The following is a 69776-nucleotide window of genomic DNA, read 5'->3' as shown; positions in this document are numbered from 1 at the left end:
CTCCGGCGGAGCTCCGGAACAGGCCCCAAGATGGGATCTCGTGGATGCAGAAAGTTGCGGCGGTGGAATTAGGTTTTTGGCTCCTGTTCTGATCGTTTGGGGGTACGTATGTATATATAGGAGGAAGGAGTACATCAGTGGAGCACCGAGGGGCCCATGAGGCAGGGGGCGCGCCCTAGGGGGGGCGCCCCCCACCCTCGTGACCTCCTCCTTGACTCCTTGGAGTAGGGTCCAAGTCTCCTAGATCACGTTCGGTGAGAAAATCACGTTCCCGAAGGTTTTATTCCGTTTGGACTCCGTTTGATATTCTGTTTCTCCGAAACACTGAAATAGGCAAAAAACAGCAATTCTGGGCTGGGCCTCCGGTTAATAGGTGAGGGAGTCCTGGATTAGGGGGTGTCCGGATAGCCGGACTATACCTTCGGCCGGACTCCTAGACTATGAAGATACAAGATTGAAGACTTCGTCCCGTGTCCGGAAGGGACTTTCCTTGGCATGGAAGGCAAGCTTGGCGATACGGATATGTAGATTTCCTACCATTGTAACCGACTCTGTGTAACCCTAGCCCTCTCCTGTGTCTATATAAACCGGAGGGTTTTAGTCCGTAGGACGAACAACAATCATACCATAGGCTAGCTTCTAGGGTTTAGCCTCTCTGATCTCATCGTAGATCTACTCTTGTACTACCCATATCATCAATATTAATCAAGCAGGACGTAGGGTTTTACCTCCATCAAGAGGGCCCGAACCTGGTTAAAACATCGTGTCCCCTGCCTCCTGCTACCCTCCTCCTAGACGCACAGTTCAGGACCCCCTACCCGAGATCCGCCGGTTTTGACACCGACATTGGTGCTTTCATTGAGAGTTCCTCTGTGTTGTCGCCATCAGGAACGATGCCTCATCCCGTCTTTAAAGACGGCACCGTGTCTAAGGGAGCTTTGGTTGTCGGCCAGACTCTCAGGCTAGGTGGTTTCCTTATGACCGCCCGTTCGGCTGCTGCGCCGACGATGACCTCTCGGGTCATCGAAAGCAATCTTCACGTCAGCTCGGAATTCGCCGAGCAGCTAGATCCAATGGAGCTCTCTTCCCTAAACGAGCTCTTGGATCGCTTCGCCGCCCTAGGAGTCGCTACGGATCACAACCAGATTGGGCCTAAACCCGATCTGAGAGAGATTAACTCTCCCCAGGTCACCCATCACGTTGCCGTGGTAGAGGGACAGTGCGGCCACCCTTCATCTATCTTAAGAACTAGCTATGTCCGGATTCCCGATCCCTCCAAGCCAGATACCCGCGGAGGGGAGGACATCACTCAAGACCTGAACTTAAAGTCGGGCGACGGGCTAGATTCATTGGACAACATCCAAGAATCCAAACTTCCGAGTTCGTAAACTCCTTGGCCCCTGGGTCTCAGATTGGGTGAGGTTTCGGATTTGATTCCACCCACCCACCCATACATAAGCGATCTATCTCAAATTAGGCAAGAGCCCGAAGAAACAGTACATCATTACTGGGCCAGATTCCTCCTGATTATGAACAGGATAAAGGACTGCCGCGAGGAAGACGCAATTTCATTCTTCTATAATAATTGCACGGACAAGGGAATCCTCAACACCATAAGGCGCCGTGATATTACACGCTTCGCTGACTTGGCGTCCATTGTACGAAAGTACTATGCGATGGAAAGCGCCTGGAAAACCGAAATAAAATTTTGGGACAATCCGGCCTTGAATACAAACCCAGTCCGAAATAAAAGGGTGCATCATCGCCAAACACCCGGGTTCAATACCAAAAAGCAAAAGCCCTCTACAGGGCATGGAACCGTGCTGGAAGGATGGCTTAATGGACCCTGTAAAATTCACAGTGCAGAGGGCGCCACACCAACTCATAGCCTTAGAGCATGTTGGATACTCCGGCAGGTGGCAAAAATTGGCGAAGATCTTCTAATTCCAGAAGCCACAGAAAGCCACCCCAGAGACACCAGTACGGTATCAACAGTCTTCGAGACTTTCGCATCAAATAATATGCGAAAAAGAACACTCTGCAGCCTTGCTGAAGTCTACCAAGTAGCAACAATAAACCCATGGAGTGACACGGCTATTACTTTTAACGCCAGTGATGAACCTAAATTCCGAACAGCCCGAGCACCAGCCGCATTGGTCCTCAGTCCAATAGTGGACGGTTTTCGTCTTACCAAGGTACTCATGGATGGCGGCAGCGGACTGAACCTCATTTATGAGGAAACCCTTCAAAAAATGGAAATAGACTGGAACCGCGTTGAGCGAAGCAGCACAACCTTTAGAGGAATAATCCCCAGTCAGGAAGCGCGCTGTATAGGAAAAATCACACTAGATGTGGTGTTCGGCACACCGGATAATTACAGGTCCGAAGAGGTCACGTTCCAAGTGACCCCGTTCAGTAGCGGATATCACGCTCTGCTAGGGCGGGAAGCGTTTACAATCTTCCAAGCATACCCCATTACGGGTACATGAAGCTCAAGATGCCCGAGCCTAACGGAATCATCACTCTCGCTAGTGATCCGGACATAGCACTCCGCGCCGAAAACAAGACAGCCGCACTGGCCCTCGAGGCGCTATCCGAAGCCCTAGCGGCTGAGGAACTGACTGCGTTGCGCTCCACGGTGAATAGGGACGATGTGATACTCAACAAAAGATCCAAGTCCACCTCCTTTAAACCAGCAGACAAAATAGTCAAATTCCAGGTCCATCCAACGGACCCCGATAAAACAGCTTCCATCGGAGCGCAGTTAAACCCTGATGTAGACGCCGCACTGCGAGAGTTCCTACGAGAGAACTGGGACATTTTCGCCTGGCACCCTTCAGACATGCCAGGAATCCCACGCAGGCTGGCCGAACACAGCTTAAATATCCTAAAAGGATTCAAGCCAGTCAAGCAGGCTCTTCGGCGTTTTTTCGAACCCAAGAGACAGGCCATGGGAGAGGAACTAGCCAAGCTACTAGAGGCTGGATTCATCAAAGATATAAAACACCCGGACTGGCTAGCAAACCTGGTGATGGTACCAAGAAGGACAAATCCTGATCCCTTCCCTCTCCCCCGCATCGATCAAATTATCGACGCTACCGCAGGACACGATTCGCTGTGTTTCCTCGACGCATACTCCGGCTACCATCAAATAAAGATGGCAGAGTCAGACCAAGCCGCAACAGCATTCATCACACCATATGGCCCATTCTGCTTCAACACAATGCCCTTCGGGCTCAAAAACGCCGGCGCAACATATCAGCGCATGATTCAGACATGTCTGGCAAACCAGATTGGCAAAACAGTGGAGGCATACATAGATGACGTGGTCGTTAAAACAAGACATGTCGAATCTCTAGTAGACGACTTGAGGCTAAAATTCGGTAACCTCTGAACATACGACATCAAGCTCAACCCGGAAAAATGCGTTTTCGGCGTTCCAGCCGGAAAGCTCTTGGGCTTCATTGTATCCGGTAGAGGAATTGAAGCAAATCCAGCCAAGATCTGAGCTCTGTCACAATTGGATATCCCGAAGGACCTCAAACAAATACAAAAATTAACCGGATGCATGGCGGCTCTAAGCCGCTTTATCTCCCGCTTGGGAGAAAAGGCCCTACCCCTTTACCGCCTCCTTCGGTGCACCGAACACTTCGAGTGGACGGATGCAGCCACGGACGGACTCGACGAAATAAAAGCCATCTTGGCAACAAACCTAGTCCTGGCCGCCCCAAACATTGGCGAACCAATGCTATTATACATTGCAGCAACCCATCAGGTCGTAAGCGCAGTGCTCGTCATCGAACGAGAAATGGACGGACACAAATTCCCCCTTCAAAAGCCGGTCTACTATGTGTCCACTGTCCTAACTCCGTGCAAGTCACGGTACCCGCATTATCAAAAGATTGTGTACCCGGTATTTATGGCATCCCGAAAGCTGCGACACTACTTTCAAGAGTGTTCAATAACAGTAGCCCCGGAAGTGCCACTTAACGATATTATAAACAACCACGACGCGACGGGCCGGATTGAAAAATGGGCCATTGAGCTCCTCCCGTTCAACATAACTTACAAGCCACGACGAGCTATCAAGTCGCAAGTTTTGGCCGACTTCGTCGCAGAATGGACGGAGGCCGAACTCCCTAAAGAGTACGGCACATATTCAAACTGGGTCATGCACTTCGACGGCTCCAAAATGTTGGTCGGTCTAGGGGCTGGCGTCGTTTTGACGTCCCCCATAGGAGACACAGTTCAATACGTACTCCAGATAATGTACATAGACTCCAACAATGCCGCCGAATATGAGGCCCTTTTACATGGTCTACGGATGGCAGTATCCATGGGCATTCAACGCCTAGAGGTGCGCGGGGACTCGAACCTCGCAATATCCCAAATAAATGGAGACTTTGATGCCAAGGATCCAAAAATGGCAGCTTATCGCAACGCCGTCCTAAAAATGTCAGCTTGGTTCGAAGGGCTCGAATTTCACCATATAGCCCGGGAAAATAATCAGGCGGCAGATGTCCTGGCATGCATCGGCGCAAAACGCGATGTAGTCCCCCCAACATCTTCTTGGAAAGGCTATTCAAGCCATCCGTAGTATGGGAAGGGCAACCCGGCAATAACAGCCCGGACCCAACCGCACTGCCCGACACCGAACACACTGACATAATTGGAGGCTCTGCCAATGAAATAACACCTTCAGCCCACGTAATAATGGCCATTATCGCCCCGTGGACAGAACCATTCCTCGCCTACCTTACTAGGCAGGAACTCCCCGAGGACCAAAATGAGGCACGCTGCATAGTGCGGCGATCTAAAGCCTATAAAGTCCATGAGGGAGAGCTTTATAAGAAAAGCGCTACCGGAGTCCTTCAAAGGTGCATCTCCGAAGAGGAAGGGCGGAACCTCCTGGCTGAAATTCATGCCGGACTCGGTGGTCATCACGCTGCAGCTCGGTCCCTTGTAAGCAAGGCCTTCCGTACAGGCTTTTATTGGCCGACGGCCCGGGCAGACGCCCAAGACTTAGTCCAACGATGCGTCGGTTGCCAGCTTTTTGCAAACCAAAGCCATATGCCACCCACCGCCCTCCAAACTATCCCCATCACTTGGCCCTTCGCGGTCTGGGGGCTTGACATGGTTGGACCCCTTAAAGGCGGAACCCACAAGAAAAAAATACTTACTGGTCATGGTGGATAACTTCACCAAATGGATAGAAGCCAAGCCTGTTAAGACGGCCGAATCCGGACCGGTGATAGACTTTATATCCGGGGTTGTACACCGTTACGGCGTCCCCCACAGCATCATCACTGATAACGGCACGAACTTTACGGCCGATGAGGTAAAACTCTGCTGCAAAAACATGGGCATCAAGCTCGATTATGCTTCCGTCTATCACCCACAAACTAACGGTCAGGTCGAACATGCAAATGGTCTTATCATGAGCGGCATCAAACCCAGATTAGTGCAGTCCCTTAAGGAATCTAATACGCACTGGGTAGAGGAGCTCGACTCCGTACTCTGGGGGCTGCAGACCACGCCGAATCGCACCACCGGATACATACCATTCTTCATGGTGTAGGGCGCAGAGGTAGTTTTGCCCTGCAACATAATTCATGACTCACCTCGAGTGCGCATGTACGAAGAAAGAGAAGCCGAGCTTGATCGGCAGGACAGTTTGGACGCCTTGGAGGAAGAGCGTAATGTGGCAAAAGCCCGTTTCGCATTCTATCAACAGCAGGCTCGAAGATACCAAAGCAGAGAAGTACGGGCCAAAAATTACAATGTTGGCTAATTAGTTCTACGCCTGCCGGATAAGAAAAAGGACAAACTCAAGCCCAAGTGGGAAGGTCCCTTCATAATTGACCAAGTCCTGGCCGGTGGAGCGTACCGCCTGCGAGATGCATCAGATAACCGACTCGAGCCAAACCCATGGAACGCAACCCGTCTCCGAAGATTCTACGCCTAGCGCCGGACTCTATGTTCGTCTCCTTCCTCTGTCCATTTTTTATTTACTTTCTGTCTTACATTTCTCTCCTTCTCCTCTCTCTCTCTTATAGCCTTTAAAGGCTCATACAGTGATGCGCTATCCGCGCTCATTAAACCTGGGGGCTTCCTTAAACAGAAGCTTATTTATACGGGCTTCATGCCCAACACATGTGTCACACTTCCGCATGTACCTTTTATTCACATTATATGCATCGATATGACTTAAGTTTTGGCCAAGCTGGGTTGCCTGGCTCCTGTGCTTACCCCTACATTCCCGATTGTTTGGCTAGGTGGTAAAGGGAGCACCTCTGCGATTGTTACTGCCGGGTCAGCCGGATGTGTACCTCAGACTGGGTGAAGCCGAAAGCTAGCGTTCTTAAGGGATTGTTCGGTCGGTGAACTAAAGATGATCTTTTTTCACTTATTTATCTATACCCCCAGATGTTTTTCCTGCGTCTCTTTTCGCAGAATGGACATGCACTTTAGGGCATGCCTCCCAGGGAAAGGAACCCCTAACGGAACTATTCTCCCTGGAAGATGTTTCTTACTAACCATGTAATATAACATAACTAGTTGGGCACTTGTCTGTTCAAGCACAAATGACCCCTACACCTGGTCTCCATGCATACCCCGGTTCTTATATAACCGCGAGGGTATTCGGACACACTCCGGACCATCAGGTCCCGAGGTTGAAGCGAAAAGGTCGGCCATGACAAACGATCTACAATCTGGCTAGAAGGCATTACACATGTCAATTATAATTACATAGTCAATCTGACTGATTGTATTCCTCTTCAATACCATCTAATAGGCTATCTAGTTTACAGTCCTGTTGAGAATACTTTGTGGCCAATTATACTTGGCCGTATACTAAGCTCACAGGGATCTCCTTCCCATTGGGCCCCACGGGTCCGACCTCGGCCATGTGGTTTGGGTCAGCCTTCGTGTACCGTGTCTTCACCATGGCCCAGGCCTCCCTGGCGCCTTGACGGCAGGCAGACATCTTCCACAATCGGAAGCGCCGCCGCACTCCCTTCAGCTTCTCTACAAGCTCTCCAAGGCCTTCGGGCATGGAGACGGATGGCCACAAGGCCTGGGCGACGCTTTGCATCACCTGCTGAACTCGCTCGTGCAGTTGTGAGAGCTCGGGAAGAAGGTCACCCGTAGAACCGGGCATTTCCTCTGCAGGATGACCTGTTAGCATACCTACAGACATTACTCTGTTAGTCGACTTCCTCGCTGAACTCTTTTTTCAAAGTTCGTTTAAGCACTTACTATATATTCCGCGTCGAAGTCGCTGATTCTCCTTCACGGAGTCCAACAGCTGGGCACGAACATACTTCAGTTCAACACCCAGCTTGGTGTTGGCATCTTGGAGATCATTCTTCTCCCGCCTCACCTTTGTCAGCACGCTCTCACCAGCCTTCGGCTGGCGTCGGAGTTGTTGCTCTTCCGGATTTAATCCGGCACCATCTGCAATTTCATTTGTCAGATTTGCACCCATGCCGCACTTCGCAAAATACTTATCTTTCGAAGCATATATTACCAGAGGGGGTCTCCTTGGGCTCCCCTGCCGCGGCTAGTGCGGCCTCAAGTCGGGCTCTGCACTCTTCCAGCTCCTGGGACAGTAGGGTATTCTTTTTTGTAAGAACCTGCATAACAAATGATCCTTAAATCAGTTATTCTAACTGTTTCAAGTCTCGGGGGCTACTGGTATATATATAATTACCAAAATTTTCTTACCCGTATGTCTTTTACATATTGCTCCGTGGCTCTGGCTAGACCATTTTGAGCGGCACGGAGGTACGCATCTCCCGAATTGAAGGCATCCAATGCCTCTTGGGAGAAACAAGCGTCGCGAAGAACTGTCCGGCGACGCCTGTGGTTCATGGCACTCTTCACCTCGGAATTGGTGGCAGACAGCCTATCCGCATCCTCTGTCGGAGGAGCGTCCGGTGCCCGCCTCGTGTTCGCCTCCGCTTCCGGACCAGGCTTTGGAGCCTGGCTGGTGGAGGCGCGATGGGCAACTTCTCCGGATATAGTCCGGTGAGGTCTCTTCGTCCTGAAGAGAGCACGAGTGTTAGTATGCCTTGAAGGAATAACACCTGGGAATAAGATGGCGCGCTATACCTTAGCGCCGGCGTCTCAGTCCGGACCGCACTTCTTTTCAGCCCGCGGGGCCTTGCTGCCCCTTGTTGGCTAGTCGCCGCAGGCTCGGCCTCCCGTCTCAAGGACCTCCCCTGCAAAACACGATTGTCATACGGCAATCGAAAACACGCGAGGATAGATCTCTTTTCAAAGTGCTGGGACTTCGGTCTCAGTTACCTGTGAGGCTGGGAGTAGCCCTGGGTAATCGGCCGTAATGGCCACGAAGGCGTTGTCCTTGCTCAATTGATGAAACACCCCATCAATCAGCTCCACAGATAAGTCCGGATCCTCTTGAGAGGTCGGGTCGAGGAACCGTCCCGGATCCTCGGGTTGTGGATGAGGGTTGTTTATTTCTTTAACAGCCTGGCGCAGTTCCTGCGTCGAAGTCGTTAGACTGAATATTTAACAATGGGAATATAAAACGGGTGGGCAAGTAAAAGTGTCCACTTACCCAACTTGGGGCATTGTACATAGAAAATCCACCCTGAGGGTTGATGCGGAGAAATTCCTCCTCTTCTCCCTTGTACAAAGTGGACAAGATCTTTATTAGAGCGGCAGCCGAATCCGGCCCCTTACGGCCGTGGCGGGTGGCGTTGTCCTCCCCGTTGAAGTCCCACATGGGGCGGCCTCTATACTGAAGTGGCTGCACCCCTCGCATAATGCATGCGGCCATGACCCCGATCATGGTAAGTCCGGAATGAGCTAACAATCTTATCCGGCCCATCAGGTAAAGAACGTCCTTGTCGCTTTCCCTCTGAGGGCTCCGTGGACGCCAGCTGAGGCGCTTCTTTAGAGGAGCACTGTCGAACTCAGGGAGGCCGATCCGGACAGGATCCGGCAGCGGGATGTCCTCTATATAAAACCATTCCGAAGGCCAGTCTTCGGATGCCTTCTTTTGGATTCCGGATAGATACCCGATCCCGGCGATGCGCCACACTTCGGCTCCGCCCACTTGATATATTGACCCCTTCTTAGAACGGGGCACAAGGCAGAATAGCCTTTTCCACAGTGCGAAATGAGCCTCGCATCCCAAAAACAGCTCGCAAAGGGCTACGAAGCCCGCGACATGCAATATGGAGGCAGGCGTGAGGTTGTGCAGCTGGAGGCCATAGAACTCCAGTAGCCCCCGGAGAAACGGATGAATCGGAAATCCGAGCCCTCTTATTAAGTAAGGGACAAGGCATACCCGCTCTCCTTTGGAGGGATTGGGGGCGCTCTCCGCTTGCTCTCCGCCATTATAGGTGGCAAGTCCGGCTCGAACCGGGACCATATAGGCCGGGGGGAGAAATCCCTTGGTCTGGAGCGTCGCTAGCTCGCTGTGTGGGATGGCGCACCTCTTCCAATCTCCAGGCTGAGGGCTGGAAGGGCGAGAGGAGGAGCTGCGGCGGCCGGCCATGATAGAATGGACCTCTGTCGGGTACGCTCTGATGAACACTCGCGGAGGGGAGAAGGTGTGGTTTGGATCTAAATCCTCGTCCCCTTAAATAGGCGGCTCATTCACGCGACTAGGGGTGTAAATAAAAAAACACCCTGACTTTTCGTATTCGTTTGACACGTGGAAGACAGCCATTATTGAGCGTAGAAGCCAAGGAGCGCTACAAGAAGCCGGACATTATTCAACAGGTACACGGAATTTGGAGAACCCGCCTTGCAATGCCGAAGACAATCTGCGCGCCGGACTCGTCATCATTGAAGCCTGGTTCGGGGGCTACTAAGGGAGTCCTGGATTAGGGGGTGTCCGGATAGCCGGACTATACCTTCGGCCGGACTCCTGGACTATGAAGATACAAGATTGAAGACTTCGTCCCATGTCCGGAAGGGACTTTCCTTGGCGTGGAAGGCAAGCTTGGCGATACGGATATGTAGATTTCCTACCATTGTAACCGACTCTGTGTAACCCTAGCCCTCTCCGGTGTCTATATAAACTGGAGGGTTTTAGTCCGTAGGACGAACAACAATCATACCATAGGCTAGCTTCTAGGGTTTAGCCTCTCTGATCTCGTGGTAGATCTACTCTTGTACTACCCATATCATCAATATTAATCAAGCAGGACGTAGGGTTTTACCTCCATCAAAAGGGCCCGAACCTGGGTAAAACATCGTGTCCCCTGCCTCCTGTTACCATCCGCCTAGACACACAGTTCGGGACCCCCTACCCGAGATCCGCCGGTTTTGACACCGACAATAGGTTAGTCCCAAAAATAATATAAAAGTGGAAAATAAAGCCCAATATAGTCCAAAACAGTAGATAATATAGCATGGAGCAATCAAAAATTATAGATACGTTGGAGACGTATCACAACTCAGGAGCCCCAACTCAGCTGGGAGGGTCGCTGAATGGAACATTGAACTACAGGCATTTCAGCTAGAATTCAGTACGACCAGAGTCATCAAGGGAGCCGCACTTACGGATTTCGTGGCAGAATGGGCAGAAGCGCCGGGTCTCGAGGCAGGCGAAGACCGATCACTTTCCCCGGGAAGTGAAGCACCGGACGGCTAGGTCATGTACTTCGATGGGGCGTTCTCCCGACATGGTGCAGGAGCTGGCGCAGTGCTCGTATCCCCTACCCAAGACAAACTCTACTACGCCGTACAACTCTGCTTCCAGTACGGAGAAAAGGTCTCCAACAACATAGCGGAGTACGAAGGCCTAATAGTAGGCTTGAAGGCCGCAATTGCCTTAGGGGTAAAGCGCCTCATCATCAAGGGCGATTCACAGCTCCTCGTCAACTTCTCCAACAAGATATACGAGCCAAAGGACGAGCACATGGAAGCCTACCTCGCTGAGGTTCGCAAGATGGAGAAACAGTTCTGGGGGCTAGAGTTGCAACACGTGCCCCGGGGCACCAATCAGGAAGTTGATGACATTGCCAAGAGGGCATCTCGGCGGCTGCCTCAGGAGCCTGGCGTCTTCAAGGAGCGGCTCTTCAAACCCTCGGCGGTGCCGTCACTGTCGAGCACGTCGCAACCAAGGGAGGAGCTCCCTCAGCCGCCTGCCTCAGGAGCCCTGGTCTGCGGCCCGGCCTCAGGGGCACGCCTGCTCCTGGCGTTAGAGCCTCAGGAAGGGTCTTGGATCCCGGAGCTCAAGAACTACCTGATGCAAGGGACTCTGCCGGAGAACGAGGAGGAAGCGGAGCACGTGGTGCGGCAGGCCACAGCTTATTGCATCAAGGATGGAGAGCTCTACAGGAAGTGACCAAATGACGTGTCCCTGCGTTGCATCTCCCGAGAGCAAGGGAAGGAGCTACTGGCGGACATACACGGCGGAGACTGCGGGCACCACTCGTCGTCACGAACCCTCATCAGCAAGGCATTCCGTAGTGGATTCTACTGGCCCACGGCGCTCATCGACGCCGTTGAGCTAGTGAAGGCTTGCGAGGCCTGCCAGTTTCATGCTAAGCAGACCCATCAGCCTGCGGGGGGTCTACAGACTATACCCCTCTCATGGCCGTTCTTAGTTTGGGGGCTGGACATTCTGGGCTCGTTTCCTCTGGCGCCAGGGGGCTATCGCTACCTCTACGTCGCTGTGGACAAGTTCACCAAGTGGGCTGAGGTGGAAGCCGTCCGCACAATCCCGGCAGGCTCCGCGGTCAAGTTCATCAAGGGCCTTGTGAGCCGATTTGGGGTGCCCAACTGTCGTGGAATTGTCACGACAGATGTCCTTAATGTCAGGACTTAGTCGCGAGGCCAACGCATCTATGTGGTAGCTTGAAAGGGGTTGAGCGGGATGAGAGACGCGATGTTTTACCAAGGTTCGGCCCCTCACGGTGGAGGTAAAAGCCTACATCCTGCTTCATTGATATTGATGATGATGATCATGGTTACAAGAGTGCTCTATCTCGAGAGCTATTGTCTAAACCTAACTTGTCCAACTTGTGGAACTTGTGAATCTTCTCCCTTTTGGGGAGCCCTGCCCCTCCTTATATATGTTGGAGGGGCGGGTTACATGTAGAGTCCTATTAGGATTAGGACTAGTCTATCTCTAATACAAACCGGATACAAGTCCTGGTCGTAACTCCTTGTAAGGTAAATATTCCTCATGCCTTTCCTCTTAAACCGGCCCACCATAGTATGAACCGGCCTTCTGAGCCTTGGGCCTTGTCATCCGTCTGACCCGCCTGCCGGGTTACCAGTGAGTCATAATGACTAGGAGGGTTGCCTGTAAACCGCCAGGTCAGGGCGGGTCGCCGGTAACTCGCCAAGTGTCAGCGGGGTCTTCAGATAAACCGCCAAGTCCGGCCGGGTTAACTTCCGGCCAGTTTATGCCGCGGGGTATATCCCCGACATTAGCCCCCAGTTTAATTTGGATTTATCCATGTTAAACTGATCCTGTAAAACAAATACAAGAACAAATTTGACAAACTATGCTCCGGGTTAAGAATTCTTGTAAACCGAAATCTGATCATTCTAAAGTCCTTGTCATTTCCTTCTTCTAGAAAATCCGGGTCAATAAATCAGTTTCATACTCAAACTGCTGACGTTGGTTTCTCATAGGAAAATATTGTGAAGAATAATCTACTTGAGTCGGCTTCCAAAGCGCCGGTTTAAGAAATTTTGGTCTTGAAATACTCATCTGATATTCGGCCGGTTTGAAGATGTAGAACTTGCCGGTTTATCATTACCAAAATTGCCGAGTTATAAAAACTGATAATTCCAGGTCATGATTGTTGCTAACGCCGGTTCATGATTGTGGCCAACGCCGGTTCATGATTGTTGCCAACGCCGGTTCATGATTATTGATGATGCCGGGTTGTAGACACAGGGTCATAATAATTGGTGACGCCGGGTCAATCTGGTTTGCTCAAAACAGAGATTTTGAAAATATTTCTCTGATAATAATATAATACTTGTAGCCCCCAAGTATTGAGCAGAACAAAGTGATGGCTTAAGACTTGCTTCAATATAAATACTGCCACTTTCGAAGAAATCCATGTTGTTCATCCCAGTCACTAGTAAAAACTGAATACTCCATATTATGTAGCCCCCAAGTGCCGGGTTGTCATGCTTGCAGCAACCTGAGACTTGTAATTGACTGATGCCCATAAAACTTAAATTGTTTACAGGAGCAATTGGTAGCCCCTAAGGGCCGGCTCATTATGATATGATGAGTCGGGTCTTCAATAAGGCCAATAAAAATGACTTTGCATTAGCCCCCAAGGGCCGGGTCGTAAGCCTGCAGCGACTCGAGACTATTCCTTCCATTGCAAAATAAATCATATTCATCGACAAAATAATATCCATTGCGCTAAAGCGACTTTGAAAACCTCAATCATAATATTAATAACCATAATAAAAATCCAGCTATGTTGGCTATTCAAGATAATATAATCCGGTATGAAAATCTTATTCATCCAATATCATAATGAAAATTCAGCCAAGTTTGGCTATTTGAATAATATAACCCAATCATTTATAAGCGCATGATTCCAATGGCGCAATCCAAATATATACTGGCGACTTATAGTCCGAAGCCAGGCCGGTTTAATAAACACCGGATAATTTCTCATCATATACTGGCGACTTATCATCTTAAAGCCAGGCCGGTTTAATAAACACCGGATAATTTATCATCATACTGGCGATTTATAGTCGAAAGCCAGGTCGGGTTAGTAAACGTCGGTGATTTATAATCATGCTTTATTCAACCTGTTTCTACATACAACAAGTTTAAAGTGTCCTGGCGGTTTACCGCCGGACGGGTCATAATGCCCAACATATAACCCGGGTTTATAACCAAGGCTCCACTTAAGAATAATCAAATATGAAATATATCATACGTGTGACATTGAATCACATTGTTGGTTTTACCAACTTTTTGTAGTAAGGGTGATAACCCCAATCTTGAGTACTGATAACTCCTTCCATATTGTGCCGGTTTATGATAAAACCGTATCGGGTTGTGATAAACACCGGATTATCCATATTCGATGCTGGCGACTCGTAGTCAAACCAGACCGGGCTGATAGTCTCCGGATTATAACTTGATCGTGTACTGACAACTTGTAGTTGAAAGCCGAGCCGGGTTGATAAACACCGGTTTACTCCATAATAGGATGGTAACAGAAAATCAAACCGGGCAGATAGCCTCCGGATTAAGATTTAACCGTGTTCCGTCAATTTGTAATTTGACAGTCGAACCGGTTTAAGAATTGTCAGTTTAAAAACGCAACAAAAGAAATATTTATCAAAACAAAATTTCAACAAAGGTAATGATAAAACTATTTGCAAAAAAGAGGCGGTTTAAGCCGATCAAGTGGCATTACCATGGTCGGACACGACCAAGCCCCCAGTAGGCGTAGCTATGGTTCAAGTCAGCCAGGTCCCCACATGATGCATTGGCATTATGCCGATCAAGAGGGGTGACAATGGTTCGGGTTCGACCAAAGCCCCCAAGTGATTCTGTGGCCTTAGGCCAATCAAGAGGCATGACTGGTTCAGACGTGACCAAGTCCCCAAGTGATCTTGTGGCTTTCGCCTATCAAAAGGTGTTGCATTGGTTCGGATACGACCAAGCCCCCAAGTGATGTTGTGGCATTGAGCCGATCAAGAGGTGTAGCTATGGTTCGGATACGACCAAGCCCCCAAGTGATCAATAATATGATAAGCCAATAAGGCATGATACCTATGTTTGAACGGCGCATCATGGCAGCAGGTCCTCTTTGGCACCCTTTAACTTTTTGCAAGAGATAAATCCTTCTTGAACCGGATGTTAAACCGGATATTGAGAGCTTCAAAGCTTCGTGGGAGACATCTTTCCCTTGAACCAGATTTTAAACCGGAATCTTCATTTTCAGTCAGAAATTTTCTGACGGCCTTTAAACTCGAACTTGCGAGAAGTTAATTCCTTTTTTGAACCGAACATTATTAAACCGGATCTGAGCGCTTCAGAGCTTTGTGGGAGAATAAATTTCTCTTGAACCGGATTGTAAACCGGATATTTGAGAGCTTCAGTGAGACTGACTTCCCTTGAGCCGGATTTTAAACCGGAATCCTTTCTGATGACCCAGATCTTCTTCATTGAGCCGGGATTTTGTAACTGTCATATACTTTCTAAGCCGGAAATTTTCTGACGGCCTTTAAATTTTCATCAATATAACAGTAGCCTCCGGGACCGGGTTATCTTTTCCTCCATCGTCCTGGGTTTCTTAAACCGGCTGAAACTGGCAAGATTTGCTGAGTCATGTCATCGTAGCCCCCGAGTCTCAAAGGTGACTCGAGGAGTTGGCTTGAGACTCTCCATATTTGACCATGATATAAACCGGCCTAACTTGTATATCATTGGTGTTGATAGCACGATGTGAATTCACAGAAGGTTGAGGTGACTGCGGCGGGTTGTAAATGATCCCGTATGAGCCGTGTCAGCAACTCGGCCAATAGTTCCTTCCAACTAGCGATTTGAAGTTAACCAAAACTATAGTGGCGGCAACTTGTGCGCCTGCCCATTGAGCCATCCAGTGCAAACGGCGGTTGATAATAATTTGCCTCCAATTTGAAAGAAAACCGGGCTACCCAAGTTGTGACTTGCTCATACTCAATAAACAGCTCATGCAGACAGGTGCGGCCCGATATGTTGATGTAGACCAGGCCGCGAGAGACGGACAGCAAAGACGACCGCAACATCATAAGTAGCTCGGACAGTTGAGTCGGCCACATCTCATGGCATTGCAAGCTGGTGCGGACGGGGAAAATCGGCACCAGTGTTTTAAACCGGCACGGACGGACGAGTTAACGTAGACCGGGTCCGCAGAGGCGGCGGTTTTGTGCACGTCCATTGAACAACAATCAAACGCGGTCCCGGTAAGTCGATGTAGACCGGGCCGCAAGGGCGGCGACTTATGTGCGTCCATTCATCATGTAATATGTCTCAGACTATCGCCAGGCGGAATATTATCTACCCGTGGTATAAACCACATTTGTAATGAATAATGATCGAGTGAGTCAGCCGCGGGTCAGACGGATGAGTCGGTCCGGTGTTGTAAACCGGTGCGGACGAGCAAATTATCCTCCGCGTTGTAAGCCCGCGCGAACGCGTGAACCGGCCGCGAGGGCGGACGGGCGAGTCGTCCATGTGTGTTGATGTAGCGGGGGTGACGACCTGTGTATGTATTCGTCAAGCAGCACAGCACGGACAAGCGCTAGTGCAAAAATAATACTGGTGCGCGCCCCTTGTGCGACACCATTGTAATAAACAATAATCCTGCGAAAAAATATCACAGACCAGAGTGATTGTTTTTTGATAAAACAGTATGCACTAAAAATAGATAAGACAAGATAGCACCTGATATTTATTTGTCGAATGAACGTGGATATTAGGATCAAAACATATCAAATGTCTGATATCTGCACGTGAGTACGTGACCTTCTCCTCTTGTCTTAATCTCTCATGGAGGACCTGATTGAATAGCAGGAACGGCGGGTGCTAGCTCCTGAAGAAACTTGGACAGAAACCCTTGACCCATGAGGAACAGAGACCAGCGACGCATCCACGCGACAACCCGGCAGAAACGGGGCGGTTCCGAGGCGCAGCGGTTTAGCAGAGGCGGCGAGTCGACGAGGATGTTCCAGCAACTCGGCCATAGCAGAAAACTCGTGGCCGGCGAGCCAGCCGCCAGCGGATGCGGCGCGAGCTGGCAGGGGTGCAAACAGTAGCTGGGGCGGCTCAGAGCGGTTAAATAGCAGATACGAGCCGGACGGTTGTGCGCACACACGCGCGCGTGGAATAGTAGTGGCGGCTCAAAGATAAGGTGAACGGAAGCACGGCGATGTAGACCGATATCGGAGACAGCTTGAAACCACGCCGGCCGCAGTGGCGAGACGGAGTCAGAGAAGTGGTGACTCTGCAGAGATGGAGCGAAGCCGCAACAGCAACTCGGGGATGGAAACAGAGATCGAGTCCCTGGCTTGCCGGCGGTAAAACACTCCACAACTTTTGCCTTGTTAGTTTTTGGAAACTGGAGATTGATCCGATCTTGCATCAGCTAATCATTGGAGTTTGTTGCATTGAATAATCAGGCATTGGAGGCCGTATTTGTATCAGGCCTGACACGTGGTGTGACCAACATAGCAATTACCGAAGATGATTTTCTAGTGTTGACCTTCGCCGTACAGCGAGCTACACCGGTTTGACGTGATGGCTTGATGGATCAGTAGATGCCGCGCTCGATAACCATTAAAGGATTCAAAAATATGAACTGTAGGGGTTGTTTGGTTCTAGGCCTAGTCATGCCACATTTTGCCATACAATGTTGCCACACTTGCCTAAGGTTAGTTCTTTAAACTGAGAGCCACAAGTTGGCAAGCCTAAGGGAATCTTGCCACACTTTTTGAGAGTATGTGTTGTGGGACCATAGTGTGGCTTGCCTTAGGTGTGGCTTGAACCAAACACCCACCTAAGTTGGTCAAACTTGCCCAACTTTAGGTGTGGTAACCTTAGGCAAACTTAGTCTCAAACCAAACAACCCCGTAGTACTCCAGTAGCACTGCCTCTACGTAAGTAGTACTTCTGGTAGACGAACATGTCTTTGGTATTCACGCAAAGGGAATATCACAAGCAGCCACGAGTTGATGCCTTGGGACTTGTAGTATGTCCAATCCGCAAAATAGGCTATAGTGGAAACCGTCTCGGCGACTTGAAGATCCGACGACTCTGCAGCGGAATTTTAATCTGTTTCGATGGATCACCTGGTCACGCGTGGCAGCGTACACAGATACAACTCCAACTCTCCTCTTGATCCAATTTCATATACACTGTTCCAATAGTTCATCAACGATGCAGATCCTTCCATACCAGCGACCAAAAACTCTGTAATGAACATGTGGAATCTTTTATTGATATGAAGCTTTCAACGCCGGTTCTTAATCATCTGGATGATCGTGAGCCCCTCGAACCCTAGGAGAGCTCCTTCCAAGAACTTATCACCACCGTGCGCAGGCCCCACGGTGGGCGCCAACTGTCGTGGAATTTTCACGACAGATGTCCTTAATGTCAGGACTTAGTCGCGAGGCCAACGCATCTATGTGGTAGCTTGAAAGGGGTTGAGCGGGATGAGAGACGCGATGTTTTACCCAGGTTCGGCCCCTCACGGTGGAGGTAAAAGCCTACATCCTGCTTCATTGATATTGATGATGATGATCATGGTTACAAGAGTGCTCTATCTCGAGAGCTATTGTCTAAACCTAACTTGTCCAACTTGTGGAACTTGTGAATCTTCTCCCTTTTGGGGAGCCCTGCCCCTCCTTATATATGTTGGAGGGGCGGGTTACATGTAGAGTCCTATTAGGATTAGGACTAATCTATCTCTAATACAAACCGGATACAAGTCCTGGTCGTAACTCCTTGTAAGGTAAATATTCCTCATGCCTTTCCTCTTAAACCGGCCCACCATAGTATGAACCGGCCTTCTAAGCCTTGGGCCTTGTCATCCGTCTGACCCGCCCGCCGGGTTACCAGTGAGTCATAATGACTAGGAGGGTTGCTTGTAAACCGTCAGGTCAGGGCGGGTCGCCAGTAACTCGCCAAGTGTCAGCGGGGTTTTCAGATAAACCGCCAAGTCCGGCCGGGTTAACTTCCGGCCGGTTTATGCCGCGGGGTATATCCCCGACACCAACCGCATCATCACCGACAATGGTTCGCAATTCATCAGTAATCTCTTCAAAACGTACTGTGCTAACCTTGGAACGCAGATATGCTACGCTTCAGTAGCACACCCCCGGAGCAACGGCCAGGCCGAGCGAGCCAACGCGGAGGTCCTGAGGGGCCTCAAAGCCAAGACCTTTAAGAATAAGCTGGAGGCCTGTGGCAGGGGCTGGTACGACAAGCTCCAGTCCGTGCTGTGGTCAATCCGCACGACTACGACCAAGCCGACTGGCGAGACCCCGTTCTTCCTCGTCTACGGAGTAGAGGTTGTTCTCCCTCACGCAGTCAGGCGTCGCTCCGCACGGGTCCTGGCGTTCGACGAGACGCAGCAGGACGCCATGCGGGGGATGGATCTCGTGCTGGGGGAGGAACGCCACCGAGAAGCCGCGCTGCGAGCGACAAGGTATCAACAGGCGCTGCGACGATACCACTGCCGCAACATCTGCCCCAGAACTCTTGAGGTAGGGGATCTTGTACTGAGACGGGTTCTCTCCAGGGAGGGGCTGCACAAGCTCTCTCCCATGTGGGAGGGCCCATTCAAGGTTGTTCATGTCTCCAGGCCTGGCTCCGCGCGCTTGGAGACCTCGGAGGGGGTACCCATCCAGAACGCGTGGAACATTCAACATCTCCGGAGGTTCTATCCCTGAGCGAGGCCTAGCACCTAGGAAAGGCCCGGTGCCTGTGAAGAAGGCAAATGCCTGTGAAGCTGCCGTGTTTTGGGAAAGGCCCAATGCCTGTGAAGAAGGCAAATGCCTGTGAAGCTGCCGTGTTTTGGAAAAGGCCCGGTGCCTGTGAAGAAGGCCAATGCCTGTGAAGCTGCCGCATTTCGGTAAAGGCCCGATGCCTGTGAAGAAGGCCAATGCCTGTGAAGCTCGCCGCTCGTGACACTCTCACGTAATAATGAGTGGGGCTGTACACGCCCCGGAGTCTCCGGAGTGCCGTCCTCGGGTCTCGGGGGTTCCCGCCCACGCCAAGTGGCAGCACTTAGCTCCGCGCTGGTGAGAAGACGTCAAAGACTAGAATAGGTGCCGGACACGGATTTTCCATTTGCTTTCTGCAGTTGGCTTGTTTATTCCCATTTGAAGTTTTATTGAAGTTGTTGACATTCCTGGCTTGAGACTCTTTATCTTTTTCACTCGCTTGCCTCGTTTTCTCTCGCACAAGTCTCGCGAGGGAGGTTCGCGGGCGCCCTCGCGAGTGTTTTCTGCCCCGATCATTTGGAGCTTTCCTTTCCGAGTCCTCTGCGGGAGCACCCCTCCCAGTCCGTGCCCCACGGGCATCGCGACACGAGCGCAGGACCTGGGCCGATCGCCCCCACAACCGGGACCGAAAGTTACCCCTCCTACTAATCCTTGCAGGGCACGAAGCGCACGGCGGGGCCATGGCCTCGGGAGGCGAGGACCACGTCAAGCCTCACCGAGCTAAAATAATTCTCGCACACGGGTGCACGGCGCGGAAACACAGCGCAGAAACAGTGGAAGCAGCGCGATTGTTAATAGTAGCAGTTCTAACACGCCCCCGCGGGGCCCTATACTACCTTCTATTTTCTGCGCAGGAAAAGAAGAAAAACAAAATGGGCGCGATTTGTCCTGCACCAACCCACAGCGAGGGTTCGAGCTGCTCCCGGGGCTCAGGCGGATCCCTCCTCTCGCTTCACCGGGGCGCGACGGCGGACTGACCCGCTACCTTCACCCAGGCGGGCGCGACGGCGCGGGGGCTGGTCGCGGCCACCGCTGGAGGAGCTGCTGCCTGAGAGGGAGTCGCCGAAGCTCAGCGAACCCCGAGCACGGCTGCCTGTACGCCTGTTGCCGTCTTCATCCTGGTCAGTGCCAGGGCTGGGCAGGCGGCCGCGGTCGTCGTCTTCGGGGCATCACCCAGCACGGCGACCGTCTTCCCCGAACACCCTCACGTAGAGGGTGGCGTCGCCATCAAACTTGAAGTACAGGGTGCACCGCCAGCCCAGGCAGCGCGCGTGGGCAAACGTTTGCTAGCCGCGGGTCAGGGCCCCATTCCCAGAAACGGAGACCTCCAGCGAAGCCCAGGAGGCGTCTGCCTGGAGCCAGAGGCCGCACCGAGCGCTGGCCGGCAGTTCACCTACGAAGAAATGGGGGAGCTGGAGCCGGGTGCTGGTTGGGTCCGCCGACTACATGACGAACTCCGGTAGCACCTCCGCAGAGCGAAAGCATGGCCTAGGGGGGCGCATAGCCATGGCGTGCCCCCCATCGGCAACCGGGCACTCACCACCGTGCAGGGAACCGCCTCCATGGCCGCGGGAAGCCACTACGGGGACCGTGGAATACTTGCGAGGGCGGCCTCAGCCGCGCTTGGTCGGGGGGGAGTCAGGCCCTGCCTGGCGGGCCTTTCCTTTCTCCGCGGCTGAGAATCTCTTTGGAGCCATGGGAACGGCGAGTAGCCAAGAAGAAGAAAAGGAGCAGCAAGAAAGGGATGGGCTGAAGGGGCTCACGCAGCCCCGTACTTATAGCCGGAGGAGGCCAACCACCGAGCACCACGATCGCAGGTAATCATGACCGGTCTCTCTGCATGCAGGGACTTGTCAAGTCGTGCGGCCGCCGAGGCGTCGTGGGGAAGCGCAGACGCCCATGTCCAATCAATCGCCACGCGACGCCCAAGGCCGCAGACTGTTAGGGCCCGCGGCGCTTCGCGCTTGCCCCTTCGCTTCCCTTCCAGGCCAAGCCCGGGCGCGCCTTGGGCCCGGGGTCTACTGTCGGCGTTCTGGGAACGGGGGTCCCCAGACTTGCCAGCCTGCGGCCTACGGCGTGGCTCAAGTGGGGGCCCAGCGCAACCCATCTTCATCAGCTCAAGCTCAAGACCCTCGCGAGGGGCCAAGCCTCACGGGGCAGACGACAAAAAGCTTCCTCAGAGGCAGCCTCATCAGGCAGGCTCACGAGGAGGCGGAGAGATCAAGGCAGGGGTACCTCGCGAGGAGCCCGTGACGCAAGCCATGACGATCGAGACCAGGCGGGCGCCAGACGGGCGCCGGCCTGCGTAGTGCCCTTGTTTCCCCTTTGGTGCAAAGGGGGCAAGTACAGGCCAAGGCATCGGGCAAAGGTTACCATTTCGTTGCAACGAGACCAAGACCAACAGAGCGGCAGGACGGAGGTCACCGTGGAGCCCAAGACGGCGTCATCACCAGTGTTTTTGGCAGCCTAAGACCACCTTTGGTCAGGATAACTTGTACTAGATGTTCCCCTTCAAAATGGCCAATTGTTGGCGCCCTTCCCGCTCATTATTTGAGGAGAGGCCCAGGGCCTCTATAAATAGAGCTAGCCACCACAGAGTAGGGGGACATCGAGAGATCTGATAGAGCCCTAGCAGAGAGAGAGAGAGGCGACTGAACTCACCCAAGCAGTTCATCGCACCAGCTCAAGAACACCCCTCGCGAGGCTGTTCTTCCCTTGTACTGTTCATCACCAGCCCCTGAGGCAATCCACCACGCCACACACTGGAGTAGGGTATTACACCACAACGGTGGCCCGAACCAATATAAACCTCGTGTCCCTTGTGTTGTTCATTGTTTCTAGCTTAGATCACGCGAGGAGATTGGACGTAGATCGGTAGGGGAGAGATCTCCGCGCGCACCCCAGTGTTCAAACCTCAAGGGTCTGCCGGAACCCGAAATCCGACATGTTCATCCAGCCCCAACCGGCTCGATCGATCGGGGTCCTGTTCATCCAGAGGCAACACCACGGGGTCCTGTTCATCCACCCCCATCGGGAACTGTTCATCCAAATTCCCCCGCAACGCTCACTGTTCATCCAGAGGCAGCATCGATCGACTTCAGTTAGCAGCAGTAGCGAAGGAATCACTCGATCGGGTTCAGTTAACAGCCATCGATCAATCGCTCGGGTTCAGTAACGCATAGCCTGCAGTGCAATCGCTCGGGTTCAGTTAGAGCCCAACGCCTCGCTCGGGTTCAGTTAGAGCCAACGCCTCGCACACACACGCGTACGTGTACGAGATAAACGCGCATCGCTTGGTCCCCGACCTCCCACCGTAACCGGAAACTCCCCAAAATTTTCCTCGCCATCGCTTCTACCACGGTTTTTTCCGTCATGGGCGGCCCAAAGAATGTCATGCAGCTGCGTCTCCGGCCCGCCCAGGACGAAAAGCCCATTTTCTGTCATGATTTTTTGTCATAGAAGTAGGAGCCCACCACATCTATGATGATACCGGGTTTTGTCACAATTATCTTCATAGAAGTGTCATATGTATGACAGGAATTTTTTTCGTTCAGCCCAAAATGTCACGGATGTGTCTTTTTTTTGTAGTGTTGGTTATGCATCACTTGGGAGCCTCCAAGATCTTGTGGAGTTGAACCAAGGAGTTTGTAAGGGTAAGGAGATCGCCTACTTCGTGAAGATCTACCCCGAGCGAGGCTAGTCCTTCGTGGACATAAACCATGGTGGAATAGACAAGGTTGCTTCTTCATAGACCATTCGTGGATGGAGTCCTCCGTGGACTCGCGCAGCCGTTACCCTCCATGGTTGAAGTCTCCATCAACGTGGATATACGACATCACCACCTATCAGAACCACGCCAAAAATCACCGTGTCTTCATTGCGTTTGATTTCTTCGATCCCTCCTTTACATTCATATGTAAAGTCTTTACTTTCCGCTGCTCAACTCTTAGACTTGCATGTGTAGGGTGTTACTTGACTTGGTAGAATTGCTAAAACTTGCCTACAACTAAATTAGGAAAATGATAATTTTTTTCACCAAGTAGTCTAATCACCCCCGTTTAGACATACTTTTGATCCTACACGTTTTGCATGGATGTTCGGAGGACGTTCGTGACCGTGTTATTATGCTAATATGGTGAATTTGGCAGCTGCACAATGACCTGGTTCACGGTAAGGAGGTACCTCCCATTAATATTATTGTGGAGTTCCTTGATAGCTATGTAAAATCCATCGTTCTTGCTGGGACGTACACAATTGAGGAGATAGTTAAAGGAAAGATGCCAGTTATGGAAACAGGGTACAACCGAAGGTGAGGATCCCAACCCTTGTTCGTCACTGGCCGCCACCTCCGATCGATCAAGTCGCGCTATCTATTGATGGTTCATTTTCTTTGAAGGACGGTGAGGCGGATGCAGGCATGATTCTTTGCCGTCACAATGGTTCCACTACTACAGGAATGCTTAGCAATGACGGGCGCTTAAAGCCCAGCAGTGACATGTATGCAATGCAGGCAATATTAGAGAAGACAACCAAACACGTCCTGGAAGAAAAGAGAGAGGATGCGAGGGTGGAGATATATTCTTATCTGGAGAATTAAAGTAAGGCATGACCTATATGTGCCAAAAATGTTAATCGGCACAAATCCCAACACAAACTGTACAACTCAGATTTTCCAAAGCATATGCGCTCGGAAGCCATTCCGCCGCTCCCATACAAACACTACTAATATAGTGGGTACAAATCACCATGCATGTTCCGGGGCGGGATCTCACGGAGCTGCGCCCCGTGGGTGCTCTCGAGCATTTTCCCTGCATATTTTTGCATCACACAATAAAATGTCCCTGCAAACAAAAAACTTGGTATGAATTGACACCTCTTTGGTCATGTCACCGAGATGATTCCTTCAGTAAAAATGTTACGAAGAAAAGAGACGCGGAGACGTGTTAAATGTCGCCACACACTCTAGGGTCACACTCATATTTATGGATTCGTTTCTTAAAGCGTAGATAGATAGATGAACCAGGAATATCCCCATGAAGAAAGGATGAAAGTCAAACAAGGAACAAACATGCGAGAATCATAGGTGCTTGGATATCGTGTTCGCCCGCCGAGCCACACATGTGACGTGCCAAAAAAAGCTAGGAAACCATTTGCATGCCGTAACACACCCGCATGCCAAACCATCATCAGATATCGCATCAAACTTTTCTAGTGCTATGAAGCGTGGTGGCTGATTCGTCTGCCTCATCTCATCTGTGGTGTGCCGCAGTTTAGCGTGGCAAACTGAGGATCCAATCCCAATTACGCGGCTTAGTTTCATAACGCGTGAACGAATAACTGTAGGAACGAATAAATGATCCACAGGAAAAGTCACGACAGCTGGGGAAAAGAAAGGAAGAAAAACCCAGCGCCAGCAGTGGCAGGATGGTTAAAAGCGGGGCGACCGCGAGGGCAAACCCGTCCATCCCGCAGCCGCCTGCCTACCCCTAAAAACGCACGGAAGGAAAGGGCCAAGTGGCCACCCCCACCACCCCACCCCACGCCGCGCCGCGCACCGGAGCCGCCTTCCTTCCTTCTCCCTCCCCCCTCCCCCCTCCCTTGTGCTCCTCTCCGCCCCGCCCGCGCTCCACAGCCGAACCCTACACGCGCGCGCGCGAGGGGCCGTCCCGATCTGCGAGATGTGGCGCAGCCGCGTGTCGCGGGGCCTCCGGGAGGCCAAGGCCGCCGCCGCCGCCGCGTCCAGGCGCTTCTCCACCACCTCGGTATCCCCTCGCCTCCTCCCGTCGCCCCGATTCGTCGCATCTAAGGCCTCGCCCGCTTTTTTTTTTTCTTCCTTCGCTCTTCTGGTGACGTAATGCCTTGATCCGAGGTCGCGATGCGGTCGCGGTGATGGCGATGCCCCCCTCGTCGTGTTTGAAGTGCGGTTTTATTTATATAAAAATGGTTATAATATCTGGGGATAGTTTTGGCGATAGCCTGGTTCAGCTCGACGACTAGAGTAGGATTTAGCGTGATGCCCGTTGGTCGTCGAATCGCAGCACGCGCGCCCAGATCAGACGCTGCTTGATTTGCTCTTTTCGATTTTGTGTGATGAGATTGCGATGGAAATTTTAACGCGCCTCGTTCTGATTGGAGCGTATGGTGTCTGTAATTGCAGTCCTACACGGTGGTGGATCACACCTATGATGCGGTCGTGGTTGGAGCTGGAGGCGCGGGGCTCAGGGCCGCGATTGGGCTCTCGGAGCATGGGTTCAACACTGCCTGCATCACCAAGCTCTTCCCCACGCGGTCGCATACTGTGGCAGCACAGGTAATTGACAGCCTGCTTTTCTATTACCTGTTTTTTTTATCAGACTTCTGCTGTATTCTGTGTGTGATGCAAGGTGCAAACTAGAAGATTTTGTTTATCAGGTTGCCTGCTTAGCTTCCATGGAGCCTCAGTTAGATTTGCTGATGCTGCCACTAGATTTACCATGCGAATAAATTTGCAAAACAGAAAATATTGATTGCGTGTTGTGCATGGGCTTATTGGTCTGTATTTTGAGTGAATGTTATGGTGCTGTACATACGTTGCTCTTTTATGGTACACTCAATTTTTATTACCAATCGAGTTAGATGGTACACATGACAGGACAAATAAATCGAGAGGAGCATCTATCTTTCTTTTGTGGGGCTTTTATTTTGGCTGCAAAGGTCATTGTACTTTCAAGACCAGTACACGGGTCAATTGTGATGGATTATGAAGTATCCATTGGCCCACTAGGAGTTCTATTCGTAGTTTCGTACTATGAAATACTGTATTTGCATTGCACAGATTTTTAGGTGGTGTAGCTGTAGCAGCATGCTTAGAAGAAAAGTTAGCTCGACCTTGAACTATAAGTTGCATCAGTCTATATGCTACTTCCATGGAGGCATCACTTTTACATTCAGAATTTCTCACACAAGCAAGTGTGTTACGGAATTGGAATCAATTGGAAACAACACTTGCATGCCTAGTAGATAAACCTCGATACAATATTTGACACAAGTTTGATCAATTAAAATCTGAATTTGGTTGAAGACTTGAATTGTGCACAATTTTATTTGTACCACTTTGAGGTTGTTATTCTCTGTTTTGGAAATATATCCTGTTTGGGAATTCCATGTTTTTTCTTACTGACCTTTCCTGCTAGACTGAAGTCATGAATCTCTCTGCAATTTACTTGTATTAAAGTATATTCAGAAGTTTGGGATGTTGGACTTGGGACAACTGTGGTATTTGCATGATTATTAACCTTCTAGTTTAACTTAAGACTGATGTCACATGAAGTTTGTTAATTGGATGATCATCTGTAAAACTTTGTGCATTCTTATATTTTCTTTCCAGTAATTTAGTTTATTTTGTCTATCGATTTTTTATAATATTGCTAATTAAAGTTATCTATAGTCTGTACTTTTGATTTTTCTATCATTCGCACTACCAAGGGATCAATATATGAACTCACTGAAGGATGCGGGCAAATTTGTATTAGTCTTGTAGGAGTGCTAAAAGATTCATGGCTTTGCTGTATGTGTCTAGATGATGATTTACTGTTCTGCACCGTTGCCTTCTGGGTATGCTCTATGTGTTTTTGTTCTTTGCTATTAACACCTATGAGTGCAGGGAGGTATAAACGCTGCTCTTGGAAACATGAGTGAAGATGACTGGAGGTGGCATATGTATGATACAGTCAAAGGAAGTGATTGGCTCGGTAAGTTTACAGGGAGAAACAGTTTAAGAAATGCATGACAATGTTTCAACAATGTAGCATATTTTTTGTTTGACCCCTGGACTTTGAAGCTTTGACATGATATTCTTATTCATCTCCAGGTGACCAAGATGCTATCCAGTATATGTGTAGAGAAGCACCAAAGGCTGTTATAGAGCTTGAGAACTATGGATTACCATTTTCCAGAACCGAAGATGGAAAAATTTATCAACGTGCTTTTGGGGGCCAAAGCTTAGATTTTGGAAAAGGTAATTTGCCTTCCATCATCAATATGAGGTTGCAAACAGGCAGCTGTCACATATTTTCTTATCTTTTTTTTCTGTGTCTAATTAATCTTCAGGTGGTCAGGCCTATCGATGCGCATGTGCTGCTGACAGAACAGGGCATGCTATGCTACACACACTTTATGGTCAAGCGATGAAGCACAATACTCAGTTTTTTGTTGAATATTTTGCGCTGGACCTTATCATGGACAAAGAAGGTACGTATTTGTTTGTCGTGTTCTGGTACCATCCAAGACCCAGGATATGTATCCCTCTGCTAGATTTGCCTACTTTTATGTGGTAGTAATTTTGATGTAGACATACTGAAGAAAAATAGTCTTTGATTGTTGCCTTTAGCATTAACTTTCTTTGCTTTCTATTGGACTTGATGCAGATATTTGTTGGATCTTATTTTTCCTTGGTTTTTAATTGCTTTGCTTGTTCAGTTGCTGTAGATATTTTCTACAGGCATCAGGTCATTAATGCGTTGTCTTTTTAGTGCCGCTAAGATTGTCTTGTGTATCTGATCTTGTTATAATGTTGACAAGATCTGTTACATGATAGTTAAAACCTACTGGCTAATCAGCCCTTTCAGTGGATATAATTAGGTCTATAAATAGTGCTTGCTTTCTGCACCGCATGTTTAGGCCACTGCTGATTAATGTATACTTATTTTCCAGGCACCTGTCAGGGGATAATTGCACTAAACATGGAGGATGGTACCCTTCATCGTTTCCGTTCAACAAATACTATTTTAGCAACTGGAGTAAGAATCTCTGTCTTAACTTCTAACTGTCATTTTCTGTTTACTGCCTGTCTTATCCCTGCCTTGTTTTATACCTCAACAGGGTTATGGCAGAGCTTACTTCTCTGCTACTTCAGCTCACACATGTACTGGTGATGGCAATGCTATGGTTGCACGTGCTGGGTTACCCCTTCAGGTCAGTCTTTCTGAACTAAATCTAACTGATTTAGCTACTTCTCAAGATGATATGGTTATATCTATCTGTTGAATTTGCAGGATCTTGAGTTTGTGCAGTTCCATCCTACAGGCATTTACGGTGCTGGATGCCTTATAACTGAAGGTTTTACATAACTAAAACTTTTTTTTAATCCTACTGTAGTCACATGTGTATTAACTCTAGCTTTTGCATGGCACATTTCTACAGTCAGTATTGAAATATCAGGCAATCAACCAAATTTTCTCACATTACTATGCCATCATTCAATTTTCAGGTTCCCGGGGCGAAGGTGGTATTCTTAGGAACAGCGAAGGTGAGAGGTTCATGGAACGATATGCCCCTACCGCCAAAGATCTTGCATCTCGTGATGTTGTTTCAAGATCTATGACTATGGAAATTAGAGAAGGACGTGGTGTAGGTATGTTTCAGTTCTCTTGTTTTATGCAATTATGCTTTAGGCGGTGATCTGGTGTTGTTGGTTGTTCTGACATCACTTGCTGTTTCTATCTTTTAACCTCAGGACCAATGAAGGACCATCTCTACCTGCACCTTAACCATCTTCCTCCAGAAGTTCTAAAGGAAAGGCTTCCTGGTATATCTGAGACTGCTGCTATTTTTGCTGGTGTTGATGTCACCAAAGAGCCTATTCCTGTTTTGCCGACTGTGCATTATAATATGGGTGGTATCCCGACAAATTATCATGGGCAGGTATGCTTTGAATATGCAGTATGGCTGCTATTATGGAACTCTCTTATAATTATATGCCTATGTTGTAACCAATGTCCTGCTGTTTTGCACGTTAGGTGGTGGATATCAAGGGTGATAACCCAGACACAATTATTCCTGGTCTGATGGCTGCTGGGGAGGCAGCTTGTGCATCTGTTCATGGTGCAAACCGTCTTGGTGCAAATTCACTTCTTGACATTGTTGTCTTTGGGAGGGCTTGCGCAAACAGGGTTGCTGAGATTTCCAAGCCAGGCAAGTTCATGTCTTGTTGACTAGTATTTTGTTAGTTGTTTTACTACTCTTAGGCTCTTAGCTTATTCTCGCTCCATGGTGCACCATATTTATTATAGGAGAGACACAGAAACCTCTTGAAAAAGACGCAGGGGAGAAGACCATCGCTTGGTTGGACAAGCTGAGAAATGCAAATGGATCACTGCCTACTTCGAAGATCCGCCTCAATATGCAACGTATTATGCAAAATAATGCTGCAGTTTTCCGCACACAGGAAACTCTAACAGAAGGTATGCATACATCATTTGTCTTGTTCTTCACTGTAAGTTATCTTGAGGCCATCTAGCAGTGGGTGGTGAACATGTTAGATAGATACAGTAGACTCCAGCACTAAAGTATATGAAAGGTTGTATACTGATGGCTTTTCTCTGGTCTTTGAACTTATCAGGTTGCGAGCTGATTAGTGAAGCACAGAAAAGTTTCCATGATGTCAAGCTCAGTGACAGAAGTCTCATATGGTAAGAGTCTCATTAAATGGTGTTATCTTCAGCTTATTTTCAATATTTCTGCTAATTGGGCATAATAATTGTCATTTGTTTCTGCAGGAATTCGGACTTGATAGAGACCATAGAATTAGAAAATCTTCTAATAAACGCATGCATAACCATGCATTCAGCTGAGGCTCGCCAAGAGAGCAGAGGAGCTCATGCTCGCGAAGATTTCAAGGTATGCTGCTCTTCTGATCACTTGTGCTCTCTTGTGTGTGCACCACAGGTTTCTTTTTTGTAACAATATATTTCCTCTCTTTCATCGCAGACAAGAGATGACGACAAGTGGATGAAGCACTCGCTAGGGTTAGTGTCTTCTCTTTAGTACTCTCTCCGTAAAGAAATACTTTGCAATTTCACATATCAAGAATCTGACAATATCTTTCATGTAGGTACTGGGAGGACGAAAAGGTTAGACTAGAATACAGGCCAGTTCACATGAACACCTTGGATGACGAAGTCGAGACTTTCCCGCCGAAGGCACGTGTTTACTAATCCTGGCAAGGCTGTCAACGTTTCGGTTGTTTGATAAGGGGTATAGCTCACAGCGCGGTGTCTTCCGAGTAGAAATAAATTTGCAGGGACCCTCCATTCTCTCAAAGCTTCAGAACTGTAATATAATCGGGAATCGCCGATATACTTTCCCTGACCAGTGTAAACTTGTTGCAAGCTTCTGATGATTCTATTTCGGTCCTGTATCACCCTTTGGTTGGTAGGAATAAAGACGCATACCAAGTTTTGAAGGTGTTTGAATCTGTAAATAACCTTTGGTGTGAGCTGTGAACACAATGGTTCTTTTGTTTATTGTGGCTTCTCTTGAGCTTTAAACTGCTGTTTTTTTCTGTCCTAGACACACCAAATGCAACTTTTGTAATTCGCAACTTTTATCAGGGCTTCATGTTAATCCAGTTATTACAGTTGCTGGTAACGTGATTTGGAGCTGGATCTATCTCTTCCAACTTCCGATTGTTGGTGCATTGCTGAAGATTCGTTCAACTTTATGCGAGCGGCACACATTGCATTGTGGAATGAGAATATTAGATTTAAAAGCAACTGGTTGCAACAGTTCGACTTTTCCACGAAAAGCATCTAAACTTGGAATGAGGAACTTGTGTAGCTGAGCGAGTAGATATCTTGCTTCTCAAAACTAGCAATAAAAAAAAATCCATCTGTTCCAACCTTCAACGATGAAATCTAGTCTGTAGTATGAAGCCAAATACACATTTGTAAAGTACCCGGCCTTACGGATAAGAAATTTCCATCCAGCCATGAAAGGGCCGTGACCATTCTGATTCCAAGCCATACAAGTGCTTGATGCTCAACAGTATTTAGTTTCAAAAGAGTAGCTGGGAATAAGTGAACAAAAATATGCTTCAAATGTTTTTTTCCCTTTTTACAATAAGTACTAGGACCTCTACGAATTTTCGTAGGGTTTGGTTAGGCCAACTCCACCGCGCGACCCTATCCTGTCCGGCCCCGTCCGTTTGGGGTAAAAGGGACAAAAAAGGCGGCCCAGCGCGCGAGAGCAAACGGACTTTTGTCCGCTTTGTGTCCGCTTTCGACCCATTCCCGGCCCAAACTTGCGCCGGTTTTGGGGTGAAACGGACACCACGCGGACGGGCGGGACGCGCGCGCTTGTCCTCCCCTGGCCCGCCTGTCGGGGACACTAGCAGTCCCTCCGTGTTGGGGAACGTTGCAGAAAACAAAAATTTTCCTACGGTTTCACCAAGATCCATCTATGAGTTCATCTAGCAATGAGTGATTGGATTGCATCTACATATCTTTGTAGATCACGCGCAGAAGCGTTCAAAGAACGGGGATGAGGAAGTCGTACTCGACGTGATCCAAATCACCGGAGATCTTAGTGCCGAACGGACGGCACCTCCGCGTTCAACACACGTACGGTCAGCGTAACGTCTCCTTCTTCTTGATCCAGCAAGGGGGAAGGAGAGGTTGAGGAAGATGGCTCCAGCAGCAGCACGACGGCGTGGTGGTGATGGAGCTGCAGTACTCCGGTAGGGCTTCGCCAAGCTCTATGGAGAAGGAGGAGGTGTTGGAGAGGGAGAGGGAGGCACCAAAGGCGTGGGTGAGATGTCCTCCCTCCCCCCACTATATATAGGGGGCCTAGGGGGGCGGCGGCCAAGGGGGTGGAGTGCCCCCCAAGGCAAGTGGGGAGCCCCCCCCACCCTAGTGTTTCAACCCTAGGCGCAAGGGGTGGGCCTTGGAGGGCGCACCAGCCCACTAAGGGCTGGTTCCCCTCCCCACTTCAGCCCATGGGGCCCTCCGGGATAGGTGGCCCCACCTGGTGGACCCCCGGGACCCTTCCGGTGGTCCCGGTACAATACCGGTGACCCCGAAACTTGTCCCGATGGCCGAAATAGCACTTCCTATATATAATTCTTTACCTCCGGACCATTCCGGAACTCCTCGTGATATCCGGGATCTCATCCGGGACTCCGAACAACATTCGGGTTACTGCATATACATATCCCTACAACCCTAGCGTCACCGAACCTTAAGTGTGTAGACCCTACGGGTTCGGGAGACATGTAGACATGACCGAGACGGCTCTCCGGTCAATAACCAACAGCGGGATCTGGATACCCATGTCAGCTCCCACATGCTCCTCGATGATCTCATCAGATGAACCACGATGTCGAGGATTCAAGCAACCCCGTATACAATTCCCTTTGTCAGTCGGTATGTTACTTGCCCGAGATTCGATCGTCGGTATCCCAATACCTCGTTCAATCTCGTTTACCGGCAAGTCACTTTACTCGTACCGTAATGCATGATCCCGTGACCAGACACTTGGTCACTTTGAGCTCATAATGATGATGCATTACCGAGTGGGCCCAGTGATACCTCTCCGTCATACGGAGTGACAAATCCCAGTCTTGATCCGTGTCAACCCAACAGACACTTTCGGAGATACCCGTAGTATACCTTTATAGTCACCCAGTTACGTTGTGACGTTTGGTACACCCAAAGCACTCCTACGGCATCCGGGAGTTACACGATCTCATGGTCTAAGGAAAGGATACTTGACATTGGAAAAACTCTAGCAAACGAACTATACGATCTTGTGCTATGTTTAGGATTGGGTCTTGTCCATCACATCATTCTCCTAATGATGTGATCTCGTTATCAATGACATCCAATGTCCATAGTCAGGAAACCATGACTATCTGTTGATCAACGAGCTAATCAACTAGAGGCTTACTAGGGACATGTTGGTGTCTATTATTCACACATGTATTACGATTTTCGGATAACACAATTATAGCATGAATAAAGACAATTATCATGAACAAGGAAATATAATAATAATGCTTTTATTATTGCCTCTAGGGCATATTTCCAACACTCCGCTCCCAACGCTTCACCCTCTCTCCCCGCCCCGCCCCGCCGCTGGCGCCGCTGCTATTCTCCGGCCGCCTCCTCACCGCGCAGCCCCCCCGCTGTCCATACCAAACCACGTCTCGACATGGCCGCCACCACGCCCGCGCTTCCGCCGTAGTTTTGGTCGTCGATTGGAGGAGGTTTGGCCGTGGCCGTCCTTGCCGGTGGCAGAGTCGGACACAACTGCCGGCGACGTACCACGGCGGCCGAGGCAGATTTCGACGAGAGCTCCAGAGCGGCCTGTAGCCGGCCGGCAACCACCCTGCTGCGTCGAGGTGATCATCGCGGCCTCTTCGCCACCACGACCGCAAGGTGTTCGACCTTTTGCCAACAAAGGTATGGACAGTGGAGACGAGTTTTTCTTCCATCACTTCCTTTGTTCATCGGACGATTCATCGTCGGATGATGACGATCTTGTGGTGGCTGCACTGGTCGTTCACGACCATATTCAACGGCATCTTCCTCGGTACAGGGGGTCAGTATGAGTGAGACAACATGTCTGATGTCAATGTACAAGTTTTGCCAGGCTGTGATCGAGGTCTTTGGGCCAGAGTACTTGAGGCAGCCAACTGCCGCTGATACAGAGAGATTGTTGGCGACCAACGCAGCTAGAGGATTTCCAGGTATGCTTGGCAGCATAGATTGTATGCACTGGGAGTGGAAGAACTGTCCATTTGCTTGGCAGGGCCAGTACAAGGGGCATGTTAACGGGTGCACTGTCATATTAGAAGCGGTGGCATCACAAGATTTTTGGATATGGCATTCTTTCTTCGGCATGGCAGGTTCTCACAATGATATCAACGTGCTGCAGCGTTCTCCAGTCTTCGCGAGGCTTGCAGAAGGCCACTCCCCACCTGTCAACTTTGAGATCAACGGCCACCATTGCAACAAGGGATACTATCTAGCAGATGGTATATATCCTCAGTGGTCAACTTTTGTGAAGACAATCTCGAAACCCCAAGGTGAGAAGAGAAAGAGATTTCCCCAAATGCAAGAGAGTGTTAGAAAGGATGTGGAACGTGCTTTTGGTGTGCTTCAATCCCGGTGGGGTATCGTTCGAAACCCTGCACTGTCACGGGATGAAGGGAAGCTTTGGGAGGTGATGACTGCTTGTGTGATCATGCACAACATGATCGTCGAGGACGAGCGGGATGAGAGTATCTTCAACCAAGGATTTGATTACCAAGGTGAAAATATTGAGCCCCTGCACCAAGACCCGGCCACATTTGAACAGTTTGCCCAATTCCACCGTGAGATGCGTGATTGGCACACTCATGTGAATTTTCAAAATGACTTGGTTGAGCACGTGTGGGATCACATTGGCAACCAATAGATGTATTTCTCCATTTTATGTTCAGTCAAGACAATTTCGATTTGGTTGTAAAACTATTTTATTAAAGACAATTTTAATTGGGTTGTAAAACTATTTTAATTTTCAGACAAATATTTAGGTTTGAAAATAGTTTTAATGCAAATTTGGGCATTTTTTGGCCCTGACGGACAGGATGGGGCAAAAAGATGCGGCCGCGTGCTGGGCGCAACGCCGCCGCATCCCAGGACAGGCCCGGACACAACCCTAAATCCCTACCCAAAGGGACAAAAACAGGACAAAACGGACGTCCGTTTGGGATCGCACGTTAGAGTTGGCCTTACTTTCTGGCCCAAGTTCCGTGATGCAGCAGGAGGGGGGGTCCGTGATGGATGCAGCAGGGAAGCATCGGGACGTCCTGCACGCCATTCCTTGTACTTTTTCAGAAGAGGGAAAAAAAGTCAGCTCGCTGTGGTGATCCGCCACACACACACGCGAAAAGAAAGAGAGAGAGAGAGAGAGAGAAAAAAAAAGTCGTCACTCTAACAAACTGGCTCACAGGCCTTGCACGTGGCAGGAGAGGGTGACGTGACGTACCTGACCTAGCCCGTCACGGAAGGCCCTAAACTTAGCCCGAAGACGGGGGAGGCCTGCCCCGCGCCGCCGCTCACTCTCACTCCAACCAACGCCCCTCCATCCACCCACACCCCCAGAAAAAAAAAAGTCAATTCATTCACTCACTGCGCTAACCCCGCTCCTCCCCGATCCACCCCCAATGGACCCCGGCGCCGCGCCCCCTCCCCCCTCCCCCCCCGGATCCGCCGACGCCGCCGACTGCGACGCCACCCTCCCGGTCGACCTGCTCCTCGAGATCGCGGCCCGCTCCGACGCCGTCTCCGTCGTGCGCTGCGCGGCCGCCGCCAAGCCGCTGCGCCGCGCCATCCTCGACCGGGGCTTCCGCCGCCTGCTGGCCCAGCGCGCCACCGCCACCTCCGGCTACGACCCGTCCCTCCTCCGCGGGGTCTCCTACAAGGTCGAGGACAGCGACGCCGACCGTCCCGCACGCGTCGTGCAGCCCGTGCCCCCCGACGAGCCCTCCGTGCTCCGCTTCAACGAGAGCCTCGCCTTCGAGCCCGTCGCCTCCCGCGACGGCCTCGTCGTGCTCCGCCGCCTCCGCCCCAGGCCCCTCTTCGGGCAGTCCATCGAAGAGGGGCCCCCCGGCAGCGTGCTCCGCGTCTGCCACAGCTTCACCGGCGCCGTCTCCGTCCTCCCCTCCGTCTCCATCCGCGACTACCGCAAGCACGCGCTGCTCTCCGTCGACGACAACGGCCGCGCCTTCGAGCTGCTCGTCGCCGACGAGCGCCTGCGCATCCAGATTTACTCCTCCCGGGAGGGCCGCTGGGGCCCCGTCCGCGCCGCGCTCCCCCGCCGCCAGTCCAGGCCGTTCCACGACTCCTACCCCCTCGTCATCGGCCGCACCGTCCACTGGCTCTGCAACCCGGAGCCGCTGCCGCCCGGCCGCCACCTGTCTGGCCCGGAGCCGTACATCGTCGCCGTGGACGTCGACACCATGGAGGCCACCGTGATTGATCTGCCGCGGGGCTGCACCAGCAGAATGACGGCCTCTATGAGCCACCGGGGCCTCCTCCTGGCCGCTTCCGTGGACGGGAGGCTCAAGGTTGTGGTCTCGGAGACCCAGGTTATATCAATGTGGACCATGTTACCCCCCGTCGAGGGGGAGCCGAGCTCGCCGCCGAGATGGATCCGGCAGGTGCTCATAGACAAGCAGGACTGGGGCGTGCACAGCTCAGTTCAGTTCGAGGGATTCGGGCTCAGGAGTGGCACTGTCATCTTATACGTCGGCAGAGTTGGGCTCATTCGGCTCAACCTTGCCACAAAAGAGGCGGTCGTCGTCTACCACCGCAGCGATACGGCATACATCTCGCAGGTTTGCCTGCACGAGATTGATTTGTCCTCTCTGCTCCAGACCATGAAGCCTCTGAGCTAGCTGCTTAGTATGGATCAGTTTTGGAAATGTTCTTCAGTCAAGTTCTTGTTCTACTGCTTTATTTGCTTAGAGCAGCTGTTTTAGCTCTAAGCAGTCCTGCTCCTTGGCCAATACTAGTTGTAAAAGGAATCGAGTCACTCCTAAGTTAAGTTTGTTAAGTCTTGTCGTTTCCTGTTATGCTGTTAGTGTTTGCCGGCAATCTGTCGTTCATCCTGTAAAATAACGGATTGTATGGTTCATTATGTACTTTAGCCAGTTGTCAAAGGTGAAATAAAATCTGTTTGCCTTACTGATTCGATGCCCACTCCGCCACTACAGCCTCGGCTGCTAGAATTTGCGCCGGAAAGTATATGTGCTACTGAAGCTGATGGTGCTCCCATCGAAATTATCAATGCTGAAATTTCCGGTATGACCCAGAGAGATGTCTGGTTCATCGTAGAAGCAAGAGGTTAGCTACTGAGCTCAATATGTTCTTTCAATCTGATTGTGTTCTTACTGCTGAGCTGCCATGGTCTGACAAATCGTGTTTTTCATGGTCCATTTTTTTATCATTTTTGTTGGTGTACTGATCATTATAGTTTTGCACAAAACAACTCCCGTTCCATTCAGACGAAGTTATTGTTGAAATTGTCATTTACCTGCTGCATGCAGAAACTAGGGGAAACGATTAAATTACAGTTGTGATATTTCTGTGACATTATAGATTCTGCATATATAAAATTTATCTATACATGTTAAAAATACAGAATTACATCACTATGTTTTGAGTTCCAGTTCCAGTTAGTGACACTATTTCTTGAGAACCATTTACTTCTAGTTGCAAGGAAATAAAACAGATGGTGGTGTGCACTTCTTTTTACTTTGTACTAGTATAGCTGAATAAATTCTACAAACAGTTGAAATGTTAAATACATAATGCAATGTATATTTTTCGGAGAAACTTACATTATATGTTCAAGTGCACTGGCTCGTCAGTCTTGAATGTTCATGTTATCATGCACTAGAGATGGTTGAAGTTACAGACACGTGTTTGCTAAATTACGGAGTGTCTGGTCCTTGTACAGCTCGGAAAGCGTGCAGCAGGCAGTCAACTCAGGAACCATGAGGAGTATGTTGCCACTTGTAATTACCTGTAGATAAATATATTGGCATGGTGCACACTAAAGCTTTCAGTGCTAATTCCCATCCAGTATTGTTTCGTGCAAACTTTAGTGTTTGTAGCAAATTAGCATTTGTCCAATTGTTGCAAATGTGATTTTGAGAATTGCAGAACATTTGTCGCTGCTAGCCGAACATTGACGTAAGGAACAACTACTGTCTGGCACCTATTGCCATTTGGCTGATGTCTGGTGTTTCCCTTGAGCAGTTGGGCATAGGGGCAGACACATTTTGTGGAGGTAAGCAGTTTGCTCCTCTGATTAACCACCAGCAAGTGATACCAATCTTCTAACCATCTATATCTGGCAAATTATGCCTTTCTGAACAAATCATTTTTCTACAGCACAAGTCTTATCTGCTCTACCTGTGAATATCTTTATAAATTTTCTTCTTTTCTCTCTTTATGGAATGGTTCGGTTTCATGCCAACAACACTGTTCGGTAAGAGATGGAGGGGCACTGATTTGTTGACAGATGGCATGGCCCATTGGCAGTGTTCAGATTACAATCCTGCTTGGTGGGTAAGTCTAGCCTGGCCCCAGAGATATGTTCTTAGCCACTGTATTTAACTTGCACATATCTTGGGCTCATTCCTCTTGTCAACTTTTATATTTCCCCTGCAAGGATCCTGTGAAGTTGCAACTCTCGTCTGGAACCACCGAGAGCTGCCTGTCACATGTCCCTTTGCTGCCTCTTGTGCTGAACTCGCTGGAGCCGGAGGAGGAGGTTAAAGGTTTGGGAGGTTCCGCTTCTGTCATGCCGCCGCCTGCTGGATTCGAGCTTCCGTCTCCCCAGGCCACCGGCATGCCCGACGACGTGCTCCTCGCACTGCAGCCATGCCAGCCAAGCGCGCATGCCCGGTCTCGGATGGCCCGTGCGCCCAAGCGTGCGACGAGGAGACCAGAGCACTGCCGGCCCTCCCGGTGCGATGAAGGAGGCCCGCGTGGTGCTCCACCGGAGAAATACCTTTTCCGATGCGTGCGTGCACCACATTAATTTGGACTCGCTGCTCCGGGCTATGAAGCCATTTCCGTTAGCCTAGCTGCTTTTAGTGACCCTTTTTTTTTATGTAATCCCCGATTGTATTCGTGGGGCACTCTCTTTTGATCAAATAAAGTCAAGAGCAATCTGGTTTACTGTTCTCTTGAATATGAGGAGGATCGGCATATTGATCAGATGAGGAGCCAAACCTCACCTGATCAATAAAGTCAAGTGGCCAATCCCTCATATTTCTCTTGAATATGATACCACCGGCCCGGAGATACGGGCTTGGGCAGGTTGACATCTTCGTCATCGGGATCGGCAGTGGCGGTACTGTCAGCGGCGTCGGCAAGTACCTCAAGGAGAAGAATCCCAATGCGAAGATGTATGAGTTGAACCTGCCCAAGCAAATATTCTGAATGGTGGCAAGCCAGGTAGCCTATCGGGCTTTCTGTAAATGATGTACTCTTCTTTTAGTTTCTATAGTCATGCTGCTAACTGCTGCAGGGCCTCACCGGATCACTGGAAATGGAGTGGGATTCAAGCCAGACATTTTGGACATGGACATAATGGAGAAGGTTCTTGAGGTAAGGAATCAAATCAAACTGGACTTATGTTCTTTTCATAGAATAGATTATATAGTTCTTACTGAATCCACACATGTAATTGACAGGTGAAAGGTGAGGATGCCGTCAAGATGGTGCAACAACTGGCGCTGCAAAAACAAATCTACTGCTCCCTTACAAAAGGACATGTATGGTTAGGAAGAATCAAGATGAAGAAGAGACTCCTGATGCGATTATTGGCTAATGTTAAACTCCACAGATTACATTGAACTGTTGCTGAACTTGTGGAATTTTCGCAGGTGGGGATATCATCAGGAGCCAACAGATTGAACTTGCAAAGAGGCCCGAAAACAGAGGGAAGCTCATCGTGGCACGACATTACATACCCATATCTATGAAATTCATACAAAAATATGTTAAAGATGGAGAAGTTTCAGAAACTGACTCGCCTGTTGTTTCAGACTGTTCATCCGAGCGCGGGAGAGCGATACTTATCGTTGGCGCTGTTCGAAGGTCTGAGGAAGGAGGCTGAGGCTATGCAGCCAGTGCCGGTGGACTAAAACTTTTGAGTTATATAACGCATACAGAATAAATCCACTGGCAATTCTTCAGTTTGTTCCTTCATCCATGTGGACCTCGTGTAAGCAAAAGTTGAAATGGTTGGAAAAGAAGGACCGTACCTCTCTGGAGATCTATGATGTACATATGTTTGAGTTGTGGGGATCATGGGTCAAGTGATACTATGTGCATCGATTTTTGCCAATGTAGAACAACCTTTGTTCTGTCAGTGTGCCCGGCGCCGACATGGCTTCTCGGGCCGCCTCAGCAGGTACAGTGGCGGCGATCATTGCCTCTTCTTCTTCTTCCTGTGTGCAGAGGCAGATACAGTGGCGGCGATTGACATCGAGGAGGGGGGCGGAGGAGCACCCAGAAAATTTGAACAGAGGGAGAAAGAGGGTATGTGGGTTTCAGAGGAAGCAGAGGGTGTAACGCCACCTGCATATATGGACGTACCAAATCCAGCCGAAGTTTCAAATTCAAGAGGATTTTGGCAACATATATATACGGTGCTGCTCTCCTCAAACGAGCGCAGCTAAAAATTCAAACAATATATATGACATCTTTTCTTCTTCATACCAACTATACATTATACACGTCAATGCATCATCACCATCCACCCAAAATTTGCCTGCAGCTACTGCCTAGCCTAGCAGGCTCCTCCTACCAAAGCTTCTGCTTGCCCTTCCCTTATACAGCCGATAGGTAATGTTACAGAAGAAAGTCTCTATTGCTCTGCTACATCTGGAACGCGCAATGTCTGTTCATGTTACATTTGTTATTACATGATGAATCAATCTTCTGTGAGGACGAACAAAACTGCGGGACAAAGCGGCCGCCAAGGGAGGCTAGAGATTGCGCTGTGGCATGACCCTCCCTTCCGACGGCACCCTCTTGTCGACGCGGCCCATCTTGCTAGGCGGCCACACCACGTGCGTCACCCTCCCCTGCACCAGACCAAGCGGCACCTGCAGACAACACAAGAATTAACATGTTCATCATTGCCAGGACTATGCAAAGGTAGATTGCATGGAGAAAAAATATTCTCAGATAACAAACAGTCAGGAGGGTACTGGTATACTGATTATAGGCGTCTCCGCGTTCTAGTTAGGAGGGTCTCATATCGCGGAATCAGCAAAAAAAATCCTTAAGGTGGATTATGGAACGATCATGTTAGTCAAGAATCACAACTCCTGTGCATAACAAACGAGGGGCTTCATAACTCCTGTGCAAGCAAACGAGGGGCTCGACTTGCTCATGTCCTCTGCTCAACATGCCAAGTAATTAAATGATAGGTAGACCAACGGTACAGTTTTTTTCTTTCTAAAAAAGACTTATATTTAGAAACGGAGGGAGTATATCTTATAACATGATCCGTGCAAGCAATAAACTCTCCATCTACTGATATCAAAAGGCACAGATACATTTTCTGCAACTGAAACCCTCAACCGTTTTCCTGACTAAAGATCAGCGGCAAAAGCAATTTGCCCTAGCTAGCGTGCAAACCAGCATTCTGGATTTGAATGAATTTCAAACTGCGGGTGGACTGTAGTTCATCAACAGTGGTGACAGTAATCAAATGAACATGACACCATAGCATGATAGCAGTATCAATAATAGCACCAAGAAAAGTGCAAAGCCCCCTTCCCACTGCTTAGTTCGATTAGGCGCTTATTTAATGGAGCTAAGCAATATGGGTTCAATTTAGCACAATACAAACTGCAGCTAGATCAAACCGGAAGATATAAACAGAGTAATACAATGATGCATAACAGGTAAGGTGGCAGTGCAAGACAGGAACACTCGAGAACAAAGGAGCGGCTTCATGCTGGCTCGGTTTCATCTTTAGGCTGCTTTCATGTTTAAGCCTGAAGTGTAATGGATGTTATGTTATTTGGGTTTCACAGAAATAAAGTGGGTCGAAGCTTAAGCCCCTTTCATCCAAAACCGAGAGGGATTCGACCTGTTGGTGAACTGATACTTGATTGCAGTTTTGTCTATCAAGATGGCGCGAAAGAATTAGGTGAAAATTTCCAAGGGGGCAGTAGAATTTGTTTCTTACAGGGCCGTAGGCTCTCGAGTCCCGGCTGACGCCGCCGTTGTCCCCTTCGACCCAGCAGTGGCCCTCCGGTATCTTCCGGACCTCCTCCTTGTCGGGGAGGCTGACCCAGTCGCCGGGCAGCCCAATCAGCCTCTTGATCGTCTTCCTCTGGTGGTCCACCGGCGACCTGCACACACGCACACACAGCAGCAACCATCAAGATTCAGTATCTATTTGGAGCAGCACCCACCCATGGAAAGCTGGATTCAGGAACCACCCAGGCAACCCGGACGGGAATCGGCAGGTTTCTTACGCCAAGACGACGACCTCGCCGCGGGAGTAGTCGTAGAGGGGACTCCGCTTCACCAGCGCGTACTCGCGTCCATCTGGTCACTCCGGCGTGCGGCGGTCAGAAATCGGTGAGGAATCCGGTCTGGTAGTGGGCTGTGTGTGTGTGGATGGGGGATTACCTGCGCTGCCCTCAAAGGTGGGGCGCATGGAGTCGCCGTGGACGGCCGCGAACGAGAAGTAGCGGTCGGAGATGGTGAGGCCGATGAGGGAGCCGCCGATGCAGGCCTTCACCACCGGCCTCAGCGCCGCCCACGCCATGCCCGGAGCTCGCCCTCCCTCCCTCGCACGCCGCTGGGACGCGACTGCTCGCCGTCAAGAGCGAGGAGGCGACGGCGACGGCGGCGGCGGGTCGGAGCGGCGAGGAGTACGGGGAGTAGTATTCTTCAGCAAGGAAAAGAAAACCCCCCCTCCTTTGTTTCCTGTCTTTTCCTTTATTTATTGGGTATATTTAGCACATATCTAGATGCGACATAATTATGTCACATCTAAGCTGATGTCCACTTTATTTGTGGTTTTTTTTATCCTGATTTTTTTTGTTTTTTGTTGATGCATCATATATACAGTTTATCTAATTCATATCTAGATGTTTTTTAATGATGTCACATCTAACCTCCTAAAAATAACTACGCAGCAACAAGAAATAAAAAAAAAGTTGGGAAAAAAATAGACCACAAACATAGTGCTTATCAGGTTAGATGTGACATAACTATGTCACATTTAGATGCGTCCTAAACAGACCTTTATATATATATTTGTGGGAGCTTAGATGTGACATCCTTAAAAAACATCTAGATGTGAATTAGACAAACTATTATTTATTTATTTACCAAGTTTCTTACAACTGTTTCGTGTAGAACAATTTGTTTTTTAAGTGACACAAGCTTTATCACCTTTTTACATTTTCCTACTAATATAGTAAGTAATTTATAAAATTCAAAAGAAACAAATAAAACATTACTATTGTCCAATAATGTGTCTTTTACTTTAGTTTTTAAAAATATTTACAAAGGTTCACCAGAAATACAAAGCATCCAAAACATAATAAATACTTCTTTCGTCCCAAAATAAGTGTCTCAACGTTAATACAACTTTGTACTAGGGTTAGTACAAAGTCGAGACAATTATTTTGAGACGGTGGGAGTATTACATTGAGAGCTATGTACCATTGAACGCCAATTGCCGTCGTCAAAACGAGTCGCTGACAAGACGTTGTCGTCACTCCCATACCAGAGTTGGCCTGGCCTTCTTGATAACATCCGAGAAGTCTTCGTATACGTGCTCCTAAGGACTAGCGCCCAGGAGTCGTGATCTTCCTGGTTGAACCTTTGAATCGATCAGAAGAATCTGACGCCAAATCTCGCCGCCATCTCTAACCTCATTGCCTTGAGGAACTGGCAAGAATCTACGCCAACACCCCGATCTAATTTGCCCCGACGAACGAAATTGAGGAGGATTGAAACCAGGAAGACTTGATCGAAGAAGAAGCACCGCCATCCATTCGAGCCCCACCACAACAAGAATTAAAACCCTAACATATGTATTAACCAGAGCCGGGGCATCAGGATTCCCCTCCCCGCCATTGGTTGCCAGAGTGGCAAGTAGAGGGGAACCAAATCCATGAACTCGCTGGTGGAGATCTAGGGGTCCTAGTCACCTTTGAGAGGAAAGGAAAAACACTTGTAATGAAACTGAATAAAACCTCTTCTTGGCATGTACACGTGTCACAGATGTATTGGGTTTTGGCCAACTTTTCTTATAAACTCGCCAATTCTCTTCTTTTTTTACCGAAAAGTAAAGCTCCTGCCGGAAAACATTTCATGCTCTTTTCATGTAGAGTTGATTTGAGACATTTTATTGTACAAGTTATTTTAGCGTTGACTATATATAACTTGGAGTGGTAAAAATATAAGAGTAATTGTAACAACACACCATGTTGAGTATATTAGGGCAACTCCAACGTGAATCACCAAACCTCCCCTAAACGCCCGGACAACCTTTTTTGGTCATATTTTTGCCATTCAACGTCGTCCCTGAAACCTCTGCAGACGTGTCTGAACGTCTAAAATCTCACAAACCAATACCAAACCCGGGGAGGTTTGCGGGTGTCTGGACTCATGCCACGTTTGCGCCCGACTACACGGGCGCACCAAAACCCTTCCCGCACCTTCCGCTCCAGAAACCTCACCGCGTGTTTATGCTGGTCAGAGTGGATGTGACCGGACGCCCGCCTACCTGCATTGATGTCGGGCAGACATGCGTGACCGGAGGGCTGACCGCGCTGGCTTTTACACGAACCTGATGACCAAGAAACATATTCCAGTCATTGCACCGCATTCATGCATTGTTGATCTGCCTGCCACGGCTATTTAAGTAGGTCGGCTGCGCTGGCCATCCCCATCTCCTTACCCTCCTCCGCACACCGCGATGAGCAAGTCCCGCAACTACTGGTTCTCGGTGCCGACCGGTGAATCCGTGATACGTCTGCAACGTATCTATAATTTATGAAGTATCCATGCCATGTTTACAATAATTTTATATGGTTTGGTGCATTTTTGTATGAATCTTATGGACTAACCTATTAACCTAGTGCCCAGTGCTACTTCCTTTTTTGGCAAATTTTTGTTTCGTAGAAAATCCATACGAAACGAAGTCCAAATGCCACGAATTTTACGGTGATTTTTATGGACAAGAAGAGACCCATAAAGCTTCGGAGGAGGACCAGACAAAGTCTAGGGGATTCATGAGCTCATCTGGCACGCCTCCTAGGGCGCGCAATCTAAGCTCGTGGGTCCCTCGGGACTCCCCCTGACATGAATCCGATGCTGAAAAATCCTATAAATATAGAAAGCTAGAAAGAAACCTAGAACTTTAACACCGCCGCCACAAGCCTCTGTACCAAAGTGATATTATCTGGAGGCCTTCTTCATCATTCCGGCGGTCTGCATGACAAGGAGGAAGTAGTTCACCCTTGGGGTTGAGGGTATGTACCAGTAGCTATGTGTTTGGTCTCTCTCTTGTGATCTTGATTTGTGACGATTTTGATGTACCATGAGCTTTATTAATATAGTTGGATCATATTGTGTTTCTTCCCTCTCTATCTTTGTTGTGATGAATCGAGTCTTTTCCTTAAAGGCGTGAAACCGACTATGCATTTCTGCACAACTTAATCCCATCAATGCAACCAACTTCTTCTTCATGCAACAACAAACTTGATAAACCTTCAATACAAAGCAGAATCAAATAAGGGGACAGTGGATCGCCTTAACGAATACCTCTAGCAGGAATAGATTTTTCACTCTCCACAGAATTATATCTAACATTGTATCTGACAGAGTTCCCATAGTTAATAATCAAATTGATCCATTGAGGATGAAAACCAAGCTTTGTCATCATGTTTGACCAAGATTATATATGGAATAAAATATCAATATTTGCAATACCTAATAGATAAAATATGTTCTTTCATGATGGATCAAATGATATAAATTTATTGTAGACATTTTTCTAGATCCTTGGTCAAACATGGACATGTTTGACTTTTGAAAAAACTAATACACCTTATATATTTGGAAAGGAGAGAGAGAAAAATAACTTGTGTTTATACTACAGGTGTAGATATAAATTACTACATCTTGATCTGATGAATCAAAATACACATCATATCTTATAAGTATCTTTTCAGAAAGACCATCTGTTGTGGGTAGGAGTAGCTTTTTCTGGGTGTGACAACCATGGGAGTACTTGACACTATTGATTACTCCCTCCACTGTTTATCTATACATTCCAAAATCTTTCGTACCAAGGAACACGGGGAAGTTAGAGAAAGTTTGGAATATTTGGGATAACCTATTTAAAAAGAAAAAAGAAATAATAAATAACAATAATTGACCTCTCAATAGTTAAACCATACTTCACATAAACACATGAATATTTTGCGTATTAGCGAAGTAAATATTTTTTTAACACTTTTTTGAACCGGGCATCAACCATTTCCATTGTATATATAACGAAGAGCCGGGAATCGAGAAAGGGAAGAAGCTAGTTCATAAAATCACCAGGAAACCATTGTGTAAACGCCGGTGATCGGAACACACACCATGGGACAAATACTTTTGAACGTAGTGAAACCGACAAAATCTTACTTTAAAATTTTGGGGTATTTTTGAGATTTAGCCGCTAGTTTAAAATTTCCATTTCGTTCTACATTGGAGCCTAGCTATAGGCCTGTACTTTAGAGCATGCAAGGCATAGTTTTTGTTTATGTTTTTTTTTTGAGGATTTTATATTTTTTTTATGCAGAAGACATTTTTCAAGACAAAGAAGATTTTTTGTGTGTGTGTGTAACGTTTTTTTTAGAGGAATGTGTGTAATGGGTAGTCGCCATGTAGTGATAGGCCCATGTACCCGGCCCCGCAACTAGTCATGGCACCTGAGTGGCCCACCATCGCCCAACCGTTTCCTTCCTCCTCTGCTCTCTCTTCTCTGCTCTGCTCCGCTCCCGACGACGGCGGCGACGGCGCGGAGACACCGGATGGCGGGCAAGGGCGAAGGCACGTCGTATTCGAGCTGCTGTGCCTGTGCTCCACGGCCGGCATGGTCGCCCTGCGTCTCCTCCGCCGCTGGAACCGGAAGCAAGCGCCACCGGGTCAGGTCATCCCTTCCCACCCGCACCCGCATGCCTGCCATGTGCTTGTGCTTTTGCCCACGACGTTCGTTCCGCCGCGACCTACCTAGCTCGAGTACTTTGCGAGCACGAGAGGGAGAGAGCCCGCTCTGTCATGTCCACGCTCGCCTGCCGCAGTGCCTCCCGCTGCTTTGGCCAGGACAAGATTAGATTGGCAGCAGCCACGGACGGATGCCGTCCAACTTATCATCTTGACTAGTCTTGCTAGCAAATATGTTGGGACGGAGCAGAGAGAGCTCATGTGCGATGCCGGCACCACCTCTAGCTTTGCTCTCCGCCCAGCGCAAGAAAAGGTCTGGGCCAGACTGCCCATTCCATGCCATTGTACCAACACGCCACCATCACAATCACCCAATGCTTCTCTCCCTGTACGTCAGCTTGCTTGCGCCCAAACTATGTACGCTCTGGCTGCATCATCAGGTTTTCACAAAAAAATTGGCCAGACTTCTCAAACCGACTTAACTTCAGGGCTCTCTCACCGACTCGGCCCAACCCAACCCCCCTTTTGCAGCTAGCTTGGATCAGGCAGGCGGCAGCGGCATCCATCACCGGCGGACCATCAAGGTATGTACTAGTGCACACTCCTCTCCTTTAATTTGCAGCTACCAACAGCCTGTTAACCGTCGGTTTCTTTTTGATTCCTTGATGCAGGCGCCGTTGTCCATCCCTGCATCCGGTCAGGGGATGGCCGAGACCGCCCTCGGCGCCGCACAATGGGTGGTGTGCAAGGCGCTAGCCCCCGTTGCGGATGGCGTGCTGGAGGCTTGGGCGGCCAGCAGGACATTTGGTCTCAACATCCAGGCCCTCAGAGCGGAACTGGAGAAGGTGCAGGCCACGCTCGAAATAGCTGCCACCAAGGAGCTCCCCGGGCTTGCCACGGAGAAGATGCTGCAGAAGCTGTGGGACTCGGCGCACAATGCCGAAGACTTGCTGGACGAGCTGGACTACTTCCGCATCCACGACGAGCTTCACGGCACGTACGATGCTGCCGACCAGCCCGGCGACGGTGTCCTTCGTGACCTCGCCTGTGATGCTCGCCACACAATCAAAGATCTTGGCAAACTGATCAACTGTTTCCCATGGCAGCGTGCTGAGCTCCAGCAGAGGTCATGTGGCGATTCATTCTCAGCATCAGACACCAACCAGGAGGTCAGCGGATGCATGTCCAGCCTCGGTAAACTGCTCCTTTCCTCATGTTCTCCACATCCACATGTTCGTGGTGATGAAGATCGTGGCAATGCGCAAGAAGAACCAATGCCTGAGTTTAATAGGGCTGATTTCTCCCAAAGGATGAGGGACACTGTAGAGCAACTAAAGCTTATGCGTAATGATGTTAAGGATATTCTGCAGACTTGTGGCCCTAGAACTGTCCTAGACATTGCTCAGCGTCGTGCCACCACCACACCTCAGAGTTCAGAGCCAAAACTGTATGGGAGGGACCATGTCATGAATAATTCGATACATGATATCACCGAGGGTCAATACTGTGACAAGGGTCTAACTGTGCTTCCGGTTATTGGTCCGGGGGGAATGGGGAAGACAACTATGATACAACACATATATAACAACCAACAAGTGCAGAATCATTTTCCAGTCAGGATTTGGATATGTGTGTCGTTCAATTTCAACCTGGGTAAGGTGCTAGAACAGATTAAAGAAGATACCCTTACGGTAGAAGGTGAAAATGGGTGTAGTACAACACAAGAGCTGATTGAACACAGATTGAAACACAAAAGGTTCTTACTTGTATTGGATGATATATGGCAGTTTAATGATGTGGATGACTGGAAAAAACTATTATTGATACTCGGCAAGTCACAAGAAAAGGGTTCCATGATTCTAGTCACAACTCGGCAAAAAGAAATAGCAGACCAGGTTAAGAAAAGTGCAGATCCAAAAGAACTGAACGGTTTAGAACCTGGAGAGTTTAAGAAGTTATTCCTTGTATATGTCTTTGATGTTGAGAAATGTCCAGGGGATAAACGGTTTTTGCTTGACACTGGAGATAAGATAATGGGAAAACTAAAGGGTTCCCCTCTTGCAGCAAAGACCGTTGGTAGATTACTGAGGACAGACCCTAGTTTGGCTCATTGGAGAAAGGTCCTAAACAGTAAACAATGGGCGAAACAGACCAATGGAATTATGCTTGCCTTGGAGCTTAGCTATGGCTTTCTCCCTTTCCATTTGCAACGGTGTTTTTCCTATTCTGCATTATTTCCTGAAGATTACCGTTTCAGAAGCCGTGAGCTCATCAGCCTATGGATCGGACTAGATATTTTGACACCTTCCGATCAAAACCCAACCTTTGAAGGCATAGGTCTGAGCATTTTGAATGATTTAGTCATCCATGGATTTTTCAGAGAATATAAAACTGATGGTGGTCTCCGATATGTTATGCATGATTTACTGCATGAGTTGGCATTGAAGGTTGCATCACATGATTGTCTTCGTTTTCGTCTCCCTGATGTTGGATCGGTAGAAATTAAGCCATCCACCCGACACTTGTCTATAAGCATAGAGAACTTGGGTGAATATAATGGTCAAAAATTAAAGAGGGAATTGGAAAAACTGAAGACAAGATTGAAGGTTGAACATTTGCAAACACTGATGTTATTTGGAGCAATGGATGAAGGTTTTGCTAAGATATTTGGTGATTTTCTCAGGGAAGCAAATGCTCTTCGTGTTCTTTATTTGCCCCTCCTGAAGTATCCCGTGGAGTCCATGGTACATAATTTTTCAGGACTTGTCCACCTACGATTCCTATGTGTAGGGTGTTTACCAATTAACATCTCTAAATTTTATCATCTAAGGGTTCTAGATCTTAAGTCATGGTCTGGCAGTGGTGATTTTCCTGAAGACACGAGCAACCTTGCAAAATTGTGCCATTATTATACCCCAAGAGATGATAAGCTTCATTATGATATATGTAATGTGGGAAAACTTCAGCTCTTGGAAAAGTTGAAGGTATTTCGGGTCAATAAAAAAAATAAAGGATTTGAACCAAAGCAACTAGAGCCATTGACCAAGCTATGGGAGCTTGGCATCTACAACCTTGAGAAAATACATACAAAAAAAGAAGCAGCTCAAGCAAAACTGATTGAGAAAAAATATTTGAGGAGGTTAACATTGGATTGGGATAGTAAGCGATCTAGTGATGAGCCTGGTGTGGAAACAATGGTTCTTGAGTGCTTTCGACCACATGAAAATCTTGAAGTGTTGTGCATTAGAGGGCACAAAGGCCCCACTTGTCCAACATGGCTGGGTGATGAGCTTGCTGTTGAAGCACTACAATCTCTTTGTCTTGTTGGTGTTTCTTGGAAGGTTTTCCCTTCTTTACAGAACCTGGGGGATCTTTGTGAGCTTGAGATACAAGACTGTCCAGAATTCTCGTCCGTGATTCCCGCCTCCTGGATTGAGAGTTTGCACCGCATCACGATTGAATGTGTCAAGCTACTAAAGAGGTTTGCATACTCAAGATCATTGAATGGAGCACAACTGGAAATCATTGGATGGGGTGATCTGCAAAGCTTAGACCAAGTGTTAGTTTTCGATAAAGAAATAGGTCTTGAGAAGCTGACACTCGAGAGATGCCCACCTTTGGAGTTGAAGCACCTTCTGATGCTAACCTCGCTGAAGACACTGATTGTAAGGCATTCAGATGGTCTGGCTGGTCTGGCTGGACCACTAGGAGGTCTGGGTGATGTGGAATGGCAGCTCCCTGTTGAGCACATCGAGATCTGCCACTTAAATGGTACTAATAGTTGGAATGAATTGACAGAGCTCTTCCCACACCTCCCAAAGCTCTCCAAATTGGAGATACGGGATTGTAAAAACATAAAACAGCTGGTAGTGGGGGTGGATCTGCGACAAACAGCATCAGAGATGGGGGGAGGTGAAATAACAGCAGCAACAGAGGAAGAGGGTGATGGAGTGCTGCTCTTCCCAGCTCATCTCTGTGACTCACTACAGAAATTGAAGTTCCTTTTCTGCCCAGAGCTGGTCCTGGTGAACCCGCCAACTCTTGTTCCTGGAGGAGGATGGCTCCAAGCCTTGCGATCCCTCCAGAGATTAAGCATAAAGTATTGCCCAAAGTTTCTATCCACCTTCTCGTTTTCCAGTCACATTTTCCCTTCCTCCCTGCAATTCCTGGAGCTTACAAAATTAGAAGGGATGGGGACACTAGAGCCTCTCTCAAACCTTTCTTCTCTTACCAGATTAGTATTGGAATTTTGTGGAAAGGATCTGAAATGTCAGGGATTGCAGTCTCTCCTTACCACCGGGGGCCAGCTCAATGAATTGGAAGTCAGGGGAAGCCATATATTCTTTGCTAATTGGAATCCAAATCCCAGACGGACTTTGGAGGATGTTGAAGGAGGAGAAGAGCAGCCAAAACAGCTTGTTTCATCCACACTGCGGAAGCTTTGCACAGATGACACAGCAGGGCTCCTTGCTGCACCAATCTGCAGCTTCCTTTCTTCCTCTCTCACCAAGCTGAAACTTCATGGGTATGGGCATGAAGGGATGGAGCGCTTCAGCAAGGAGCAAGAGGACGCCCTTCAGCTCCTCTCCTCCCTCCAGAAACTTGAGTTTAGGCATTTCCGCCATCTTCAGCAAATCCCTGCAGGGCTATGCAACCTTACCAGCCTCAAGATGTTATCAATCAACCACTGTCCTGCCGTCTCGTCATTGCCCAGCGATAGCCTCCCCAAATCACTGGAAAAGCTAGATGTCTACGACTGCAGCGAGGTGCTAAAACGGCAGTGCAGGTGGATGTTGGGAACCATCCCCAAAATCATAAGAGGATGATCCAAGGTAACACAAACATACTTTCTTGTGTTCTTCCATGTTGCCCTTTTCTTGCGACCCTGCTTAATAACACTGCATTTATTCCCATCCAATGTTCAGGACAATGCCTTGGAGTTCCCTTGTACATTCTTCTAGCCCTGTAGTGCTCTGCTCTTTCCATACATACACACTTGCCACATGCGTGGCATGAGGGTCTTGTGGACGCTGTCTTCCTTCCTGTACAGATTATCAGGTGACTATGGAACTTCACTCCTGCTGTACCATATTATTTATATCCACTTCCAGTTATACTCGCTGCAATAAGTTAAAATGAACACTTATACTCCCGCCGTATTAGATTTCCATTTTCTTCTCAAAGATAGTGAAAGTATCTCAGATTTATTTGTCAACGCCCCTTATCTTTCCACAAGGTAAGAAAACCAACGTCATTAGCAGCTAATACCTTCTGCAAGTCTCTGTTCTTTTCTTCATTTGTTTTGGTTCTATGTGTGCAGGTGTTCGTTCGATCTTGTAGGCTTCTTCATATTTGCATTTTAAATTTGGGTTATTGTTATTCATCAAAACGCGGTAGTCTACTTGCATAATTTGGGTTTCACAATCAGAATTATGGAATAAATGAGAATATGAGTCAAGAACTGAAGAAACTCATATTAAGGTTATAAAATATTTTTCATCCACTCTACGTTATTGTCAATACCAGGTGTTGATGCAATCTAATTTCTGATGGCTTGCTGTTCAGGTCTTCTTGTGCTTCTGATGGCTTTCTGCTACTTTGCTATTAGTACCACTTGTGTTTATAGTTCTCCAAAGCTCATGAAGACTTGGTGGTGTATCTGGAAAGTTCAGTTTTGATGTTCAAAAGGTCATCATGGCATAATTATGGAAAGCACTCAGTTCTCAGTGTTTTGCCACCAATAAGGTTTGTATTTTTGTATCCAATCTACATTCTACTGATGCCAGGTATCCAGTCTACATACTACTGATACCCCAGGACAGTGTCTTTTAAGATTTCAGAAGATCCCTTCTTTCCAAGGACTACATGTCACCACAGACTGGCAGAGCTGCACAGTAAATTTATGAGTTGATCACAATATGTAATACTATGGCATCATACAATCGTTGTCTCTGTCTACTCTTTGGGTTTGCAGCTTTGAACTGTCTGAGACTAAAATTTGTAGTACTGTGTTTATTAGAATGTATTGTGCAATGGTACACGCTTATCTTTTCCTACATGCACACTCTGTTTTTCAGCTCTAACCAACTATTATAAGAGGGCAGGAGTTATGTCTCGAAATCCTTCACTAAATAGCTCACCATCACCATTGTGTGTCTTCAACGTTTAGTACAGCTCACTGTAAAAAAAATGCAGTGCTGCTGATAAAATACATTTCATTTCATGGCACCAAAAATAGGCTACCATCCTGGGCTTCAGCGGGGGCAATCATTCAGCGCAAGCCCCATCCCAGTTTATCAGGACCTTATTCCTGTTATGTTGTCCTAGAAAAACACTTTTGCAAACTAAGCCTGGTCTGTGTCTGGCAGTTCATTGCTCTCTGTTCATAAGTAATGAAATATAGTTTTTTAGTAAAAGTAATCAGGCTTACTATTCATAAGTAATCCAAGCCAATGTTATGCGTTGCAGATATTATCAATCTGTTATCTTGGTGAAAACTGCAGTGCAGTCTGGGGAATCATTTGTGCATTTGACGTGATACAGCATGGGCCACTGAAACTACGAGTTGGTCCCTAATTGGTCTGCAAATGGATTCTCCCTCTGAAGTGTCTCATGTATATACAGCAGTGTAAGTGTCTCCTCTACTTGGGCAAAGAACTCAGCTCTCCTTTATAATACTCTAAGCAAAGCGGCTCTCTTTCTTACTCTGCAAATTTAAGCTTATTTTCATGACCTTTTATCTATTTCAGCCAGACATGTGCTGTTGGTGGCTAATCTCGGTTTATGATGTTGCTTCGTTTTGCAGGTCAATCTCCTTGGGAGCAACAGATTGAGTTGGGGAAACCGGGAATGTTGTCAAACTGCATGGTACACACTCATGCATATACTGGGATCGGTGTCTCTGAATCTGAAGCCCGCCCTCATTCTATTTTTCATTGGATGCAGTGCACCAATCAAATTCCATCCTAACTCCTAAGCATAAACTGGTCGCTCAGAAATTGCTGCAGTCGTTGCCAATAGCACCCCCCAAGGCACAGATCAAGTAGTTGTTGCAAGAAATATTTCGAAGGTGGCTGCCGCATTGTGCAAGAAAAATAGCACGGTCAGGCCTCAGTAGTTAATATTCAGATAGATGATGCCTTTTGCACTAACTAACTAACAATCAACTACTCTGTGCAGGTCTTGAGCCCCACATACCGGAAGATGCAGCTGACAACTCGCACTGTAAAGGTAAGAAGGAGATTATGCTCTGAGTAGGGGGGTAGTGTAATCAGCTAACAGAATGGCTGGTTAAAATTACAGCTGTGAGTAATTGGAGAAGGCTTAGATGCTGCTGGAATGTTGAGGGCGCTGAAAGGTACCGGATCTATGACGCCATGCTCACAGAGGTATGCAAGGACTGATATACACACCTACTTGACGTCTCTGGCAGCGGGTGTACCTAAATACTGCACAGAGTTCAATGATGTGAGGTACGAGTACCCCCTCCGTAAAGAAATATAAGAGCGTGAGCTAAATGCTCTTATATTTATTTCTGTACAACAGAGGGAGTAATAATTAAGCCCCCAGTGAAGTGCAAGAAATAACATTTTGAAGTAACCAGTTGCATGCTTACTCTTGGATTTACTGGTCATGCTCAGTTTCTCACTGGGACAATAAAGCATTACCGTCATCCTGGAAAATGTTACAATTATTGCGTTTTTTATGCTCTTCACTAACAAAAAACTAGAGAACTTGAGAGCAACCATATTTTGTTTTTGCTGATTCATTAGTTTTGGTTGGGACTTTTCTGACAAATCATCGGTACTGTGGTCTTTTAGTGCTGAACAAATCTACTTTTTACAGGGGAGGGATAAAATTGTATTATCGTATCATTTATACGATCCAGTGGGAACTCAGGGGCTAATACACTAGCTGGCTCCACCCTCCATGTTGTTATCAGGTTAACCGAGTTGAAAACGTTCCAGAATTGGCTGCCAAGGAGAGGCTCCTGATTTGACTTGCGCAACAGGTCCGCGGGTAGTGGTTATGCAGTTATATGCTAGCTGGAGCCATGCTAAAGAAGAGGAAGCAGACACATTGGCTAGGCTAGGTGGTACGTATATCTGAAGCCTGACGCCCTGTGACGTCGCTCAGACTTGAATTGTCGCCATGGTTAGTATTTTGTTTATTCAGTAGTATTAGTACATCTCAGACTGTTCAGATCAGTACCTACACATTTCGCTTACTGCTGCTCTGCCAGATTAATGGTCAGCCCAGCTTGTTCTTCCCAATTAACAAAGGAATGGTGCTCTCGAAGTCTTGCCCTTGAGCCCTCCCATTCCATGCGCGCACTCCTGGCGCCTGCTTACCGGAGCACGACAGATGTGCCGCACCCGCTGCAGTGAAGATAAACCGTTCTTTCTTATGCACACAGTCATAATAATCCGGGGACTTTGTAAACCGTTCTTCCTTATCCACGCTGCTGGCAGAAGCGTAGCCGTAGCCTGTGGCCAGGTATATCTCAAGCCTGAAGCCTGTTGCCTTGTGGCACATAAACATAATATTCTGACCCTGGCCGGCAGAACCATGCCAATTACTTACACATCTCCCTCCATGTCAGAAACCAGGCTGCATCTTCTGAAGAAATCAACACTTGTCATGTTGTTAACTGAAGAAAGCGACACTTTTCATCTTGTTAGCTGAAGAAATCGACACTTCTCATGCTGTTAACTAAATGAAATCGACGCCAGCAGTCGGTTGGCACCAAACTGGGTGTTTTGCTTGAGGGCAAAAAGTGTTTTGCTAGGCCATAGGGTTTCGCCTGCCTCTACTGTACTGCCTCACGCGAGAGATAAACAAAACAGGAACAGTTAAATTGTGGCAACATGTAAAGATGAACAAAATAGGTGCTCATGTTTTTTCCAGCAGCAGGAAACAACTGTTGATCTGCTCAGCTGATGATTTCATGCCACTATCCTGTGATATGTTTCCCCCTTTTTTGGCATATTGTCTGGTACAGTATGTTCCACTCGTTTAACTGCTCGACGCCTTTCGCTGCTGCTGTATGCCTGTATCGTGGTTTCACTCGTTTCTGAAGGACAGCGGGAGCGCTGCATACATTGAGCATCAGTCGTTGGTTCGTTGCTAAATTTGGACACGGTTGCCGTTCACATTGATCTGATGGGGGTGTAATCAGCATGGGTTTCGCCAAGCAGATTTATAAGAATTAATTGCAAAAGATTATTAGTACAGAAAACGAATCAGGATTTGTTGGAGCAGCTTCTGCGCTTTCTGGGAGAAAAAACGGATCAGATGAGAGGATCGCCGACCGTGGGGATCGAACCCACGGCCACGTGGTTAAAAGCCACGCGCTCTACCACTGAGCTAGGTCGGCTGGATGAATGACAGCTTAATTCTAAGGCTTTTCAATAATACAGAGGTAAGTGCATGCTTTGCCACGCCGCCCGTTAGTTGTAGATTTCTTCTTTATTTTTTTTCTTTCAATGGTTATTATAGCAATTCGTACTTCGCACATGCAATGAGGCGGTCGACAAAAACACGACCCCCAAGGGCATTATTGGTCAGGGCCGGTCATGTAGAGCGATCCTTCTTGTTCTGGGAACATTGTTTAAAGGGCAGTGATCTGCGCCGGTGCGCCGACCCAACAGTTAGCCCGGTCCAGTCCAAGCCGTCCGATGCACTGCCTCCTAACTGTCAGATCGAGCCCTCCTGCATCATCATCTACCTTCCGTGCCGTTTTTTCCCTTGATAACAAGCACGATTAAGATGAGCCATGGCAAACGCCGCGGGCCACCCCACACCCAGCCATGGTGGTCTACCTCGCCGTCATCCCCGTCGCCGTTCGCCGGTTGGAGCACAGGTGCCCCATGGCCCGCCCCCTCTTATGCAGCAAAAAATGGACCCAACAACAAAAATCGACCCTGCCGGTCCCCGGAGTTCGTCGCCATTGCAGCTCCGCCGGGAAGCCACCGCAATAGTCAGTTGCATCAATGGTGAGTTGCCGATTCGAGCTTTTTGTCGCGGTCTCTGGTTGAAGCTTTTCATGTCAACAATTACAACTTTTTCGTTGTGTACTCGATGGAGTGAAGCTTTCTATATAGTTGGTTGAAGCTTTGTATAAAGCGGGTTGAAGCTTTTCAATTCGACGGTTGTTTTTTTTTCTTTCGTAGTGTTCGCATGAAACTTATCTATTTCGTCGGTTCGGTTGAAGCTTTTTCAAATACAGTTTGAAGCTTTCACCATGAACGGTTGTAGCTTTTTCAGTTTGTATGGGTGGTTTGTTGAAACTTTTGCAAACTACGATTGAAGCATTCGTATGAACGTTTGTAGTTTTTTTTCAGTCGTGGTGTCCAGTTGAAGCTTTATATACGAGCGGTTGAAGCTTTTGAATCAATCGGTTGCAGTTTTTTGGGTCATTAGTTGCAACATTGGTGCAGGCGCCGCCGAGCTTGTAGCAACTCCGGTGGGTGGTTCCAGCACGTGTGCAGCTGCTCGCGGATGGCATGTCCATGGCGGCTTCCAACTACTTGCATCCCCCGGGGGGGGGGGGGGTGGAAAAGTGGACAAAGGCGCTGAGGTTGGAGGTAGGGACCTGCATGGGATTGGGGCTAGCTGTCGGCGGGATCCGAAGGAGGAAGACGAGGGCCAGCAGCGCGCTAGACAGAAAGAGAGAAGGAGTGGATCGGGAGGAAGAAGGAAGAGGGAGAAGATAACGTAGGCCAGGGTGATGCGCGAGGCGTACAATGGGGACTCGTCGCATGGCTCGCGAGCGACCGGCCGAATCGTTCGGCCGACGCACCGCGCCCAAACGTTATCCTTGTTTAAATTCACCAACCTTTCTTGAAATTTGTAAACTTTTTTCAAAAAACACAAAAATGATCTTGAATACTATTACAAAAACCAAAGGTGTTTTAATTAAAAAAATGAAATGAACAAATTGGTTGAAAAGGTCGGGTTTTTTCTTTGTGACACGCAATAGGCACCTAGGGCTACCGCGGACCTACGCAATTGGCTCACACTCATATTTTCTAAAATAAATAAGAAGTATCTTATATAATAGTAAAATCGACCAAAATAGGAAAGACGAATGATAAACCGACCTAGAAAAAAAGCCCCACGCAGGTAGCCGTGGGAAGCCAGCGCAAAACAAACGATGCAGAGGGCCTCCCCGTCAAGGTAGGCTTTGACCCTGGCCGGCTTGCGCGACGGAACCAGCTCATCAGAGGCAAAAACGCCGACAGGCGGGTTTGGCCTCCCTTTCGCGCGTGGGCGAGCGCGAGCACTACCGAACCCGCCGCATGATGGTGGCCTGACCGAGCCAGCAGTCCACACGTAATGGACAGCCGAAGCGAGTCGTCCGGGGCCGCGCTGTTCGGCCAGATCAGACGGCTTGGAGAGCCCCGGCAGACTCCACCCAAAAAACAAACGGCGTGGCGGGAACTCTCGCATGCTTTAGAGAAGTAATAACTCATGTTCACATGAGAAAAAGATTAAGTCTCTCTTGTTCCGTACAATTCTCAAAAGACAGAAATAGCAAAACTGCAGGTTTAGATTGGCATATCTCCTACGTGAATATAAAATTACGTGAATTTGGATCAAACCGCGTTCGGTATCACATAGCAACAAGTTTGAGTGCACAATAAAATTTTCCTCTGCTGCATATGAATTTCTTAGGAAAAATCCTAACGATTCCAATCCTGTGAAACAAACAAAACAACATATGAATTATTCTTGAGGAATTATAGATGCCTAAAAATTCTATGAAATTCCTATGAAGGAGCCCTTGCACAAGAGAATCAGAGTTGGAGGAAGCAAACAGTGCAAGGCCAAGGCGTCCAGCAGGGCTGCAGTTCAGAGGCTGGACATTCCCTTAAAGGAAAACATACCCGGGTAGACGCGGCGGATTCTGGGACCGTCCGATCCGATACAGACACATCTCCCAAGTCCCAACAGTTTTTATTGAAGAGGACCTGTCGATCAGATCTCCTGCCCCGACCCGTGCTCACGCCGCCGCCTGCTGTGGACTCGAGCTTCCCTCCACGCCCCTCGCGGCTCGCCTCGCCGTTCGCCGCCCCGACGACAAGGAGCCCAGGGTAGCCGGACCGGCGCGGCGCGCCTGCTGCCCGACGACGTGCTCCTCCGAAAGCCATGTCAACCAAGGGCGCATGCGGGGATGAGACGATCGTCAAGGCGACCGCGCCGAGACTCCCGTTGGATCTCCTCGTCGAGGTAGCCGCGCGCTCCGACCCCGCGGCCATCGTCCGCTGCGCCGCCGCCTCCAAACGGTTCCGCGGTGCCATCATCGACCCGGACTTCCGCCGCCGGCTGGCCCTTCGCGCCGCTGCCAACGGCGGCTTCAACCCAGCCCTCCTCCGGGGCATCTCCTACTGGAGCCAGTGCTGGGACGGCAGTCCCCGTCCCCCCAAGAACGTGGCTCGGAAGACCGTACCGCCGCAGTCCTTCCCCGCCCACTTCAATGCCAGCCTCGAGTTCGAGCCCGTGGCCTCGCGGGACGGCCTCGTCGTCCTCCGCCACGACCGCCATCCTTTACCCAAGTTTAGGGTGTGCAACAGCTTCACCGGAGACGCCTCCGACGTCCCTCCCACGGAAGTCTACGGCTGCAACAAGTTCGCATTGATCGCCGTCGATGACCACTGCCGCTCCTTCCAGCTGCTGGCCGCGGACGAGATCCTCTGGACGCAGATCTACTCGTCGCGGGACGGACGATGGAGCGCCCTCCGCCCACCCCGCCTCTCCCCGCACCACCCACCGTTCAAATCATGCGACGACTCCCACCCCGTGGTCACCGGGCGCACCGTGCACTGGTACGTACGCCTCCTCCCGGATCTCGACCACCACGAGCACGACCTGCGAATCATCGCTCTGGACGTGGACACGGGGGCGGTGAGGATGATGGAGCTGCCGTGGGACTTGATCGACGGAGTGGAGCCACCTGCCACTAGAGTGAGTGTGACACCTATGCTGGTCGTCTCCGGGGCCGGGGAGCTGGGCGTGGTCGCGTCGGAGGCGCAGGCGATATCGATGTGGACGTTGTCGTCGGAGGGGACGTGGCGCCGGCGGGTGCTGGTGGACATGGTCGACTGGGGTGTTGGGCACAGCCCGGTTCGTTTCCATGGATTCGGGGAGAGGAGCGGCACGCTGGTGTTGTCTGTGAGCGCAGTTGGGCTCGTCCAGCTCAACGTGGTGACTGGACAGGCCCGCGTCCTGCGCCACGGGAGACATACGTCCCCGCGTGTGTGCGTGCACGACATTAATCTGGACTCCATGCTCCAGGCTATGAAGCCATTACTAAGCTGACTAGCTGCTTCTTAAGCCAACTGCAATACAAGGAGGAACAGGAATACAATATCAGGCGCACATTTTGTACGCTCAGCATGAGAGGCACCAACGAATATGTTCCTCTACACTTGGTGCGTGGAATTAGTGTCATTAATTAGCTTTGCCATATACAAACTTACATATTACATATTTTAGATCATGTGGAAGATATGAAATAATTTGGCAAAACATATATCCAAAATGCATCCATGTGTGTCTGTGTGCGTGCGTGTGTGTTTTTGGTAAGTTTCAATGACCATGTCTAAATCTGCCGGCGCCTATTTATGGTTTACGTGATCACCCGCTTCTGCCTAGCGGTGATTTGGGCTCAAGAGCTTATTACCCTCTGGACAGATCCAATGCAAGCTGAACCACAACTTTGTAGGCGAGCTTCCGCCGTCTGTTCTTTATCAGATGGTAAAGTTTCTCTGTAGCTCAGGCTACATGGAACCTCTTATCTCCATCCCTTCAACATTGCTTTGAGATCCGTACTCTTCAACTAACTTACAGCAAGAAGATTTTTCTTTTTTGTTTCTCTCAAATGAAAAAATATATAGACTTCAAACTTTGCAGATCAAACAAAATTTACAACTTCAATGTGTGAAAAAACTTTCAGATTTTTTGGACCAACATAAATATACAAAATGAGGATTTTTTTGATTAAAAAAAATAAATTTTAGCATTTAAAATGCATGATTAGAATGTTTCGTTGTCCTGCAAAGTTTGAAGTTTATACGTTGTTTCGTTTGAAGTTTATACGTTGTTTCGTTTGAGAGAAACAAAAATGACAAATATGCCTGCACGGATCATGATGTAAAAATGAATGGCTAAGATAAAGGGTACCACGTAGCTTGAGCTACACAAAACCACACTCCAGATACTGCTTCAAAGTGCCTCCAGCGAGATACTCTACCACAACACAACATGCTCTAGCTGGCAAGTTGGCACGCGCACCGTTGTCATTGACTGGTATCTTGAGGTCGGTGGTCCCCATAGACGCACCAATAAACTGCAGAAGAGATTACGACATGTATTTGAGTAATCAATACTTTTCAAATAGCCCTAGGATAGCGAGCATGATACCAGTTACAAATTTTAATCCTGGACTAGAAGTTAATACTCAATAAGCTATCACCTTTACTACAAGAGAAAATATCACATATGAAGGACAGGATTGATGGAAGCTAAGTATGATTGGAAATATTCACCCTTGTAACGTTAGGATGGCTGAGCTTATGCCAAACAGCAACCTCCTGCTTAAATGATGTTCGTAAAGCAGTAGTTTCGGCTTCTGTGGCAAAACCATCTTCTCCCCAATCCAACAGCTTCACTGCAAACAATATGATGAAATTAATAGGGTGCCCGTATATTGCGTAACATTGTGAACAAAACAATCCCAAATTCCTAAAATGGTGAGGTGACACATTCATCATAGATTTTGAGTAAAAACTGGATATCTAATGATAGAAAATTATACACGCTGTTTTTGAAAATCAACAATAAGAATAGTTATAATCATGTAAAGTTTAAAAGATGCTACTGCTGGAATATGTGTACTGTAAATACAAGCATGCCAATTTTTATGAAGCTAGTAGAAAGAACAAATGAACAACATACATGCATGCATATAACTCAAGTGCTCAATGGAACAAAGTCTTCACTTTCTATTTTATGGAAACCTATAGAACTTAGGAAACTGAAGTGGGTCACAAAAAGATAAGCTTGGAAAGTAAGTCAAAGCAGACGGTACAAAGCAGCACAACTACGCTTCAGATAGCATGACATTTAGTTACAGAGACATATATCCACTATTGAGCAGGCTGCAGAAATGTTTACGAGCATATGCAAAAATTCAACACGGAAGAATTCATGTTCATTTGCAAAGGACTCAAAGGAAAGGAAATTGGTTGAAGGAAGCATCATAAATTAGTAGAAATTTAAATAAATCAATGTTGATAGTGATAAATTGCTAATTAGCAGGAAATCGATGTAGAGTGACATGTGAAATGAGGACTGCTGCCCAAAGGTGAAAAACCTCAGATGGACTGGCAGAGTAAGTAAATGTCCAGAAATGTAGTCAGGGAAAGGAATAACTTGATGGAGGAAAAAAGATGACACTATCTTGAAATTATTCATGAGCAAGAGCATCAATCTGGGCACACAAATATGCAGAAGGCCGGAAAGCAGATGAATACATGGTCCAGCCCAAGCAATGTTCAAAATAATGATAAACAGCTAACAGACAGTCACCCAGTTCTTTAGTGAAACGGCTCTTCACGTGTTAAGATTTTTAAAAATCCAGATAAATATGTGTAGATGTGTAGAGTAGCAATATAAGCATGTAATGGTTTAACAGATCTTATCAATACATAGAGTGCATGCGGCAGCAAGGAGATTGTCCGACTACGTTATACTTACTAACTAGGAAGTATATATGTATTTGTCTGAATCCAACTATAAGAGATTCCTTGAAAAGTACAAGTGCAAAGCTTCTTGCATTCACAATAGGTTGGCCATCTAGCAAAATTTGCTCCTACCTTTTACAGTGCCTAGAAGCATAACTCAACTGTTTGCTAGTTATGTGAATATCCGATGTAAGGAAGGTAAAATATCGGCATAAGAAATAAAACATTAAACTGCATAATTCAGATGCAGCTTCTTGGGTACAAGAAAAGAACATAAACAGAATCGAAGGTGCACTAAAACACACTAGAAATGAATTTTGATGTGTGTCTGATAAAAACACGCGGGCCAAATTGTTGCGAAAATATACTAAGCATTGTGTGAGGCATGAAGAGTTACCATGAAGTTCAAGGATTAATTAACAGGGCGCACACGAATAACTGTCAAACTGCTAGACATCGCACTTTGGTAAACAACTATGCTTTAAGGCGCCCAATTCGAAATCGGGATGGGTTTAAAAGAGCATGCTACTGGATTAAACACGCCTAATCTCAAAACCTGTACCTATTGGAGGTTCTGAAACATTGGGGAAGGAGTGAACACAAATTACAGAGTCAATAAAAGTCAGCATGTATCATTCATCTCATAGAAGAGATTAGAGTAACTAATTGCTGGAATTTAGTCTATTTTGGACAGCCCAATAACTATTTCAAAAATTCCTAATAAATTCTAGAGGTCCACTTAGCCTATCTGTGCAAGGCAAGGGATACTACTAAAGTTTAGTCCCACATTGCTAGTTTAGTGGAAGTTAGACCTCCTTATAAGGGAGGTTCTTTCTCCACTTGTACGAGCATGAGAACAAGAGGGATATCCACGCGCGCTCCTCCTCCGCCATCCGGCGCGGCGCGGCGCGGCGCGGTTGCGGTCACTCGGGAGGTGGAAAGTTTTTGCTGTAGTGGATATTGAATACGAACGCTGCACCCCTCGGCTGCTGTCTGTTCGTTTCATCTCTCTTGCACCTATAAAAGGGATGTCGCTCCTCTCAGAGAGACGTACCAAAATTTCTCGTTCCTCTCGCCACCGGTTCCAATCTCTGAGCTACTGCTGTCTTCCTCATCCCGGCTTGCGGCGTGCACCGCAGGTCGCGATAGTAGGCCTCCGAAACCGCACCTCTTTGAGTCCTGTACGGGAGAAGGGTGATAAGATTTTTGGGGAGCGCTCTGCGTGACTACTGACTGACTCCTTCGTCACGGACGCCCCGAACTCCAACGACTACTTCCCCAACGTCGACAACCTCCTCGACGACATGGCTGGCGAGGACACCGACCCCAAGTCCAGTGCTACTGCTGCTGCTGTCCCGTATGTGTTCTTCTTCCTGTTAGATATCCTGCTACAGTTTCTCGTACTAATACTTGCCCTAAAATATGTTAGGTTCTACCTCATATATGCAACTAGTTCTACTGTCTGCTATAGATATGATAAGCTACGGTTCATATATGCAGAAGCTATTTTCCTTCTCTCTGTCAGAACGCATGACTTGTTATATCTTTACTATATTAGTCATGCTTTATCTAGTATTTCTGTTAATAAAATCATCCGATAAATTGCTCATATTTCCAACACTAATTATCCCAAAACCTGCAAACTTGTGCTTGCTTTGTGTGAATAAATACTTGTCATGAGTCATGACTCATGACCTATATACATATGTGTTTTTAACCCCCTAAAATATAATCATGTGTGTAATTCGACCAGATGAATACATAAGAGGGCATAGGACCATGCATATATAAAGAACAATCAAGCAACATGAGTTCACGGTTTTCAGCTGATTTGAGGTAGCTACCTGCGACTTGCTGGCCATCATAGGTGCCACGGTAGACGGTGCCATATGTGCCCTGGGCGATGACATGCCGGATCTCGAGCTTAGCAAGGTCAATCTCCCAGTCCGCCTTGGGTCCCTGGGACTTGATGTTGGTCTTGCCCCATTTCTTGTTGAGCTGCTGCTCGAGCTGGATGTCGAGGCTGGTGAGGTCGATCTTGTCGGCTCGCACGTAGTCGCTGCTCCCCAGGCTGCCGGTCCTCTTGAATTTCACCTCGGGCATATCACCGGCGCTGGACGCCATCTTTGCAGGCAGCCAAAAATAGAAATCTTGATTCTTGAGGAACTGCGCCGCAAGCCCAACAACTAGAATTCTTTAGAGCATCTTCAACAGGCGCGCTAAACAGGCACCGCGTTCTAAATATACCCATTTTAGCATGCGCGCAACCCGGCGGATGGCTCCAGCGGGCGCGCAATAACCGCGCGCGCGGTATAACCAGTTGGGCGCGCGGCAGGAAGCGGTACCTCGCGCGGTGTATTTGCGGCGCCCGCTTCCGCGCGCGGCACACTCGACGCTCGCGCTGCGCTCTTCTTCTCCCCCTCCAAAGCCCCGCGCACGCCGGCGCCGGCGACCCGCATCCATGGACGCACGTGCCGGCACCCCGCTCACCCCGTCCTATAGCCACGACCCCCACGCCCCCGTCGCCGCCGCCACAAACCCTAGCCCGGGTGGCGTTGGCCTTGCTGAAAGGATCGAGAAGAGGTGTCTAGAGGGGGGTGATTAGACACTAAGTGCCAAAAGTTGCAGTTTTTAATATTCTTAAGTTTAAGTGGAGTTTAAGCACAAGTTTAACAAACACAATACATATCAAGCAAGCATGCAATGAGTATATGAGCAGTGGAAAGTAAATCATGCAACTTGGAAGAATGCAAAAAGAGAAGGGTTTGGAGTATTCAAACACAATTGGAGACACGGATGTTTTTGTCGTGGTTCCGATAGGTGGTGCTATCGTACATCCACGTTGATGGAGACTTCAACCCACGGAGGGTAACAGTCGCGCGAGTCCACGGAGGGCTCCACCCACGAAGGGTCCACGAAAAAGCAACCTTGTCTATTCCATCACGGCCGTCGCCCACGAAGGACTTGCCTCACTAGCGGTAGATCTTCACGAAGTAGGCGATCTCCTTGCCCTTACAAACTCCTTGGTTCAACTCCACAATCTTGTTGGAGGCTCCCAAGTGACACCTAGCCAATCTAGGAGACACCACTCTCCAAGAAGTAACAAATGGTGTGTTGATGATGAACTCCTTGCTCTTGTGCTTCAAATAATAGTCTCCCCAACACTCAACTCTCTCTCACAGGATTTGGATTTGGTGGAAAGAAGATTTGAGTGGAAAGCAACTTGGGGAAGGCTAGAGATCAAGATTCATATGGTTGGAATGAAATATCTTGACCTCAACACAAGTGTAGGTGGTTCTCTCTCAGAAAATGTGTATTGGAAGTGTAGGTATGTTCCGATGGCTCTCTCCACTAATGAAGAGTGGGTGGAGGGGTATATATAGCCTCCACACAAAATCTAACCGTTACACACAATTTGCCAAACTCGGTGGGATCGAATGGTTAAATTCGGTCGGACCGATTCAGCAAACCTAGTGACCATTAGGATTTTCGGTGGGACTGAGATGCAACTCGGTAGGACCGATATGGTTAGGGTTAGGGCATAACATAATCTCGGTGAGACCGATTACACAAACTCGGTGGGACCGATTTTGGTAATAAGCTAACCAGAGGGTTTGCATTATAATCTCGGTAGTACCGATTGCTCAAACTCGGTGAGATCGATTTTGATAATGGACATACACAGAGAGATTACAATCCCATCTCGGTGAGACCGAGATCCCTATCGGTAAAACCGATTTGCTAGGGTTCGTGGCAGTGGCTATGCCATTTGAAACTCGGTGGTGCCGGATAGATAGAATCGGTGGGGCCGAGTTTGACTTTTGGTTTAGGTCATATGTGGATGTGGGAAGGTAGTTGAGGGTTTTGGAGCATATCACTAAGCACTTTGAGCAAGCAAGCCATTAAGCAACACCTCATCCCCTCTTGATAGTATTGGCTTTTCCTATAGACTCAATGTGATCTTGGATCACTAAAATAGAAAATGTAGAGTCTTGATCTTGAAGCTTGAGCCAATCCTTTGTCCTTAGCATCTTGAAGGGGTTCCACATCCTCTAGTCCATGCCACTCCATTGTTGAACTTATCTGAAACATACTAGGTAAAAGTGTTAGTCCAACAAGAGATATGTTGACATTAATTACCAAAACCACCCAGGGAGCACTTGTGCTTTCAATCTCCCCCTTTTTGGTAATTGATGACAACATACATCAAAGCTTTAGATAAAGATATAGAGAATAGCAAGTAAAGCTTTGGAAAGACATGTAACATGCATAGGCTCCCCCTACATGTATGCAATCATGTGAATATTGAATATAGGAGGATGTGAATGCGTAAACATGACAGAGTAAGCAATGTGTTACATGTATCTTGGCTATATGCATCAGAGCAAATGATGTGAATGTGAGAAATGTACCTTCATGCTCATGAGTCCTTCTTGCAAACAGTATGTACATCAGCAAGAACTTCTCATTCACTTGACTGTGATGCATATACTTACCTTGTGGTCTTGAGTTGGCTTAGGATGGGATGAACCTGCGCAAACAAGGTTAAATAACACATATACACCTACTGACCAGAGCAAGCAAGAGAAACCACAAGAGAACCAAAACTGGAATGACACGTAGAGTGAGTACTAAGTACCACATTGGATATAGACATGTCCCCAAAGGTAAAGATATGCAATAAAATCAAAGATTTCCTTTCCTTAGATGTCTTGCTCCCCCTGAATCTGCATGGGATATTGGGAGAAGATAGGGAACAGAAAATCATAGCAAAAAAAAAGAAACAACAGAGCTTGAGCTAAAGCAAGCAACCAACCATGTCTTTCCCCTCTTAAAGACATGTGACATCTCTCCTCTTGAACACCAAGCATCTGGGGTCTTTGATGATATTACTTTCTCCTAGTTGAGAAACTCTCTCCCCCTGAGTATTCTCTCTTTCTCCCCTATAGGAAGGATTAAGCTTTGATGTGATCTCTCTCTCCCCCTTTGACATCAATTTTCAAGAAGGGCTCTTCTGGACATGTGATACAAATGGGTTGGTCCTTGAGTCACAGAGCAAAGCAGCATGTCTAATATGATGCTGGTAGAGGACAAGAATCATTGAGTGGAGCTGGAGCAAACATAAATCAGGAATAAGTGGCAAGTTGGTTTTCCTGTGATGGAATCGGTGACTCCGAGTTGTGTGCTTCGGTTGCACCGAAAGATTTCGGTTGGGCCGAAGAGAACAAACCGGTGTGACCGAGTTCATCAGAGTGAAACCACTTGTCACCTCAGCTCACTAGACAAGTAAGATCCCACAAGGATATGCAAAGAATTTACTGAAAGATTTGCAATGAATTGGATGCAGAATATGCAAAACAAAAAGGAAAGAAAAGAAACTAAAAGTTTTAGATGAAGTTTTTTTAAAAGGGGAAACAAATATGCAAATGCAAAAGCACGGAGAAACACCAGAGAACTTCATCTAGAAATGGTCGGTGACAAAGTCACCTATGTTAGAGTATATTGACTTAGGAGTCAAGTGAGATCACTTGATCATAGGTCATACTAATCGTTTAAGCTCAAAATGGGGTTACCATTTTTCGTTTAAGCATCTTGATGTATTCACATCTTGTCGAGTTGCTTTGGCTCATGATTTGGAGTAAAGTTTCTCTAAGATGGAATAACATACCTTGGGTGGTGGTGTTGATCTTGATCATGTAGTTGAACTTGTGTGGGTTGCTCAAAGTTGATGTAGTTCATCAAGAGTTGGGAGCACCACTTGGAGTTTAAGTTCATCTACCTACATGGGTTAGCTTTGCAAGGAAGAGCACTTGTGTATCCAACATGACAATCATGAGACCCAACATAGAATTTGCCAAAGGATATGTTTGAATGGTTTCGTGCTTCCTTGTCTTCAACCACCATTGTGTAGAGACTTGGTGATGTAGAGATTGCTCAAGATGTGAGTGAGTTGCAATCTCATAGATTTAGATTCAACCAAGTACCTACACGGGTTAGATACCATGCAAGGTACAAATATATCCAAGACATATGAATAGCATCATAAGAGAAATATCGAGGATTAGTCATAGGCTCATGCCCCGCATGTATCAAATGGAGTTCCTACTCCAAGTTTGAAGCATAAATGATGTTCAATTCACCTCTCAACCTGCAAAACACTTTCTCATCAAGTGGTTTAGTGAATATATCCGCCAATTGCTTATCGGTGCGAACATGCTTAAGGTTAATGTCCCCTTTTGCAACATGATCTCGAATGAAATGATGACGAACTTCAATATGCTTAGTTCGAGAATGTTGCACATGATTGTGAGAAATCTTAATAGCACTTTCATTGTCACATAGCAATGGAACATGTTTCACATATATCCCATAATCTTTAAGAGTTTGGGTCATCCAAAGTAATTGAGCACAACATGAACCAGCGGCAATGTATTCCGCTTCGGCGGTGGATAAGGATACCGAGTTTTGTTTCTTGGAAGACCAAGACACAAGAGATCTACCAAGGAATTGACAAGTACCCAAAGTGGATTTTCTATCAACCTTGTCTCCGGCATAGTCCGAATCGGAGTAGCCAACAAGATCAAAAGAGGACCTCTTGGGATACCAAATGCCAAAATCTGGTGTATGGATTAGGTATCTCACTATCCTTTTCACAACCTTAAGATGACACTCTTTAGGAGCAGCTTGATATCGTGCACACATGCACACACTTAGCATAATATCGGGATGAGAGGCACATAGATATAACAATGAACCAATCATAGAGCGATAAACCTTTTGATCAACCGGTTCACCATCTTTGGTCAAATCAAGATGTCCACTAGTAGACATGGGTGTAGTCATACCTTTGCATTCTTGCATATTGAACTTCTTGAATAAGTCCTTGGTGTACTTCGTTTGAGAGACAAAGGTACCTTCCTTAGTTTGCTTGATTTGCAAACCGAGAAAGAATTTGAGTTCACTCATCATAGACATCTCAAACTTCTCCGACATTAGCTTTCCAAACTTCTCACTGAAATGAGGGTTAGTTGAACCAAATATGATA

The 69776-nt window shown here is 48.0% G+C and overlaps 6 protein-coding genes, 1 non-coding gene and 1 pseudogene across 13 annotated transcripts; 6 read left to right on the top strand and 2 right to left on the bottom strand.

Moving 5' to 3' along the window:
• The first annotated feature begins 25039 nt into the window (after nt 1-25039).
• Nucleotides 25040-30752, top strand: LOC125510763 (succinate dehydrogenase [ubiquinone] flavoprotein subunit, mitochondrial). Its single transcript, XM_048676023.2, has 16 exons — nt 25040-25232; nt 25628-25780; nt 27113-27200; nt 27320-27466; nt 27559-27699; nt 28162-28247; nt 28330-28422; nt 28503-28566; nt 28718-28861; nt 28964-29151; nt 29247-29421; nt 29520-29690; nt 29849-29918; nt 30006-30126; nt 30217-30254; nt 30341-30752. Exons 1-16 carry the CDS (start codon nt 25149-25151, stop codon nt 30441-30443), a joined length of 1866 nt encoding a protein of 621 aa, XP_048531980.1. The 5' UTR covers nt 25040-25148; the 3' UTR covers nt 30444-30752.
• A 3106-nt stretch (nt 30753-33858) lies between these two features.
• LOC147973041 (uncharacterized) lies at nt 33859-34683 on the top strand. The gene has a single exon (XM_087524545.1). The coding sequence runs from the start codon at nt 33859-33861 to the stop codon at nt 34681-34683; it is 825 nt and encodes a 274-aa protein (XP_087380671.1).
• A 629-nt stretch (nt 34684-35312) lies between these two features.
• On the top strand, nt 35313-36956 carry LOC125510761 (uncharacterized). The gene has a single exon (XM_048676020.2). The coding sequence runs from the start codon at nt 35435-35437 to the stop codon at nt 36665-36667; it is 1233 nt and encodes a 410-aa protein (XP_048531977.1). The 5' UTR covers nt 35313-35434; the 3' UTR covers nt 36668-36956.
• A 1347-nt stretch (nt 36957-38303) lies between these two features.
• On the top strand, nt 38304-40066 carry LOC125507383 (bifunctional L-3-cyanoalanine synthase/cysteine synthase C1, mitochondrial-like; annotated as a pseudogene). Its single transcript, XR_015603571.1, has 6 exons — nt 38304-38345; nt 38449-38698; nt 39033-39239; nt 39313-39392; nt 39479-39559; nt 39671-40066. The product of XR_015603571.1 is annotated as a bifunctional L-3-cyanoalanine synthase/cysteine synthase C1, mitochondrial-like (transcript).
• A 405-nt stretch (nt 40067-40471) lies between these two features.
• Nucleotides 40472-42744, bottom strand: LOC125510762 (uncharacterized). The gene is made up of 4 exons (XM_048676022.1): nt 42441-42744; nt 42284-42356; nt 41992-42157; nt 40472-40897 (listed from the first exon to the last, which is right to left on the bottom strand). The coding sequence occupies exons 1-4, from the start codon at nt 42577-42579 to the stop codon at nt 40778-40780; spliced, it is 498 nt and encodes a 165-aa protein (XP_048531979.1). The 5' UTR covers nt 42580-42744; the 3' UTR covers nt 40472-40777.
• A 4011-nt stretch (nt 42745-46755) lies between these two features.
• Nucleotides 46756-55949, top strand: LOC125510760 (putative disease resistance protein RGA3). 6 transcript variants are annotated; one of them, XM_087521832.1, is made up of 14 exons: nt 46756-46971; nt 47517-47569; nt 47657-51817; nt 51911-52043; nt 52306-52466; nt 52551-52730; nt 53454-53613; nt 53791-53852; nt 53931-54087; nt 54165-54215; nt 54288-54373; nt 54928-55139; nt 55228-55481; nt 55588-55949. In XM_087521832.1, the coding sequence occupies exon 3, from the start codon at nt 47690-47692 to the stop codon at nt 51809-51811; it is 4122 nt and encodes a 1373-aa protein (XP_087377958.1). In that variant the 5' UTR covers nt 46756-46971; nt 47517-47569; nt 47657-47689; the 3' UTR covers nt 51812-51817; nt 51911-52043; nt 52306-52466; nt 52551-52730; nt 53454-53613; nt 53791-53852; nt 53931-54087; nt 54165-54215; nt 54288-54373; nt 54928-55139; nt 55228-55481; nt 55588-55949. The 6 variants fall into 6 exon arrangements, with proteins under 6 accessions (XP_087377958.1, XP_087377957.1, XP_087377956.1 ...); XM_087521831.1 differs by having other exon boundaries at nt 54831-55139; XM_087521830.1 differs by having other exon boundaries at nt 54288-54457.
• Nucleotides 55950-56289: 340 nt separating this feature from the next.
• On the bottom strand, nt 56290-56361 carry TRNAK-UUU (transfer RNA lysine (anticodon UUU)). The gene has a single exon. It is a non-coding gene; the product is annotated as a tRNA-Lys (tRNA).
• A 2774-nt stretch (nt 56362-59135) lies between these two features.
• Nucleotides 59136-60305, top strand: LOC147973040 (uncharacterized). Its single transcript, XM_087524544.1, has one exon. It carries the CDS (start codon nt 59136-59138, stop codon nt 60303-60305), a length of 1170 nt encoding a protein of 389 aa, XP_087380670.1.
• Nucleotides 60306-69776: the final 9471 nt, after the last annotated feature.

The sequence above is a fragment of the Triticum urartu genome, chromosome 5A (assembly GCF_056163025.1).
Source record: "Triticum urartu cultivar PI428250 chromosome 5A, HENAU_Tu73, whole genome shotgun sequence".
Lineage (NCBI taxonomy): Eukaryota > Viridiplantae > Streptophyta > Magnoliopsida > Poales > Poaceae > Triticum > Triticum urartu.
Note: the sequence above shows the minus strand (reverse complement) of the source record. Positions and strands in the feature narration are given on the sequence as shown.

Bases quoted from the DNA above. Each gene is read 5' to 3' on its own strand.
- LOC125510763 (XM_048676023.2), top strand. From the start codon at position 25,149: ATGTGGCGCAGCCGCGTGTCGCGGGGCCTCCGGGAGGCCAAGGCCGCC. The intron at 27,467-27,558 runs GTAATTTGCCTT...ATTAATCTTCAG, and splicing joins AAGCTTAGATTTTGGAAAAG to GTGGTCAGGCCTATCGATGC. The intron at 28,862-28,963 runs GTATGTTTCAGT...TTTTAACCTCAG, and splicing joins TAGAGAAGGACGTGGTGTAG to GACCAATGAAGGACCATCTC.
- LOC147973041 (XM_087524545.1), top strand. From the start codon at position 33,859: ATGTACAAGTTTTGCCAGGCTGTGATCGAGGTCTTTGGGCCAGAGTAC.
- LOC125510761 (XM_048676020.2), top strand. From the start codon at position 35,435: ATGGACCCCGGCGCCGCGCCCCCTCCCCCCTCCCCCCCCGGATCCGCC.
- LOC125510762 (XM_048676022.1), bottom strand. From the start codon at position 42,579: ATGGCGTGGGCGGCGCTGAGGCCGGTGGTGAAGGCCTGCATCGGCGGC. The intron at 42,357-42,440 runs GTAATCCCCCAT...CGGAGTGACCAG, and splicing joins CACCTTTGAGGGCAGCGCAG to ATGGACGCGAGTACGCGCTG. The intron at 42,158-42,283 runs GTAAGAAACCTG...GCGTGTGTGCAG, and splicing joins GGCGAGGTCGTCGTCTTGGC to GTCGCCGGTGGACCACCAGA.
- LOC125510760 (XM_048676019.2), top strand. From the start codon at position 46,915: ATGGTCGCCCTGCGTCTCCTCCGCCGCTGGAACCGGAAGCAAGCGCCA. The intron at 46,967-47,516 runs GTCAGGTCATCC...CCCCTTTTGCAG, and splicing joins CCGGAAGCAAGCGCCACCGG to CTAGCTTGGATCAGGCAGGC. The intron at 47,570-47,656 runs GTATGTACTAGT...TCCTTGATGCAG, and splicing joins ATCACCGGCGGACCATCAAG to GCGCCGTTGTCCATCCCTGC.
- LOC147973040 (XM_087524544.1), top strand. From the start codon at position 59,136: ATGTCAACCAAGGGCGCATGCGGGGATGAGACGATCGTCAAGGCGACC.